The 72,089-nt window shown below is 35.0% G+C and overlaps 5 protein-coding genes across 12 annotated transcripts in view; 3 read left to right on the top strand and 2 right to left on the bottom strand.

The window, feature by feature from the left end:
• LOC110737153 overlaps positions 1 to 5,586 on the bottom strand; it is an 8,967-nt gene extending 3,381 nt beyond the window's left edge. Inside the window, exons 1-5 of one of the 8 annotated variants that reach the window (XR_002514347.1) lie at positions 5,234 to 5,586; positions 4,968 to 5,081; positions 4,072 to 4,163; positions 2,684 to 2,953; positions 1,603 to 1,686 (exon numbers count right to left, since the gene is read on the bottom strand). The gene's annotated coding sequence lies outside the window, so the exon portion shown is untranslated. Of the gene's footprint in view, positions 1 to 1,602; positions 1,687 to 2,635; positions 2,954 to 4,071; positions 4,164 to 4,967; positions 5,082 to 5,233 lie in introns of all 8 variants that reach the window. The other 7 variants (XR_002514348.1, XR_002514346.1, XM_021917529.1 and 4 more) reach the window with 7 other exon arrangements.
• Positions 5,587 to 35,914: 30,328 nt separating this feature from the next.
• LOC110737152 (40S ribosomal protein S30) lies at positions 35,915 to 38,707 on the top strand. The gene is made up of 3 exons (XM_021917525.1): positions 35,915 to 36,046; positions 36,177 to 36,314; positions 38,442 to 38,707. Exons 1-3 carry the CDS (start codon positions 36,043 to 36,045, stop codon positions 38,486 to 38,488), a joined length of 189 nt encoding a protein of 62 aa, XP_021773217.1. The 5' UTR covers positions 35,915 to 36,042; the 3' UTR covers positions 38,489 to 38,707.
• Positions 38,708 to 39,776: 1,069 nt separating this feature from the next.
• LOC110737151 (putative nuclease HARBI1) lies at positions 39,777 to 41,235 on the bottom strand. Its single transcript, XM_021917524.1, has one exon. It carries the CDS (start codon positions 41,222 to 41,224, stop codon positions 39,971 to 39,973), a length of 1,254 nt encoding a protein of 417 aa, XP_021773216.1. The 5' UTR covers positions 41,225 to 41,235; the 3' UTR covers positions 39,777 to 39,970.
• A 12,294-nt stretch (positions 41,236 to 53,529) lies between these two features.
• Positions 53,530 to 58,969, top strand: LOC110737150 (probable pectinesterase 68). The gene is made up of 5 exons (XM_021917523.1): positions 53,530 to 53,970; positions 54,550 to 54,739; positions 54,872 to 55,078; positions 56,015 to 56,253; positions 58,506 to 58,969. Exons 1-5 carry the CDS (start codon positions 53,609 to 53,611, stop codon positions 58,660 to 58,662), a joined length of 1,155 nt encoding a protein of 384 aa, XP_021773215.1. The 5' UTR covers positions 53,530 to 53,608; the 3' UTR covers positions 58,663 to 58,969.
• Positions 58,970 to 60,485: 1,516 nt separating this feature from the next.
• LOC110737149 (charged multivesicular body protein 7-like) lies at positions 60,486 to 71,690 on the top strand. Its single transcript, XM_021917521.1, has 9 exons — positions 60,486 to 60,883; positions 61,381 to 61,785; positions 61,895 to 61,954; positions 66,275 to 66,445; positions 66,604 to 66,789; positions 68,708 to 68,838; positions 70,175 to 70,343; positions 70,475 to 70,604; positions 70,745 to 71,690. Exons 2-9 carry the CDS (start codon positions 61,591 to 61,593, stop codon positions 71,005 to 71,007), a joined length of 1,305 nt encoding a protein of 434 aa, XP_021773213.1. The 5' UTR covers positions 60,486 to 60,883; positions 61,381 to 61,590; the 3' UTR covers positions 71,008 to 71,690.
• The last annotated feature ends 399 nt before the right edge of the window (positions 71,691 to 72,089 follow it).

Here is a 72,089-nt window from a genome sequence, read left to right as displayed (position 1 = left end):
ACATTTTCAAAAGAAATTGCACCAATGCACTACAATCTTGAACCATAAAAGACGAATATAAAATCTGAAACCTCATCAGCTCATCTCGAACCTAAAATTGATTCCCCCCTCCCCCCCTAAGAACAATAGGAAAGAGCCTGGGTCAAGAAAATGATATGACTAAACATATAATTATACTAAACAAGAAAATGATATGGCTAATCACAACTCCTCTATTTTAGAAAATTGCCAGCTCCCATGTTTGAGATGGTATGCAGCACCAGCATTATCTGCTGTACTGATAACTAATGAGCCACATTGTACAGCCCCTCGTTTTAATACCATTAAATAGCATGTCATCTACTTCTGTTGAAAGTATTAAACCCATTCCATCAAGAGAACAACACATTTACCCTATTACATACCATGGTAGATCATCAATCTATAAGGTGCATGTCAGCTAATCAAAATGCTATCTTAGGAGCAAGTGAAAGTGAAGTCCAAAGAAATTCAGATCATCAATCTGTTTTCAAATCTCCCTCATCAATTTTTTTTTAACTCAATTATACTTTATGGCCATTCTTCTGTATATAATTCTTCTTCAGCTCTATCTTATTATTCATAATTTATAACTCAATTTTGTGACTAGTCACTGATTTAGCTTGTACAAGTATTATGATGAAAATTGCATGCACTTTAAGATGTTTGATTGAACTTCAATTGTGATTTAATTTGCTGATTACTGTTAGTTAAAGTTACATGAAAAAAGTTGTTGCTGTCAATATGTGAATTTATCAGATAAAAAAGGTCAATATAGTTACAGAACAGTACAATAACATATCTCAATTCAAAATATGACAGCAGTTCCTCAAGGCCCAACTATTTCTTTCATAAACATCCTATTTTCAGAAATTTAATACTTGTATATATATATATATATATCATTGTTTCAACCACACTTTTTGTACCAATTATGAACACAACAACTCGAAAATTCAAGAAAACACGTCATTCATGTTAAAGATGACTTACTCCACAACTATTCTCTTGAGACAATACCAGCAAAAAACGCAAATTAATCAAACACAATATGTAAGATCATAAAGAGCAACGACCTTAAACATACATAACCAAAATTCAAAAGAATTTGAGCAAAACATTAGAGTTTACAACCAATATTAAAAGGACTCGATTGAGCAGCAAACATTAAACTAAGTAAGTTAAAGTTAATCAGATTACCAATTCTGTATAAATTAGAATTTTGGGAGAGATTAAGGACACGAGGACAGAGATGGGGAAAACTCATGTTCAACCCTGTTTATTATCATCTTAACCATGGGAGGACTTAACCCAACAAAACCCATCAATAAATTTCAACAAAAACATGAATTTTCATAAAAATCATATTTAAATCACTTATTAGGTCGAATGTGTCAAATTGATTGCTTAATTGATTTAGGTTTAGCTTGAACTTGTCAAATACAATACGATGTATAACTGATTTGCATTTAGCTCAAATTAGTCAAGTTAGCGACAAATAATATACAATTGTGTATAATTCCTCAAAATTGCGAATCAAATCCAATTTCAATTAAAAAAATTAAAAAAAAAAAAAGCACAAACCTGACGAATGGATAAAGGAAATGAATATGTTGATTTTGTTGAATGTGATCAGCTCGAATTTGATGAAGGATTAATCAAGAGAAACTGCAGAGGTAGAAATAGAAGGTGAGAGTGAGAATATTAGGACTACAAAACAAGGATTAAATCAATAACCCTTTTAAGGCCCGCCCTAACCCATTTTTACAAAAAAATAGTTAGCTGACCCTTAAAAGATCTGCCCATCATATAGGCATATAGAGTAAATAATATGAACATATATATACATATCAACAATCACATATTCACCAACAACCTCACAACTCCAAATGCAAATTTCTGCTCTCCTCCTTTGTATGTAACATCACCACAATCATGTATAACTTCTCCTCTCCAATAACAATAAAGAGGAAAGTTTGTGAACTCTGTGTTCTAAGCAACAAACAATTAATCACCATTCACCACATGAATCAATCGAATTCATACTAGCAACATGATTAATTCTGAACAAATAACTTGGCCATTTCAATAGGGCGTCTCTACTTTCAAAATAATACATAATAGATTAATAGTGGTGAAAAACAACTATCCCAGAATAAGCGTGTCTCCACTTTCAAAAGAACTACCATATCGAAAGATAACTTTGAAAAAGTGGGACTTTTTTTTTTTTTTTTAAAAACATACATATTATAACCTTGATTCTTAACATCACCAGGTTCAGTCTTTAAGGTTCAGTCCTTAGCTTCTCCCATTCAATCCACAACAATGAAAAGGATATAAGAATAAATATGAGAAATTAATACCTAGAAGCTGCAAAAAGTAAGCAAATTTGAAGAAACACCTCCAACTAAATAATTCAATCTCATAAAAAACAATCCAATTACGGAAACAACAAAATCCGAAAATTGAATGACAAATTACCCATTCATCAACAACTAATCGAAACCAGAGCAGCCAAATAGAAATACACAGAACATTAATCTATTCTTATTAAAAACAATCGAATTTGGGAAACAACAAATTCTGAATAATCGAATAATAAAAAAAAATCGTATACCAAATAATCAATCGTGAAATCAAAATCAACGAAAAACAATAAACTGACTTGCTCGAATTTTCAATGGCCGCCTAACTGCCCCGCCAGCAGATCGCCTAATACTCCAATGGGGTCGCCTACTGCTCCGACGGTCGTTCCATACTTTTCATGGGGTCGCTTACTACTCTAATTTATATTTTGTGAACCTCAATTTGCCTAACTGCATACGGGTGATTTGTGAACAACTGGTTAACTGAATACAGACGGCCGAGTAAATTGCCGTTTACAAAAATTTGAGAGGTCCGAGAGCTGAGCAAATTTATCCGAAAAATCGAAAACCTGAAAATCCGACCCAAATCGAAAATTAGGGTACCCGTTCCGATAATTATAACGGTTCGGATATCCGATCCGATAATTTATTATCGGGTACGGTTAATTAGGTATCATTTTAAAATTAACGATTACCTGATCCGATCCAAAAGGCAATTTTTTTCAATTTCTTTCCTAATTAAATCTATTTATCCAAAATCTAAACTCTTAGGTCATGTTCACTTCACCTTAAAATAACAATATTCAGTAAAAATAATTTCAGTTTAGTAAAAATAAGTTCAGTTCGGCAAAAATAAGTTCAGTTCGGTAAAAATAAGTTCAGTTCGGTAAAAAAAAGTTCAGTTCGGTAAAAATAAGTTCAGTTCGGTAAAATAAGTTCAGTTCGGTAAAAATAAGTTCAGTTCGGTAAAAATCAATAAGTTTAAAGAAGAAATATAAAAGAGAATCAGTAAAATTAATTTCATTTCACCAAAAATAATTTCACTTCAGCAAAAATAATTTCAATTCAGTAAAAGTAATTTCAGTTCAATAAAAGTAATTTCAGTTCAGCAAAAATAAGGTGAAGTGAACGGGGCCTTACTTTACATCATAATCACTTCATAATTTAAATGGATAGTAATATTATTAGTAATTTGGTCATGATCATGTGATAATTTTGCAAAGTAGTTTTGATTGATATCATAATTACTAGATTATAAAGTATAAATTTTCTTTATTCACCCGATAACCGATTCGAAAATTCGGGTACCCAAAATTATCGGTTCGGTTAATGAATATCATATTTAGTGTTATTGGTTATTGGGTACCCGAACAGTGGCGGATCCAGGATTTAACGGATTTAACGGATAGTGTGTCACCAACGTTTGCCGACCACATATAACTCAATAAAAATTGACAAACAATTTCAATGCCAATCATTTTTTTTCCGTATCAATTATAAATTAATAATTGAGAAATCTATCATCAATAAAATCAACTCTAATCATCAAACAAGAACAATATCTTATACTCTCTGAATGAAAAGAACAGTAAACGAACAACAAATAATAATTCAACAAAAAAAAAATCAACAAAAATAAGCAAGTAGATTGACTACATAATTTGAAAGGAGAAGAAAGAAGGAATACCCCTCTTAGGCTAACAAGGGTGAGAATTTCTCCATTGCAAGTCCTCTTCTTGGATCCTTTTGATAAGAACAGTTCCTCTAGGACCAAAACTTCTGCAACAGCCATTAATCAAGACCAGCACTTTATTATACTTCATTAACCCAATCACTTCCCATACTTAAAAATCTCAAAAACCTTTATGTTCTCAACATGTTCTTCAATCAAGCTCCAATCTCCAATTAAATCATATAAACTTATAATAGCTGATATCGAATCTCCCAAACTACATTGCTTAACATGGCATCAAAATCAAACCAACCAAAACATACAATCAATCAACAAAGCTCAACTCAAATCCAATCATACACTAACACTATCAAGAACAACAATCCAAAATCACCCTTAAACAACCCCTAAACTCAATAAACAAGTCTTAAGCACCACTAAACTTAACACTAATAATCAAAATCCACAAACCATCACAAATCTCAAAATTCCAGACAAATAAAATTGAGTTAATAAATGTAATCACACCTGACATTGAGTCCTAATAAGGTAAGACCCATGCATTTCGATTTATCTAAATACCCTACACTCCAAAAACTATCCCACCACTGTATGTGTCTTTTATGTTCTCCTTAATTGATGAAACCCACTCCATGACTGTCACACCTCCAAGCCTTCCAACCTCGCTGAACATGAAATTGATGCAAATTAATCAAACAATTCCCCACCTGAGTACGGAGTACCTGACCCAGCCCGTGAGCCCGACAGCCACTCCCCAACCCCAGCCCAGCCCCGACAACCACCCCCTCCCCCTGTACCACCACCGAAACCACCCTAAATTGAGTATATACTCAGTGGCAGACAATTAAGTACACGATTAACACAATAACACTAGATTGTCAAAATCTAACCTTATAGACTACTTCAAAGCCTTCAATGGAGGAGTCGAGGAGAGAAAGCTCAGAAAGTCATAACTCAAAAGCCGCTTCAATGGAGAATTTCGAGTACGCTCCACAAACCAAACCCTACAACACATTAGCATTTTAGCAACCAAAATTGACTCAATTATCAACCCACAATTATCCAACTTCGAAGAATCCTAAAATCCTAAATTGAGCATATAGTGACTATTAATTAATTTAATTAGGTCAATGATCAAAGAAAAAGAAGATCTAACCTTTGAGACTGCTTCAGTGGATCCGTGGAGGAGAGAAAGCTCAGAAGCCCCTTCAATGGAGAATTTCGAGTACGCTTCAATAGAGGAGAGAGAGAGGAAGCCGTGTACTGGGACTCTGGGAGGAGAGAGACTGAGAGAGAGGAAGGAGTGAAGGAGTAAAACCGTGAAAATGTGCTAAATTTTTTTTATTTTTTTTTTTTTTTTAAATAATAGGTTGTCACGTGACCCACAATAAATACATGTGGGTTCGCCACTGTATCCAAACCGATAGTGTTAATGATATGGTATCCGACCCATACTCACCCCTACCAAAAAAGGTTAAACAAAGTAAAATTTCTTTATTAAAAAACGGGTCATGAAGGCCCGATCCGTCCAACGTTATAGCACGACCCGATCACTTGCCCGGAAAAGTCCAAAACTTTGGCCTGGTCCAACACACTTGATATTTCACATGATCTTTTAAAGTTTAATTTGAAGATGAGTGTCTCACTTTTTCAATTTTTCCATGAAGGCTATGCATAGTTTGCTTATCTAATTCGATTTGAATTCTTTTATTTGATCTAATTTGAACTTACTAATATCTAAACTAATCTGATTATTTAATTTGACTAAACTTTTATCTTATATGTACCCTAATTTATAAAGAAAAATCTATCAAGTGAGGGTATTGTTTGATTCGTAATAATGTATATTTTATCTAATGTAATGTTCATAATTTTTTTCATTACGAAATTAATGAAATTTAGCAATAAAAAACATCATATAAAAAGATTACGTTTGATATGAACTTATTTTTATTAATCTAACCTTATTTGAAGTTATTTAAATCAATCTAATCTAATCAGATTTGAACTTAATTTTATTAATCTAGTATAAGTATAAATAAAGTGAACTAAAAATACCTCACACAAAGAGTACTTGCAGTAATTCTATTTTATGAAAGAGTAATTACAATATTTACAATCAATGAGTTATTAGCCTAATGGTCACAAATGAAGGTTTGTAGGTATATTTTATTTGAAGATGATATTCTCTCAGCAAAAGGAATAATAATTTAGTGTAAGTTTTTTTTTTTTCCAACAAGCACTATGAAATAAACATACACAAATAATAAGCCTAAAAGGATCAATAAAGAAAATGTCTTTGACGAGCCTTCACATCCAACCAATGAGTATAAGGAACTTCACAAATCTAGCAAGTAGAAAATCTTAAATGATAAAGAGTCGAGTTGGTGTCCTATGGCAGAAGGGAAGCTAAAATTGGGCAATTAGAGTAGATAAGGAGGTAAAGAAAACCATTCCGACTAGCAACTCGAAGTGCCCATAAACAGCCAGCAACTTCAATCTGTCTGAAGGGCATATGAGGACTGACACGCTCGAGAACTCCCACCTAAAACCTGTTAGACCGTACTTCTAAAAAGATCCAACCAGCACCTACACTGCATTTTATCCATGGCATTCCAAGCACCATAAAAAATTACATGAGACTAATATTAAGAGACTCAGTAGAAGCTCCTCGCAAACATCCAGACCGAAAAACTGGGAAGATGAGGCAGACTCTGTCCTGAAGAAGACCCTGTCGAGTAAAAACCATAGCTTGGAGACTACGTGTCACGGTCCAGGTTTTTAAGCACCGGAACGTGCGGCGCGCTCTAGACTTTTGGCGGTAAGAGCGCAAGCCTTAATGCGAAATGGGGCATGTGAGCACGAATCAACACAAGTGGGAAATTAAGAGCACTCACGTCTTTTGGCTACGGAGTGCGGGTGATCGGGGTTTGTGACGGCCGATACTTCAAGGCGGCACAAGCGGGTCCAAACCACGAGTTCTTAGTGCATCAAGTTGGAGGAGAGGGGAGCTATTATGCAAGTAAAACACAATGTTTATAAAGTTCTAACAACAAACAAACATAAAAGCAAAGCAACAGCTGGTAGAAGGATTAACATTTCATTCAATCATTCACCCTCTGAAGAGCTTTAAATGGTTTACATAAAGAATGCCTAGTTAACACTGAACTAATAGTAACACAATAATGGGATCTAAGGCCTAAAAAACATAAAGTAAACTCTAGGAAAGCATTAGAAGGGCATCTAGTACCTCAAAAGAGGATGGATTCTAACATCCTACCCCACTTAAGCTGTCGACGACCTCTTCGACTTACAAGAATTACAATCAAAATTAGAAAATCCTAATCTATCATGAGTCTTTGGTGCGCTGTTGATGGGGTTGGCTTGTTGAATCTTCGTAGACTCTGGATCTAGATCTAGATCTTCGTTATTTCCGAGGAGCTTGTCTCTGTGTTGGCTCTTCTCGAACAAATTGTTAAGAGCTTCATCTCTGAATTTCCTCCTAAGAGTTGTATCATTGGGTTTCTGGTGGAGAGCTGCTTCCTTAAGACTGTGGTGGTGAGCTTCCAGATGGGGCTGGTGCCTTTTGGGTATCCATTCTCTTTGTGATCCCCTACATGCCACCTGTGTTGTTTGCTTGACCATTGTACTCCCTTTCTATTGGGAGGTTCCTCCTTTGTGTCCCTTGGGTGTCCCTAGGCTCGTTGCTGCTTGCTTCGAGCATTATTTCTAATTCTTGTTTTAGCGGGGGTGTATCTTAGATGTTTACGGATTGTTGGGCTTCATATCCTACTTCTTATGATCTCTAGTGCGAGTTGGTTTCTTCGATGTTGCCTGCTTCTCTAGCTCCATCACTCGCATTGTCGAAAGATATCAAACTTCTAGTTATTCCTCAGGTGCTATCATTCTCATAGCACTCATTCGGTAGATGGAACCCATCCTACATGTGGGCTCCTCATCTCTACCGGTCTCTTTGTTCTTCCCTTTCTCCTTTAGGGCCTCTTGTACGGACATGGATGACAATCTCATCTAAAGCTTGTCAATCTCTTCCTTGTGCTTTCACTCCCACCATTTGTGTGAGCCTTGAGAAAGTATGTAATTTATCAACTTTGTGTTTGTCGGGGACGTGCCGGCCTTGGAGTTTTTGGAGTTGTGGGGGCCGATGTGGATTTTTGAACATCACTTCCTCCAATTCTTCTTTAATATCCATCAATGGTGTTGGACGATACTTGAGAGCCGACCTCCGTACCCTTTGGAGAGCTTAGAGGCTAGCTATCATAGCATGTGGACGTCCCACTTGAATCATTCTCGGATTGATGGCCCTTCCTGACCGAGTAGTCCATCAATCTCTCAGCAGCACACATGGCGGCAACGAGGGTGTCAATCTTTTGCCTTAAAATCTCTCGTTGTGCCCATACATTCCCTTAACCCATTGACAAAGTTGAACACACGATCTTTTTCATTCGTGTCTGTGATGTCCAACATTATCGCTGAGTATTCCTTTACATAGTCGCGAAGAGAGCCCTTCTGGAGGCACTCTTGCAACTTCGTCCGAGCAACAAAGTCTGTGTAGTTGGGGTAGAATTGTTCTTTGAGTTACTCCTTGAACTCCGCCCATGTTTCTATCTTTGTTCTTCCTGCTTCGATGTCGGCATGCTTGGTGTGTCACCATAATTTGGCATCATCCAACAAGTACATGATGGCATCATCCACCTTTTGATCGTCACTCAATTGACATATTCGCAAATACTACTCCATGTCGAAAAGGAAGTTATCAACTTCTTTTGCATCTTTAGCGCCACTGTAGTCGCGAGGTTTGGGCAGTTTTATAACATCCCCAAATTACTCTCAAATAATAACAATAATAATACAACTTTTGGGAGTAACTTGAAAGTATTACCGCACATGCTTACGTAAGGCTTAGCAAAGATTTGCGGCGGAAGAATACTTATCTTGTATTAATAACTATATAATAGTAGTTCAAAATATTTTCGGAATAACTAAATACTTATACTAAGCTTCAAACATTAATACTAAACTAGGTGATCACCGCCCGTCGTCCCCAATGCAGCATTTAGTTCACGTCGTCCGGTCATCATCGCCTTGTTGGGTTTTGTAGTGTCCAACACTACGCGGAATGAAACCCTCCCAAAACCCGCACACAAATTAATGTAGCTAATCATGCATATTAATTAATTAACAATCACATAACTAATTAACAATGAGAGAGAAATAAGAAAAGACAATCTTACCCTTGACGTGTGCTTCGCTCTTTCTAGGAGCTCTTAGTTGAAAGCGTATAGCTCCGCTAATGCGCAAGCCTCCAACGGCTCTCACCCTCGAGACCCAACCCGAACAGCCCCTACACCGAAGCTTAGTCGGGGTTAGACCAAGAAAACTTAGAGTATTAGAATTAAGGTATTCTCTTCTTGGAGATCCCTTAAAATTCATAAATCAAGTGTCCCTTCCCAATCCCAAATGATTAATATTCATAGGGAAGGGAACCTTCAATTCCAATCTCCCATCAATGTGAGAGCTGATAAGTCAATTTTATATATATATATTTATTCCCCGCCCTACTGGTCATGATTGTGTTTATTTGAGCTCTACGGAGCTACTTTTGTTACTAATATGCGTTTTCTAGTGTTTTCATAGATTTGGTATTGTTTTATAGGAAATTGCAGATTTGGAGCATTTTCCTTGATTTATTGGAGCCACTACGAGCATTGGAGTAAGGTCACATTTATATGACCACATTCCGAAGCCCAAGACCGGTTGGAGTCATCAAATCGGTGATTAAGGGCCCGACGAAGAAGAAGAGTTTGGGGCAATGGACCATGTATTCAGAACCCAAAGAGGATATACGAATTGGGCTAAGAAACGACCCAATTGAAGAAGTCCAAGCTTGCCTGGGAGCTCTCCCAGCAGGGCGAGCCCTTACCCGAAGGCGCGCCCGGCAGAGCGAGCCCTCGCCCGAAGGCGCACCCGACTGGGCGAGATGCCGCCCGACCGTGCGCGTGTTTCTGAAGGAGTTTAAAGATATAATTTGTTTTATCTTTTTAGCCAAAGTATAAATACGATTTATTTTAGGAAGTTAAGGACGTTTTTCACTCTCTTTACTCAAATTATGGATTATTATTAGTTGAAGCTTTTGTTAATACTCTAACTTTCTCTCTCTACCAAATCAGGGAGATTCTTTTTCCCTTTTCTTTATGTGGTAAAGCTAAATTGTGGTACAATGGACTAAATAGAACCACACTTGGTATTACTAACTGGGAAACTCTTGTTTTGAATTACTATAACAAATACTACCCTGTAGAGAGAACAACTTTATTAAGGAGTAAGATCCTAAATTTTTCCCAAGAAGTAGATGAATCTTTTTATGAAGCTTGGGAAAGATTTAAGGATTTACAGAGAGAATGCCCTCATCATGGGCTAGCACAGTGGCAGATAATCCAAGCCTTCTACAATGGGATTGGATATAATTCAAGAATGATTTTGGACTCTGCAGCTAATGGTAGATTTATGAACTTGGATGTGAATATAGCAAGTAATGTTGTTGAAGAGATGGCTATTCATAATTCCCAATATGGGAATCCCAGAGGATTTGCAAATAAGGGAAAGCACCAAGTTGATTCTGTATCCTTTTTGCAAGCACAATTGACTGCTATTAGCCAGAAATTAGACAATATTAATAATTCTAATTCATCTCCCGTTGCTAATGTTTCTGCTATTGGTACTAACTCTGCAATTAATTGTGAAAATTGTGGTCTTGTAGGTCATTGGGCTCAGGAATGTACCAGTTCGCTTGAAAAAAAATTAATGCTTTTCAGGCTTATAAGCAAACTAGTCCATACTCTAACACCTACAATGCAGGGTTGAGAAATAACCAAAATATGTCGTACAATAGTATGAATGCGCCTAACCCCCCCACCGCAGGTACAACAACCGCAGTAGAGGTACTATCAACCTCCACATCAGAGACCACAACAGACTGTTACTCCTCCTTCGGATTCTTGCTTATCAGAAACCAGAGCGATGTTAGTTGATATGCAGAAACAGATACAGAGTATTGATGCGCAAATTGATTCGATTCTAGCTCATAATAAAATCGTGGACAATCAAATTGCACAACTTTCCTCTACTCTACAAACTCGCCAGCAAGGAGCCCTACCATCGCAGCCGGTGCAACCTACAGATCACGTATATGCAATTACGCTGAGAAGTGGTTCAAATTACGATGGGCCTTCTATGCCCAAAGATGATGAACCTATCATTACAAAAATTGCTAATCATGATCCTGTTACACCAAATATTGTTGTTACTAACCCTGCAAGGCTCCAGAATAAAACTAACTCTTTTGATAATAAATTGTAGGGTAAAACTCAAGACAAGAGGGGATGTACATAAACCAGTTATCAAACTACCATTTCCTAATAGACATCTCAAGAGTAAGTTAGATAAGCAGTTTGGTAAGTTTCTGGAAGTCCTCAAGAATTTGCAAGTAACGGTTCCTTTCACAGAATTAATTACTCAAGTTCCTGCATATTCTAAATTCATGAAAGAAATTTTGACCAGAAAAAGATCTATTAGTGAGGTAGAGACAGTTGCTTTTACTGAGGAATGTAGTGCTATACTACAGAATAAATCTCCACCTAAGCTAAAAGATCCGGGTAGTTTTTCTATTCCTTGTCACATTGGATATTTGATGATTGATAAAGCTCTATGTGATTTGGGTGCTAGTGTAAGTGTTATGCCATTATCTGTGAGCTCTAAATTAAATATGGGTAAATTGAAAGCTACCAATATTACTCTGCAAATGGCTGATCGTTCTCTTAAATATCATTTAGGTGTTTTAGAGGATGTACTTGTTAGAGTAGGTAAATTTCATATACCTGTTGATTTTGTTGTTCTTGATATGGAGGAAGATTTGCAAATTCCAATTATATTGGGTAGACCATTCCTTCATACTGCAGAGGCAATAATAGATGTGAAAAGTGGTAAACTTACGTTATGTGTAGGGGATGAAAATATTATTTTTAATTTACATAATGCCCCCAAAAGCCCCATGTTGGAAGAAAAGTGCTATAGTATTGATGTGGTTGATGTATATAATTTTTCTAATAAGCCCCAAGCTCTCGTTAGAGATCCCTTAGAGGCGGTATGTTGTGTTACATCTTCCACAGGAAAAGCCACTACATTAAAGGATGAAGTGGATGCTATAGAAAGGGCTCTAAATTGTGTAGGGCTTGGGTTTGAAGATGAACAAGTGGAGAAAAAGGAACAAATTGAGAAAAATGGGAATCAAAGTGTTGTAGGGCGCCCAACCGGGCGAGCACCCACCCAATCGGGCGCGAGAGGAAGTCCGTATACGAGCAAATTCGCCCGACCGGGCGCGAGAGCGCGACAGCAAAACTAGCCAACTTCATAACGCTATAACTTTTGCGTTTTTTAAGGGAATTTTGCGTGTGACCTAACGTTGGAAATCTCTTCAAGTCTACTTTCCAATGTAATTGGAATAACTACATTATCATTTTTATAAAAAAAGTTATGAACAAAATAGTGAGCCTGACTCATTTTTGACTCTTTTCCTACTAACACTTTGTTTCCTTTTTGTCCAAAATTGTACCAAGGTGATGCATTGCAATGATAGGGATGGTGGTGGCTACGAGTTTGTTGAGGAGGGGTAGTCTCTTGGGTTACTATTTTCCCTTTTGATCCAATGAGGACATTGTCTGGTTTGGCTTAGGGGGAATTTCTTGTATATACAAGTACTCTTTCTTCCCTTTTCTTTTGAATTTATTTTCTTTGGTTTGTTTAGTTTAGTTTTTATTGCGTTATAGTTTAGATTTTATTGCTTTTCAAATAAAAATATATATAAAAATACGATCCAATGAATTATGAATCATGTTTCCCTGTGCCCCTATATGAAAATTTTTCGAAATTGTTTTGATTCTTGGTATATGATGATAAGTATTGTGGATAGGTTAGCCGTGATTTGATGTTTGATTGCTTGGATGCCCTTACATGAGTCAATTTTGTCCAACTATTTGTGGATTTGGTGCTTGACTAGTTGATTTGGTTAGGAATGTGTGTTAGTTCCTGGTATGTCAATAAAGTTGAGTATTGGTTTGCAACTTTGAGTAATGTTTGTATGACTTATTATTATGCACAATGAGGAGGACGAAGGCATTTGTTCTTTTAGGTAGCCTTCAAATGATATTAGATACATTTGTTCCCTTCAGATGATATTAGATATATTTATTCCCCGTCCTATTGGTCATAATTGTGTTTATTTGAGCTCTACGGAGCTACTTTTGTTACTAATATGCGTTTTCTAGTGTTTTCGTAGATTTGGTATTGTTTTATATGAAATTGCAGATTTAGAGCATTTTCCTGGATTTATTGGAGCCACTACGAGCATTGGAGTAAGGTCGCATTTATATGACCACATTCCGAAGTCCAGGACCAATTGGAGTCATCAAATCGGTGATTAAGGGCCCGATGAAAAAGAAGAGTCCGGGGCAATGGACCATGTATTCAGAACCCAAAGAGGAAATGCGAATTGGGATGAGAAACGGCCCAATTGAAGAAGTCCAAGCATGCCCGGGAGCTCTCCCGGCAGGGCGAGCCCTCGCCCGAAGGCGCGCCCAACCGGGCGAGATGCCGCCCGACCGGGCTCGTGTTTCTGAAGGATTTTAAAGATATAATTTGTATTATCTTTTTAGCCAAAGTATAAATACGATTTATTTTAGGAAGTTAAGGACGTTTTTCACTCTGTTTACTCAAATTACGGATTATTATTAGTTGAAGCTTTTGTTAATACTCTAACTTTATCTCTCTACACTTTTTCTCTCTACACTCTTGAGTTTTATGCAATTCATTATTTCCATTAATTTTGGTAACGATTTCTTCCCTCTTTACTTTCAGTAATTTAGTTGCTTTGATTTAATTATGTCTTGCTTTATTGCTTTGATTAGTGGAGATTTAATTATATGTGAGTAGTTTAATTCTAGGGTTTGTGGGGATCCATAAATAATATGAAGGGGTAATTTATTATTGTCAATTGTTAATGCTTTGGTTAATTTCCTATTGATTGATTTAATGCTATGCAATTAGATTTAGCCAGGTTTAATTGTATGAGATTTGCAATATTGATTCGAGATTTGAGAGATGAGAATTGATGTTTAGGCTTAGTTTCAATAGGCAGGTTAATTTATAATTGGTTAAGTCAAGATTCGAGAGATGCGATATAATACCGGTAGATTAATTCTGTGATTATAATACGTAGCTAAAGCCCTTTATAATTTGATTAATTTATGCATTGATGATTAATTGTTATGTTTTACCCTAGAGTATTATTTATTGGTGAACCTATACCCTAGACCTTTTATTATTGGTTATTCCCTTATTTAATTTGCTTAGTTTAATTGTTAGTTTAATTCCCACAATACAATTTGGTTATTTGATAATTTAGATTATAATATTTGATTAGAAATAAAAGAACATTGTTTCCCTGTGGATTCGACCCTACTTCCCTATCTATTTTAGTTAGTGGTTTTAGGAATTACTTTTGATTAGGTGATACGACTTTAGCCTGTCAAGAGCGTTGGTAAAATGCACTTTATTCAATTTATTTTTAATTTAAAAATCAAATTGTAATGTAATGCAAGTGAATCAACAAATGTAAAGTGTCAAGAGGTGAGCAATGGGGTTAGGTGAGGACCACAAGAAGGGACCAACCTCCCCTTGCTCCCCAAGCAAACCCACACACAAATGCCTTCACACGCACAACGAACAACACGTAAGAGCTGGTGTGGCTGGAATAGGCGCAATGCCTGACTGGCTGCTAGCATTGATGTGCGGCACAGCCAGCACACGCACAGGCCAGCTTGCCTGCTGGGCCTTGTGATGTGCGACACAACCAGAACACACACGGGCCAGCTTGTGTGATAGGCCTCGTAATGTGCGGCATTGCTACTCGCATGGCCTAGCATGCTAGCTAGGCCCTTGCTACCCACAAGGGAGCTGTTGCCACGCCCCTGCTAGCTCAGCCATGTGTGTTGGTTCTAGCTTACGTGCGGCTAAGCGCACTAGCCCCGCAAGCATGCTCGGCTAGCAAGCCTAGCACGCACATGCATGCTTGGCTTGCGGCATAGCGATGCGATGCGGTTGGTGCCCTATGATAGCCTAGCACTCACATGGCTCAGCTAATACGAGGCTACGACTTATCTTGAACTTGTCGTTTGCTGGATTTCTCGTCTCGTCAAATTCTAAATTCGACTTGACTTACGACGCTCAGTTTTGACACTTTAAGCTCGATATCCGATGTCTTTGTTCGTAATACTCTAATGACTCATCTAATCCTTCGAAATAATTTGTCGTTTCGGATTGGTTACTCTATTGGGGTGTGACCCAAAGGGTTTAGTCAAGATTAAGCTGTAATATTAATTATACATTAATATTACTGATCGAAAGCGGCCTCCACCTAGGCATTCCAATCACTTAACCTCACTGAATAATTAGCTTTCTAATAATTTCGAACCTTCTATCGAAATAATACACTTGTTCGAAGGACACCATTCCTTTCAATCTCCCACTTGTCCTTCCGGACAAGTGCGCTGTTAGTGTATAGCCCATTTACTATGTCACTTAATGTCTCTTCATGAAATATAAGGTAAGATTCTTCGTCATTCTTATTACGTCTAGAAGTGTTTCTCGATTTTCGAGTTCGACTGTCAATAAGCAGATGATTTCTAAAATTCATCTGAGAACGACCATGCATTTTCACAGTCTCGCTCGATCTTCAAAAGGCCTTGTAAACAACAAAGACATGTTCCCTAATAATAATAGGGAGACATTCCCAGTCTTGTATTGTTAGCTTTCCTTACTAAGAGGACCTAGCCGCTTGAGTTTTGCCGTTATAATCCCCATTTACGGCAGACGTTTGACAACATCAAAACGAACTAGTACTCAAACAAGATAACTTACAATACTCATTGTCGAGGAAAAAGGTTCTGATACCTATAATGAGTACTTATGACAATTTTAAATCTCTTAAAGTATTCTCATAGGTCAATCCGGTATAGTTCCAAACAAATACCTGTGCAAATGATTTATGACAATCCTGTCCTTGTAGCACAAGAAACGGTGCTATAAATTATACTACACACTAATCTCAAGTGGTCATTAATCGTCCATGATTTGAATGACCTTGATTAGGGATAATTTTTTATTAAAATATTCAATGTTCACTTAACAGGTGTTTCTTTATCCAAGACATTGTCTTGATACCCCATTTTGAGTATTTTCAGAAATCGAATGGACCCATTATTTAATTCTAAACCACAATTAAATAGAAATGGAGTGATAATAATTTTTCATAAAATAAAATTACTCCAAAAACGAATGGTTCAACATAGTGTTTTACATCAAAATCCTTATATTTAATTGAAACACATGAACAAGGAAATCAAAGCCAATATCCAACATGCCTGATTCCCATTGCCTCAACGTGCTTGTTGTGTTTCACTTGAGGCAAAGGTTTAGTGAGTGGATCGGCTACATTGTCGTATGTTCCAATCTAACAAATTTTGGTTTCACCCTCGGACTTCCATTCCCTTATCATGTGAAATCGCTTCTTGACATGTTTGACCTTCTAATGTTCCCTTGGCTCCTTAGCCTAAGCAATAGCTCCATTGTTATCACAATAGAGGTCTATCAGACCCTTGATTGAGGGTACAACATCAAGTTCACCAATGAACTTACGAATCCAAACTACCTCCTTAGCTGCTTCTGAAGCTACCAAGTATTAGGCTTTAGTTGTAGAATCTGCAGTAATGCTTTGCATAGCACTCTTCCAAATAAATGCTCCTCCATTTAGGCAGAATATGTACCCTGACTGCGACTTGGAGTCGTCTCTGTTAGTCTAGATGCTTGCGTCAGTATAACCTTCAACAACCAAATCATTACTTCCCCCAAAGACCAGAAATTTATCCTTGATTACTTTTCGGGTACTTTAGGATATTCTTGGCCACAGTCCAATGCGCCTCTCCTGAGTTGGATTGGTATCGACTCATAGCACTCAAGGCATACGATACATCCGGCCTAGCACATATCATGGAATACATGATCAATTCATCCTCTCTCGCTCATCAAGTGTCTATGGACACTGCTTCTTGCTGAGAGTTATACCTTGTGACATGGGTAGGTGCCTTTTCTTAGCCTATTCCATGTTGAATCGTGCCAGTACCTTATCAATGTAAGTACTTTGGCTCAATCCAATCAACCTTTTAGATCTATCTCGATAGATCTTGATGCCTAATATGTACTGTGCCTCTCCCAAGTCCTTCATTGAAAAACACTTTCCAAGCCAAGTCTTTACAGACTCCAACATTGGAATGTTGTTTCCAATGAGCAATATGTCATCGACATATAAGAAAAGGAATGCGATGTCACTCCCACTGACCTTCTTGTAAACACAAGACTCATCTGGATTCTTGATAAAGCCAAACTTACTAATGGCTTCATCGAATCGCAGATTACAACTTCTACTTGCGTGATTTAATTCATAAATGGACTTTGTAAGCTTGCATACCTTCCCTACATTGCTTAGATCAACAAAACCTTTTGGCTGTGTCACATACACAATTTCTTCCAAAATCCCGTTAAGGAAGGCGGTTTTGACATCCATTTTCCATATTTCATAATTATAATATGCGGCAATTGCTAGGATAATTCGGACGATCTAAAGCATGGCGACTGGCGAAAAGGTTTCATCATAATCAACGCTGTGAATTTTCCTGTAACCTTTTGCCACCAGTCTAGATTTTTATACAGGTACATTTCCATCTTTGTCGGTTTTCAACTTGAAAATCCATTTGCAACCGATAGGTGTGTAACCTTCGAGCAAATCAACCAAGTCCCAGACATGATTTTCAAACATGGAGTCCATCTCGAATTTCATGGCCTCTTGCCATTTTGCAGAGTCAGGGCTCTTAACAGCTTATTTGTACGTCGTTGGCTCATCTCCATCCATAATTAGGATGTCTTGATCTTCGGTTAAGACAACACTGAGGTATCTGTCTGGTTGAGATATTGGCCGTTGCGACCTACGCAGGGTAATAGGTTGAGCATTTGCATTGTCAGTTTGACTTTGCACATTGTCGGTTTGACTCTGATCAATGTCAACAGCTGCTTCTAAAGCACTTTGATTGTCAGTTTTGTCAGGTTGACTTTGTTGCTCGTCTTCTCGAACTTCATCGAATTCGATTTTCCTCCCACTTGTCATTTTCGAAAGGTGCTCCTTCTCCAAAAAGACACCATCACGAGCAACAAACACTTTGTTCTCGGATTAATTGTAGAAGTAATACCCTTAGTTTCTTTTGGGTATCCCACAAAGAAACACTTGTCTGATTTTGGGTGAAGTTTGTCAGAAATTAATCTCTTGACATATGCTTCACAACCCCACATCTTAAGAAAAGACAACCGTGGAGGTTTCTTCGTCCATAATTCATATGGAGGGTTAGTGTCGCGGTTAGAACTACGTGTCCCCAAAAAGAGATCATATAGGAAGATCGCTAAGACCCATCATTGATCGGACCATGTCTAACAAGGTTCAATTCCTCCTTTCGGACACTCCGTTCCATTGTGAAGTTCCGAGAGGTGTCAATTATGAGAGAATACCATTTTCTTTCATATGATTGTCGAATTCGTGGCTCAAATACTCATCACCTCGATCCGATCGAGGCGCTTTGATTTTCTTGCCAAGATGATTTTCCACTTCACTCTAAAACTCTTTGAATTTCTCAAAAGATTCATATTTGTTCAACATAAGGTAGACATATTATATCTACTATAGTCGTCCGTGAAGCTGATGAAATAGCGATAAACATTCCTTGCGGGTGTACTCATTGGTCCACATACATCCGTGTGTATAAGACTCAATAAGTCACTAGTCCTTTCTCCTAATTTGGAGAATGGTTTCTTTATCATCTCGCCTAATAAATATCCTTCACAATTTTCAAACGACTCTAAGTCGAATGAGTCAAGAATGCCTTCATGAAAAAGTTTCTTGATGCGTTTGATGTTAATGTGGCCAAGACGACAATGCCACAAGTAGGTTTGATTCGACTCAATGGTCTTAGCTCTTTTGGCTGTATTTTTAACATTATAAAGTTGTTTGTCTAGTCACATATAAAATGTAATCTCATAGAACACATAAGCAAGACATTCAAAACAACCATTGTTATAGTCTTGTGATCAAATAATTCGGCGTCCAACGCCATAGATCAAAATATGTTCAAAAGCATGATAAATAAGAATTAGTTCATTACGAGCCAAAGACAAATAATGTGCTTACAAGCACGATGGAAAGACCATCTTCATTGCCCGCTCGTAGTTGCACATTGACTTGTGAAGCCCTCTCACTTGGTCCCTAAAAATGGGAGCATAAAGTGAGTTCAACATGGTATCTAATACCTATGAATAGCTTTATACACAAGTGTTAATGAAGATACCTGAGGTAGATAAAACATTCCTCTCTTCCTCATCACTTTGGAAGATCTTGCATTCCCTCTTGTAGTGGCCTTGCCCACCACAATAGAAGCATCGCATCTTTGCTTTGTTCTTGAACTCCTTCTTCTTTGCTATCAAGGGCCTTTTGGTTGCTCCATAGGAGGTGGATAGGTGCAGTAGTTGCACCACATCTCTTAAAGAGTGTGTCTCCTTTCCTACAGCTATATGCATCCTAAGTGCATCATAGCCCAAGTGGAGTGAAGCAAGCAAGATATGACCCACCATCTCATCCTCGAATGGGATTCCAAGAAGCTCCATGTTCTTGAAGAGCCTAGTCATTCTAAGAACATGAGGTTGGAGGGACATAACAGGTCTCAATTTGGTATTGTAGACCCTTGACCAAAGCTGGTACCTCTCCTTAGCAAGACAACCCTCTTCCGGTGGCTTTATCTTCATGTTTGAGAGTGACCTAGTCACATCAAACACGAGTCCATCATAGTTTCCATTGAGACTCTTGGTGACTCTCACATTGACAATGTCCTCAAGTTCTTTGAGGAACATGTCCGGAAAATAGGAGGAGAAATTTTCCTTCCATTCTTCCGAGATGGAATTAGCCATTAGTCATGAGACTTTCTTGCAATCGGAAGACCATCCATCATGAGCTTCATCACTCATGATTCCCTTAGAGAAGAATCTTGGAATGGGAGTATCAATAATGTAATCCATGGAACAATTTCGAAGAGTTTTCCGGAGTTCCTCTTCCCATTCCTTGAAGTTAACCAAGTTTAGGCTAAAAGCCAACTTGTCGGGGAGTTCCGGGCACATTAAGTTGTTTGAGTTATTTGCAGACATGATTCTACAATTGAAAGAATTTGAAATGAAAAACCATTCATAAAACCAATAAGTTTGAAATTTAAATCATACATGTAAATTTTCAATCTTATTGAGCGTTTTATCCACGCATTAAAATTTGTCCCTTTTAGGCGAGAATGAAACGATTCCAAGATCCCAAAAATCAAAAAGTGACTAAGCATGCTTTGGCTTGTCTTAACACTTAATATTTTAAGGTAAGCAATCTAACTTATAATAGCTCTAAGCTACTCTTAGTTCGATAAAACATCGCATCTAGTGCTTTCTTGACGTTTTATCTCCATTGCCACGACATCTAAGGACTCCTTACCGATATCGTTGAGCTTAACCAAGATCAACTTGTATACCTAGTATACCTTACGTTCCTAGGGAGATAGTGATGTCTTGCTTTGGCATAACCCATCACTATGCGCATTAGTTCGGTAAGTGTATGTTGTTCTTGGAATGGAGAATTTGGCTCAATTTTATAAGGACCTAGGGTTTCTATGTTGGTTGATTTAAGTGAACTTAATTAATCATCGCAACATTCAAAATCCTAAACATGCATCTAAAATATCATTCATTCATATATATATATATATATATATATATATATATATATATATATATATATATATATATGTATGTATGTATGTATATATATATGTATATATATATATATGTATATATATATATATATATATGTATATATATATATGTATATATATATATATGTATATATACATATATGTACATATACATATATATATATATATATATATATATAATCTAACATTAACATGCCATAATTAATCAAGGTTTAAAGATTTAAAAACTTTCGTAAAAAACGAAAAACCCCTCGAAAAACATGTGTTTTGGTGGATTTTGACTTCTGGATAGCCCTCGAAAAAGTTCAAAACTGATTTAGAACATCGGTTCCACCCAAAATTCACTATTTTTGGGTAGAAATCTGGGTTCTTGTGCCAAATAGTATAAATACGAGATAAAAACTAATTAAAACGAGCTTCTAATCTAATTAGAAAGCAAAATCAGAAATTTAAATCCATTTAAATCACCTTAATTAATTATTAGTTACAATAATTAAATGAGCGCGGCTCAAATAACGCTGTTAGGTTTTGTAGTGTCCGACACTACGTGGAATGAAACCGTCCCAAAACCCGCACACAAATTAATGTAACTAAACATGCATATTAATTAATTAACAATCACATTATTAATTAACAAGGAGAAAGAAAGAAGAAAAGACGATCTTACCCTTGACGCGTGCCTCGCTCTTTCTAGGAGCTCTTACTTGAAAGCGTATAGCTCCGCAAATGCGCAAGCCTCCGACGGCTCTCACCCTCGAGACCCGACCCGAACGGCCCCTACCCCGAAGCTTAGTCGGGGCTAGACCAAGAAAACTTAGAGTATTAGAATTAAGGTATTCTCTTCTTAGAGATCCCTAAAAATTCACAACTCAAGTGTCCCTTCCCAATCCCAAATGATTGGTATTTATAGGAAAGGGAGCCTTGAATTCCAATCTCCCATAAATGTGGGAGAGTTGGTAAAATGCACTATATTCAATTTATTTTTAATTCAAAAATATTATTGTAATGCAAGTGAATCAACAAACGCCAAGTGTCAAGAGGTGAGCAATGTTGTTAGGTGAGGACCACAATGAGGGACCAACCTCCCCTTCCTCCCCAAGAAATCCCACACAGACATGCCTTCACACGCACAACCAACCACACGCAAGAGCTGCCACATGCCAATAATAATAATAATAATAATAATAATAATAATAATAATAATAATAATAATAATGCTCGACCTTTGCGTGGTGTTAAGTTGCTTGGTGGTCCTGCTAGTTCCGATTCCGATTTTGGTGGTGAGCTTGTGATGTAGAGGGTGACCAAGACCATTGCGCTTATGGATAAGGTTGCTATGCTTGATGATCCTCAATGTGAGTGATTGTTACTTAGGGCATGCACCAGAGCTTCTAAACTCTACTTTGCATTGCGTACTTGTCCTCCTAGTACTTTTGAGACAGCTCAGCACACATTCGACAGGGCTCTTTGATCTTCCTTGGAGCGTATTGTTACTGCTTCAGGGCCTGGGTTTGGCGATTGGCAATGGCGACTAGCCACCTTACCATTTGCGTATGGAGGGCTTGGGGTATATTCCGCAGGTGATATTCGTCATTATGCTTTTCTTGCTTCTCGGTTACAGTCTGCTGGGTTGCAGTTACAGCTTTTACGACATGCTGGCATTATTGGTCTTGGATGAGCCTTTGGAGATGCGTTGAGCTTGTTTAATGGAATAGTGGAGTCTGTCATTATGAATAATCCTAGTGAGGTCGCTGCCCCTAAACTCATGAAGAAATTGGCAGATACATATTTCACAAAGGTTACCGCTTCTGCAAAATCCACCTATTCTTTGACTCCTCGGCAATCATTATTGTGGAAATCGCAACAGGGAGATCACACCTCTGCTTGGCTTCGGGCAGTCCCTATTTCTGGGTTGGGTCAGACGATGAACCCAAAGACCTACCGATGTGTCTTGTGCTACAGGATGGGTGTTGCATTGTTCGTTATCTCGACGCCGTGCTCTGATTGTTCTCGAGTTTTTACTGGGGATATTTTCGGTGATCACGTGGTGTCGTGTGCTGGTATTGTGGGTATTAAACATCGGCATAATATTGTCCGGGATACCCTTGTTGATATCTGCTACAGATCTGGGATTTCAGCAAGAAAGGAGGTTGACATAGGGTTATCTAGAGGGAATGACGGGGCCCTCAGACTTGCTGATGTGTTACTTTATTCTTGGGATCGTGGTCGTGATGTTTGTGTGGACTTAACAAGGTCTTCTCCTTTGACACAGACAGGGCTATTTGACTTTGTTCCTGGACGGGTTGTGGCTGATGCGGCTCATCAGAAGCGGGTGAAGTATGAAGCTAGTTGTCGACTTATTGGATATGGTTTCATTCCCTTCTCCTTTTCTTCGCTTGGGGAATTAGAGAAGGAGGTTGTTGCGTTGCTGAAGTAGGTTCAGAGGTTCTCGACGACGCAAGACATTGGGGCTCGTGTTGCAGCTTATATCTTCACTAGGGTAGGCTTTGCTATAGCTAGAGGAATGGGGGCCCAGATTGAATCTCGGCTTCCCACTAATTTATTGTAGGTTGTATGACTTTATCTGTTTTTGAGATAATAATAATGATTAGGGCTAGGCAGCAGGGTGGTTTTCACGGTCCTTTTCCGGCGACTTTTTCGTCCCTAACCTGCGATCGGACCTCTGCGTTCTGGTCAGGTGTCGGCGACCGGTCTCCGGGTTCCTTTTTCGGCAGTAATTTGGTGTAGTATCATCGTTTATTGGGTGCAGTTTCGGGCTTAATTTGGTGTAGTTCAGGCTTAATTGGTGTGTCTTTCTCCGCCGGTTCGTCATATCTGGTGTTGGGGTAGCCGTTAGGCGAATTTTAGGCGGGCATTTGGGCGAATTTCAGGAAGTTTTCCGGCATCAATGGTGCATAATTGAGGCGGTTTTTGTAGTGCGATCAACAACCTTTTATTGGGCTGGTTTAGGGGCTAATTTCAGGCAGTTTGCAGCAGGTTCCGGGGGGAGTTTCTGGTTTCAGGTGGTTTGGGTCAGTTTACCGGCGTAATTGAGGTAGTTGCTGAGTGTTTTGGTGGTGGTTAAGGTTGGAAGTTGCTGGGCGTTTTGGTGGTGGTTAAGGCTGGCAGTTGTTGGGTGTTTTGGTGGTGGTTAAGGCTCATTTTTTGTTCGATTTTTGGCTAGTGGGTCTATTTTTTTTTGCTAGTAATTCTTGTTTTATGTGGTGGCAGCGTGTATGCGTCGTGTGTAGGTATGTCGGTTGCTCGAGTGAAGTTTCATTGTCCCTTTGCGGGTCTTTGTGGTTGTCAAGATGGAAGTGGCAATGGTCTTGCTAAGAGTTCTCTTATCAAGAATCTTTGTGATCGTCATTTTTGTATTGGTGCGCGGGATATCACACGGCATGCTCTTACTTCTAATTTGGCGGTTTTTACTAAGGCTGAAGTTACTTTTTCGCGTATGGGGATTTGGTTGTGTGGGGTTTGCTACAAAACGCATACGCATCGTACTAAGTGTCGTCATGGTCCGAGTGAGTTTGTGATGCCCCCGGATGAAGGAGATGGTATTGTTCGTTTTGTGCTTCATGGATTCTCCAGGCCGCAAGCTCCCTCTTCTCCATCTCAGCTTGGGCGCATAGGTGGTTTGGTGCAAGATCAACATTGTGGTTTTGACTTGGCTCTTCTTGATTGTTTGTTCTCCAAGGGGTTTCGTACTGTGAAGTCTATACCTCCCAAGTGCCGCTTGGGGTTTTCTCGGGTTCTGAAAGGTGCCCTTGATAAGGTGATCTCTAGGCCTGATGACATTTCTAGTTGGTTCAATCTGTTGGTGTTACCTTTTTGCACCCTTAAAACCTTTCGCCCGCGGAGCAGCTCTGAGTCTAGGTCTTCAGTTAAACGTCAGCATCAAGAAGAGAGTATTTCCCGTGCTATTTGTTCTTGGAGTGCACCAGGTGGTGTTTTACAGCTCGTGAAGGATAGTTTAGCAGAGGATTCTCCTTCTTTTTCAGTGGTTGGTGATGAGGACTTGATTTGGAGGAGCGTAATATCAAGCAATGTCATAGGAAGATTTGTGATGGTCATTACACTGCTGCAGTCCGGCTTCTTTCTTCTTCAGGCGTTGCTCCTTATAATGAGCCACTCTCGCGGATTTACAGTCTAAACGCCCTACTTTTTCAGCTCCATCCGTGCCTGATATACCTATTGATGGCCTTCATCTCGTTACTTCTTCTGCTGTTGTTTTGGATCGGGTTAAGAGTTTTCCGCGTGGCACATCATGTGGTAGGGACGGTTTACGTGCTCAGCACCTTATGGATTATTTCAGTGGTACTGTTGTGACTGTATCAGATGAGTTAGTTGACTCTATTACCGGGGTCGTTAATTTCTTTCTTGCTGGAAAGTGTCCTATGGAACTTGGAGAGTATATTGCTAGTGCGAACTTGGATAGGGTTGCTAAGCTTGATGATCCTCAGTGCGAGTTGCTGTTACTCAGGGCTTGTACCGGAGTTTCTAAACTCTACTTTGCATTGTGTACTTGTCCTCCAAGCACTTTTGAGACGGCTCAGCGCGCATTTGACAGGGCTCTTCGATCTTCCTTGGAGCGTATTGTTACTGCTTTGGGGCCTGGGTTTGACGATTGGCAGTGGCGGCTTTCCACCTTGCCTTTTGCATATGGCGGGCTTGGTGTTTATTTCGCAGGTGATGTTCGTCATTATGCTTTTCTTGCTTCACGGTTACAGTCTGTTGGGTTGCAGACAAGGCTTCTACGGCATGCTGGCGTTGTTGGCCTTGGTCGAGCCTTTGAGGATGCGTTGAGCTTGTTCAATAAAACGGTTGAGTCTGACATTTTGAGTAATCCTAATGAGGTCGCTGCCCCTAAACTCATGAAGAAATTGGCAGATAAATATTTCACAAAGGTTACCGATTCTGCAAAATCCACCTTCTCTTTATCTCCTCGTCAATCAGCATTGTGGAAATCGCAGCAGGGAGATCACACCTCTGCTTGGCTTCGGGCGGTTCCTATTTCGGGGTTGGATCAGACGATGAACGCAAAGACTTACCGATGTGTGTTTTGCTACCGCTTGGGTGTCCCATTGTTCTCTATCTCGACGTCGTGCTCTGCTTGTTCTCGTGTTTTTACTGGGGATATATTTGGTGATCACGCGGTGTCGTGTGGTGGTATTGTGGGTATTAAATATCGGCATAATGTTGTCCGGGATACCCTTGTTTATATCTGTTACATATCTGGGATTTCATCAAGAAAGGAGGTTGACATAGGGTTGTCTAGAGGGAATGAAGGGGCCTTTAGACCTGCTGATGTGTTACTTTATTCTTGGGATCGTGGTCGCGATGTATGTGTGGACTTAACAAGGTCTTCTCCTTTGACACAGACAGGGCTATTTGACTTTGTTCCTGGACGGGTTGTGGTTGATGCGGCTCATCAAAAATGGGTGAAATATGAGGCTAGTTGTCGGCTGATTGGATATGGTTTCATTCCCTTCTCCTTTTCTTCATTAGGGGAATTAGAGAAGGAGGTTGTTGCGTTGCTGAAGCGGGTTCAGAGGTTCTCGACGACACAAGACATTGGGGTTCGTGTTGTAGCTCATATTTTCTCTAGGGTAGGCTTTGCTATAGCTAGAGGAGTGGGGGGCCAGATTGTATCTCGGCTTCCCACTAATTTATTGTAGGTTGTATAACTTTGTCTGTTATATAATAATAATAATAATAATAATAATAATAATAATAATAATGTATGCAATAATAATAATAATAATAATAATAATAATAATAATGTATGCAATAATAACAACAATAACAATAATAATAATAAACCTTATCTACTCCAAACTATGACTTAATCCATGAAAACCTGTCAAACAAAGATTTGTTATTTGTAAGAGGGAGATTTTTTTACTAGATGGAATTAGGAATTGTAAGTTAGTTAAACTCCACTCACTACTTCCCAGTTGGCAAAAGTGACATAAAAGTAGTACAAGTATTAAGTCTAATGTACAGTATTATCATCATAATCCAATTTTATCTTCATAAACCTGTTAGACAAGGACAACAGGATTTGGATGATGTTGAGCTGATTACATGATTAATTAGATTATTCCAATTCTATTTAGACCGGAGTGTACGATACAGGATATATCAAGTACGTTTCATACAAGTATATTGATAGATTGTTGCAGCTTATTTGTCTTCCACTTTTTGCGTCCTTTAACTATCGTTAATATGTACATCCGGGCAAAAACGACACTGTCTAAAAAATAAAATGTAGGCAACAAACAAATTAAAAAAATACGGAAAGACTATACTGCTTTGTAACGAAGAATATTCACCTGAAATAAAACATGTAGATATGAAAGAAAGAACGCAAGTTTTTTTTAGGTATATTCATTAAATTTCGAAAAGGAATCAACCAAATCTTACATTAATTGATACAATCTTTTCAAAAAAAAATTAAGATTCCAGAATAATTTTATCTTTCCAAAATTATTTTCTTCAAAATATTAAGATTTTATTTTTAAAATTCAAATTCAAAAATTCATTTTCATATTTTAAATTTCAGTTTCCAATATTTTATTTAATTTTCTTAAATTTAAAAAATATCTACTAAAATCAATCATATTCTTTCAACAATTTTTTTTATGTAATTATTATAATATTTGTTATAACATTAATGGTCATGTGTAATTCTAGTGATGTTCATTATATATATTTTTATAATGTATATTTTTATAATGCTCTTTATCAGAAAATATGATGTACTCTATTTTTTTATGTAAAGTACAATTAATTGTCAAAACGGTTTGACAGTTCGATTTCCATTCGGTTTGAAATTGAGCCAGTTTGAAATCGCTTCAAGTGTTTTACGGGTCGGTTTCAGTTTCGGTTTAAATAACTATCGGTTCGATTCAATTTCAGATTAATCTTGAGCGGTTTAAATTCAGTTCGGGTAGTAAAAGGTCCCGGTAGTAAACGGTTCAGTGCAGACGGGTTGCAGTTTGTTAACGGTTCGGTGTAAACGGTTTTTATCCCGGTTCAAACGGTTTCGGGTTAGAAACGGTTCGATTCTTTTTTTGTTCAGTTTTATTTTAGTTTGATTTATAACTGGTTCGGTTCGTTAATGGGTTTGGTTCTTCTACGATTTAACATTATTCGGGTCGGTTTTATTTCACGTTCACTAAATTACAGTTCGGGTCTGTTTTTGATTTCAAATAATCGGTTTTTTTTATCGAATCATTTCGATTCAGGCAATTAAACGGTTTTGGTTTGAAATTTGATAGTACTTTCTAGCTTTTTGCTGGTTAACAGGTTTTATATCAAATCGAGACTTTATCACTTCATATTTAGGCACCATATTATATACAAATTCTCATAAATTTTATATATACATATCATGTTGTGTTTCAAATTTAGCCATACTGATCTTACTAGTTTATTACGAAATAGATTATAAAAGTTTAGTGCATTAATGTATTATTGTTTTACTATCAGATTATTATCTGCTTCTTATTTGATTATTTAATTAATAGTGTCACAATCATGATTTGATGAGTTGTTGTGACATCGAAAAAAAAAACACATGTGTGCATAATTAGATTTCATTTAAAATACCCTTTAACTTGGTTTTAATATTTTCTTTATAGTAAGCGGTTTGTAAACGGTTCGATTTATAAGCGATTTGGTTCGTAAACGGTTCAGTTTATAAGCGGTTCAGTTTATAATCAGTTCAGTTTATAAAAGGTTTGGTGCAAACGGGTTGCAATTTGTTAACAGTTTAGTGTAAACGGTTTTTATGCTAGTTTAAACGGTTTCGGGTTAGAAATGGTTCGATTCATTTTTGGTTCGGTTTTCTCTTAGTTCGGTTTAGATTTGGTTCAGTGTAAACGGTTTTTTATGCCAGTTTAAACGGTTTAACGTTACTCGGATCGGTTAGGTTTCGAGTTTACTAAAATGCGGTTCAGGTTAGTTTTTGGTTTCAAACAATCAGTTTTTAATCGGTTCGGTTCTCATTTGGGTCGGTTGGATTCGGGCAGTTAAACATTTTCGGTTTGAAATTTGACAGTGCTAGTTATTAGCACTATTTTTCTTCCATATGTCCACTATTATTATTATGATCTTTATTCGATCTTTCGATAAAATATTTTAAATGTCCATGTTCTCTAAATAGATAAAATTGTAATGTTGATTTATTGTCACATAATATTCATTGCTTATTGTGAAAATATTCTTTAAATTTTGTATGGATCATCCTTGTTAAATTTAAATATTTTAATTAAATAGTGCTTATTACATAATATAATCATGTTATTTATAAATGTTATAGATGTTCTTTGGATCTGAAAACCAATCATCAATATATGATGTCTAAAAAGAATATCTTTATCAACCATCGTGATCCTGAAAAAAAAAATGTACACACATATTTAATGTTATTAACATAAAAAAAATATAAATTTAATAAATAATATTGAAGATGAATAGTTTAATAATTAAAAATAAAGTAAAAACTAATTTTAAAATAATATGCTATATCACTCAATACCCAAAGGAACGTAAGAGTTAAAACAAACGAACATGAACATATTATTCAAGTAAAAAGAACATAATTCATATTATTGAAACACAAAGAACATTATACCTTAAAGAACAAAAATTGTAATGTAAAGAACATATAGTTTAGACTCAAAAAACATATTAATCGGACTTAAAGAACATATTTCATTACAATTAACAAATTGAATGCGTGATAAAGAAACATTCATCATAATCAGAAGAACATCATCTTCAACCTTTGAAAATAATACCAAAAAAAAAAAGACATTAATTTCCTTTGATTATGAAATAATCCACTAATTATGAAAGTTAATAATTTAAGAGAACATTATCATTAGCATCAACATCATAATTATAATTATAAAATTTTAATACAAAAAAACCTAAAAAAAAAATTACCTTCACATTTGATTATGAAATCCTCATCCTCATCACCAACAAATCTAGCATCAGAATCATGGCGAATTTGGATTGATAAATCATTATTAACTTCTTCTACAGAGAATTCTATCGATTAGTCGACAAATTTTTCTCTATAATTTTCTCTCTCTAAAATTTTAGGATCTCTGTAATTTTCTCTCTAAAATGTTTAAAAAATGAAAAATGTCAATTAAGGATAATTATCAAAAACTGAAAGATATTAAAACAGAAAAAACTCTCTATAATTAAGCTAGAATTTTATTTTATTTTTCCAATAATTTGATTGCCATATCACCATGAGCATGGTGCACTCTGGTGTATTATACAAATTTCATCCTTTAAAGAGGGAGGATAGCTATATTCGGGACCAATTTTTTTAGTTAGTACCCATCAATTTTTCATCCAATCATATTAGTCCCATATATCTTTTTTCAAATTAAGTCACATAATCTTTGGTAATATACTAATATCGTTTTATAAAGTATGGGTACAAGATAAGATCAATTTTATCCACATAATTTTTTTCAAGACGAGATTGAAATCCTCCAATGTATGATATGTACCGGCTATGTATTACTAATACAAAGTACCATTAATACTATTACTGTAATTATGTAACACTAAAATTAATATCAATATATTCCCTCCGTACTCATTTGATTTTCCCATTTGTAATTTTTACACTATTTATAAATGAAAGAATCCTCTAAATTTCTCATAATTTTGTAACACTAAATTAATATCAATATACTTTTGACACTATTTATAGTCAAAGTGTTGTATTGGCAAACGTGCACAGTCCAAATGAGAAGAACATTTGGGGACGGTGGGAGTATGTATAACTAGTACTAAAATAACAACTGCTGACATCATCCTTTTTTCCAAATTGTACGCGTGTTAGCTTCTCCTTTAATTTTTTCCCGCCTAAACTTTTTTTTTTATCTTCCAATTTTTTTTTTTTTTGAAAAACTAAATATTGACTGCAAAGTAATTTTATATAGTACATTATCTTAAGTTACATATAGTTAATCTTATGGAAAGCAAATATTAACCCTGTATATATTTGATTACTCCGTCTAATTACAAAGTCCACTAAATTTTGTTGGAGACATGAATTTTCTTTTGTTTATATTATTTTAAGTTTTTTGTAGTTTAATTTATGTTGATACATAGAGTTTACCTGTTTTGAGTGATAATATGACTTAAAAATGTACACAGTTATAAATTCTTTTTATTATATCCGTACATTGCACGGGAGCTAATCTAATATATTATTAAAACTCAATAACAAGACATGTAATTCTGCCATGTGTTATCAAAGGCATGCAATTGTGTCACGTGCGTGTCACCATTGCTTGGCATATGATGTGGTGTCATATAATTCCGATCCATTAATGATCACTATTATCTTGATAAGTATAATTTCCTCAAACAAAATTTTTTGTTAGCATTGAAGTTTGATCCCATAACCATATTCTTTACTTCATATGATTCCACTTTTACAACCACTTCAATACTTAATCATGTTCATAAATTTCAAACTTTAATAATATATATAGATTTTATATAGATATATTTTACAACAATGTATAATGTAATAACAAAATTAATCTCATCTCTTACATTTGCTCAAACATACAACCCTACCATTATTTAGAATATGTAACCCAAAAATGCATTGTACTTCTTTTGATAATGTTTTTTTTTTTCCAAAAATATGTCCATTTAGGGGAATTCTTAGAACAATAGAAGAATTTAGGATACTCACTATTTTTTTTAAAGGAAACTCACTATTAGATAATGAATTTTGAAGTTCAATAATTTTTTTTTTAAAAAAAAATAATAGTATAACATTTATTTTAAAAAAAGTAATCATTAAAAAAATATAACTAATCTAATCTATAATGAGAGTGAGGGATAGTTTAAGTGGTTAGAGCTCCCCTCCCTGTTGCAAGAGATCTCGGCCTGAGATCGATTCTCATCACCTTTTTTTTTTTTTTTTTTTGAGGTAAACCGAGCAATATTGATTAAGAAATGTCAAGTTCGGCTAAGGTTAAGAGACCTTGAGGAAACGAACCCATACAAACTCTTTCGCTACAATCATTAGTATCCCACCTTGCTATGTTGTGAGCTACTACATTCCCTGCTCTTTTTACATGAGAGAAACTACAAACATCGAAAAACTTAGCTTATAAGTGTACATCATCATAAATAAGCAAAATAGGGGACTAACCATGAGAGGAACCAATAAGGGTATTAATCACTGCCAATGCATCACCCTCAAGCCACACCCGAGAGTAACCAAGCCTTCTTGCCATCTCATCATCTGCCCTTGTGGCTCTCTAACACACACACACACACACAAAAAAAAAAAAAAAAAAAAAAAAAAAAAAAAAAAAAAAACTACAATAGTATAATTATATTTCACCTAATTTTATCATATTAAAATTTAGCTTCAATATATATACAATTATCCGGGGTCAAGATAAAAGCTAGTTATTAACTAAAAATTTAATTTAATGTTTTGCACTCTTAAATCACAGTCATTGAACATAATCTCTCTTTATCACATGAAACCCCTTTTTTAATTCTACTAAAAAAAAGTTGAGGAACTGTGTTATAAGCCTATAGGTCTTTAGATTAAATATAGGAGAAACCCTTTTTTTCACTTTTTTTTTTTTTTCATGTAGTATTAAAATGAACTGAATGTTACTGTCTGTGTGATTAAATAATTGAAGTAAATTAAAAAATTTCATGGGAACACATTCATTTGAAGTCTTCATCAACGAAAAGTAAAACTTCTTTTTATATCGAAAATTCTCATGTAATTGTAGAAAAGTTCTATTCCCATAATTTTAGGTCCAACCAAATAAACCTAGATTGCTATTGAAAAGGTGTTTATGTATTCTTTTTGGTTGTTTAACTGTTACTCCATACATTTTTTTTGAAGTAAAAGATAACATATTATTAATTGAAAGCTATACGACATCTACAATAAGCATGGTAGAAAAGTAAAATACTAAATTAATCAAGTAAAAATCCTCTTTAAAGAAACTATGATGATGAGAAACTAGATCTGACGATGAAGCACAGTCCCCGATTGTTTGCTGAATTATGCAACCTTTTGTGAGGGAGTCCATCTTCTTGACATAGTTTTGGGAAGAAAATTCATTGCTTAACCATGTTGATCGCAACCTCAATTCCAACGCCAATTGCAAAATTGTACGAATAACAACCCGTGAATCCAATCTTTCAGATAAAACCCTAAAAATAAATTTCAATCTTCCTAAGGGAAGAGAATTGAAGAAAGACAAACACCAAACTCTCATATAAGGAGAGAACAAACCCAAAAATTGGGAAGAAAACTAATAAGGAGGATTACTAATGACTAAAAAACAAAAAAAACATAGAAAATAAAGAAAAAAATGGGGCTTACCATTATTAAAGAGATGATGATAGCCCCTTGCGGCTGTTAAAAATTTTAGGGTTTTTTTTAGAGAGGGAGAAAGGAAGAGGCGACTGTTACTCCGTACATAAATTAATTTACATTGAGCATAAACTTGAAAAAGCTACCCTTTATTTTACTGCAAAATTTTATTTAACTCCTAGACTTTTTTTGTGCACCCAAGACTCTAGGTGTAAAATGCATGGTTTACACCTTGTCAAATTAAAATACTTTCTCTGTTTGTTTTTAGTTAACACGTTTGTCAATGCATAAAGTCAACCATTATTATCTTTAATTACCGATAAACAAAAGTTATGAAAAAATTGATATTTTAAAAATATACATCGTAACGAATCTAACAAGGTTCCACATAACTATAGATTCCACATAACTATAGTTTTCATACGCATAAAGCCAAAATGTATAAATAGTGCTAAACTCAAAACGTATTAAAAAAGGGAAAAAAAAAACAAGGGTAGTATATAGCAAAGTCTGAAGTTTGTATAAAACACTAGGGTGCAACATGCTCATGGTGCACCTAGTGATGTGGCAATTAAATTATTGGAAAAAATTCTAGCTTAATTACATGGAGTTTTTTCCGTTTTTATAGCTTTCAGTTTTTGATAATTATCCTTAATTGACATTTTCCATTTTTCAAACATTTTAGAGAGAGAAAATTACAGAGATCCTAAAATTTTAGAGAGAGAAAATACAGAGAGAAATTTGTTGACCGATCGATAGAATTTTCTGTAGAGGAAGTTAATAATGGTTTATCAATCCAAATTTCGCCATGATTCTGATACTAGATTTGTTGGTGATGATGATGAGGATTTCATAATCAAATGTAAAGGTAATTTTTTTATATATGTTTTTTCGTATTAAAATTTTATAATTATAATTACGATGTTGATGCTAATGATAATGTTCTCTTAAATTATTAAATTTCATAATTTGTGATTATTTCGTAATCAAAGGAAATTGGTGTTTTTTTTTTTTCATTTTTTTGTATTATTTTCAATGGTTGAAGATGATGTTCTTCTGATTATGATAAATGTTCCTATATCACGCATTCAATTTGTTAATTGTAATGGAATATGTTCTTTAATTCCGATTAATATGTTCTTTGAGTTTAAACTATATGTTCTTTACATTACAAATTATGTTATTTAAGGTATAATGTTCTTTGTGGTTCAATAATATGAACTATGTTCTTTTTTCTTGAATAATATGTTCTTCTATGTTCATGTTCGTTTGTTTTAACTCTCATGTTCGTTTGGGTATTGAGTGATATAACACATATTATTTTAAAATTAGTTTTTACGTCATTTTTAATTATTAAACTATTCATCTTCAATATTATTTATTAAATTTATATATATTTTTTTTATGTTAATAACATTAAATAAGTGTGTACATTTTTTTTTTCAGGATCACGATAGTTGATGGAGATATTCTTTTTGGACATCATATATTGATGATTGGTTTTCAGATCCAAAAAATATTTTATCAAAAGATATAATAAAGATCATAATATTAATAGTAGACATATGGAAGAAAAATAGTGCCAATAATTAATTGTACTTTACATACAAAAATAAAGTATTTCTTATTTTCTGATTAAAAAACATTATAAAAATTTATATAAAAAACATCACAAGAATTACACATGACCATTATTATTATAACGAATATTATAATAATTACATACAAAGAAATAAAATTGTTGAGAGAAAATGATTGATTTTGGTAGAGATTTTTTAAATTTAAGAAAATCAAATAAGATATTGGTAAGTGAAATTTTAAACATGAAAATGAATTTTTGAATTTGAATTTTGAATTTGAATTTTAAAAATAAAATCTTGAAATATTTTGAAGAAAATAATCTTGGAAAGAGAAAATTATTCTGCAATCTTAATTTTTTTTTGAAAAGATTGTATCAATTAATGTGGGATTTGGTTGAACCCTTTCCGAAATTTAATGAATACACCTAAAAAAACTCGCGTTCTTTGTTTCACATCTACATGTTCTTTTTCAACTGAATGTTCTTTTGAAAAAGCAGTATATTCTTTCGCCTTTTTTTTAATTTATAATTGCCTGCGTTTTATTTTCCGAGCAATGTCATTTTTGCCTGAGTGTACCATGCTCATGGTACACTTGGTTGTACAGATCAACGATTGATTTAGAAAGTAATAACTATGGAATGAATAACAGATTCCTATAATTAAGCAAGCAAAATCTTTCTTTCTTTCTTTTTTTTCAAATAAAATGTACAACTAAAACTGTATATGTACAACATGGTGTACCGGTACACTTGGGTGTACTTTAAAATTTTCAAGACAGGATGCATAAAGATACATCTAAGAATATGTGATACGGGCCTAGCCAAGCACAAATAATCAATGGGCCTGAATAACCCACTAGCTACTGAAAAACCCTAAAGCCCAACTTACAATTTCATATCATTGATTTTAATATCTCTTCTCAAATCTGAAACCCTAAAAATCCTAGCCGGCGCATTTAAGGAGAAAGAAAAGCCGAAAGTAGCAGCAACAGAACAACAACAAAACCATGGGTAAATTTCCAGTCTTTCTTCTTCCATTATCCAAAAGCTTCAAACTTTCCATTTTATACAAAATCCAAAGCTTAATTCGAGCTTTAATGGCGGATAATTTGATTTTATTGTTATGCTTATTGTTTTACAGGAAAGGTTCACGGTTCATTGGCGCGTGCCGGTAAGGTGAGAGGTCAAACCCCAAAGGTTGCTTCTCAAGATAAGAAGAAGAAGCCACGTGGACGCGCTCACAAGCGTTTGCAGTACAATCGCCGTTTCGTTACTGCCGGTAACCTTTTTCTCTCTCCTCTAACTTAATTTTGTGATTAGGGTTCATTTGATTTGTAGTTTTATTTGTATTTTGATATGATTCATTTTATAATATATGATTCGGAAATACCAATCTAAAGAGAAAGGTGTTAAAATGAATGAATGTGTTGATTTTATGGGTTAATGGGTGTTTTTATTGAATGATTTATAAATGTTTGCTTAAGTTTGTTGTTGAGATAAATTTGTTGGTTAGTTTGTTAATTGGCGAAGGATGTGATTGATTAGTTGTGAATGTTAGTTGCCAATTTGCAGAGCAAATTCATGAATTTTATAATGATGTTATCTTGCATTGAAGGTTGGCAATATAAACCATAGGGTGATTCTCCGTGCCTTTCGAACTCTGCTCGTGTCGATTATGGCCTCGAACAAATTACTACATTTTGCCTTTTCTAATCTAATAACATTTCCTTGTTCACATATATAAAACAATCATAAATCCTTAAGTTAGCTCGGCAACTGTTGCTGAAGTGTGTACTTTGTTGCTAGATTTGTATTCCGGATGTCGTGTTTATTTTATGTGATACATGTGTTTAGTATATGTTTTAAGTAGCCAATTTGCAGAGCAAGTTCATTAATTGTAAAATGATGCAATCTTGCATTGAAGGTTGGCAACAAAAATATAGGGTGATTCTCCGTGCCCTTCGAACTCTCCTTGTGTTGATTGTGGCCTCGAACAAATTACTACATTTTGCCTTTCTATCATATATAGGAAAAAATTATTTTTAAAATGGGGTTCTTTATTTTTAGATGTTTAATAGAATGGGGAAGCATATTAATTAACAGGGAAAATTGCTTTGGTTGCTGGTGTGCATTTATAATGTTCATTAAATTATAAAGCTTTCTTGTCAAATGTTTCAGAAGTTTATATGTGTTGCTAATTTGCATGTTGTATTTATGTATGGGATGGATGTGTTTATTACCTACTTAAAATAGCCAGTTTGCAGAGCAAGGTCATTTACGTTACAATGATGCAATCTTGCATTGAAGGTTGGCAATAAAAATTTTAGGGTGATTCTCCGTGCCCTTCGAACTTTGCTTGTGTCGATTGTGGCCTCGAACAAGTCACTACATTTTGTCTGTTTATATATGCTAAATTTGTAGTTTTTTTGTTATGTATGTGTTCATTACTTGTGGTTGGAAACTGCCTATTTGCAGAGCAAGGTCATTAATTTTAAAATGATGCAATCTTGCATTGAAGGTAGGCAATATAAAACATAGGGTGATTCTCCGTGCCTTTCGAACTCTACTTGTGCCGATTGTGGCCTCGAACAAATCACTACACGTCTTTATGCTCAATTTGGAGGTCTATATTTATTGGGGTATGGGGGGATGCATTTGTGTAATTACTTACAGATGCCAATTTGCAGAGCAAGGTCATTAATTTTAGAATGGTGCTATCTTGCATTGAAGGTTGGCAATATAAACATAGGGTGATTCTCCGTGCCTTTCGAACTCTCCGTGTGTCGACTGTGGCCTCGAACAAATCACTACATTTTGTCTGTTTCTTTGCTGAATGTTCAGTAGATTTTGTATTTGCTTTGGATTTGTAACGCTAATTTTACACCCAATTAAAGGAAAATTTGAGAGTTGAGTGTTGAGTATACATTTGTACCTGGTTAGAATATTATAGGTGTCGTTAGAATATCTCTGTGCCTTTCGAACTTAAAGATGCTGTGTTTTTATCTTTAGTGGAAGATGAAGATTAAACTATTATACCCTATTATAGGTGTCGTGAAATTCTATAGGCGTGAGAGCAACCATTAGTGGAGTTAATGTTGACTATGTATTTTCAATTTCTGTTTCTGTGCTGCATAGAAGGATTTTGTTTGCTTTGTGTTCTCTGTGGCAATCTTGTTCCCTTGCCATGACATATAATTGTGTACTTGTAAATTACATCTCTTTGTTACCTCTTGTTCGGTATTAACTACATGGAAAGAAAAGTTTGTTACTTGTGGAGTTCTGCTAATCCATTTCACTTTTCATATTTCAGTTTATGCTTTGATGTAGCCAAAACAGATTTTTCTAAAAGTTCAATGTATGCTTGATTTTCTTGTTCTGATTTTCATTATGCTACTTTTGATTTCAGTTGTCGGATTTGGCAAGAAGAGAGGACCCAACTCATCAGAGAAGTAAGATGTTGAATAGAAATTGAAGTTATGCAGCCAGTCTTCTTCTTAGGATCTCTCAGTTTCACTTAAATTTCTTTTTCCTTTTATATTAGTGCCCTCAAGTAATGTACTTTGTGTATTCTTAAATGACTTGTTTTTTGGTGCTATTTAACCTTTAACTATGTAGCTGGATTCATCTTTCCCTATACTTCGTAATAGAAACAATTTTGCCCACCCGATATCATCTATATTCTCACTCCATATTAAGTTTTGTACAAATTTCACGTCCTGAGTACATTGTACACCATTCTTTTTAAGTGTATCTGACCTCCAATACAATATTTGGCTGGTAAACACGGAGTAGAAGAAGAAAGACGGGAGAGTAGAGAGGAAAATATAGCGTTATTGCTCAAAGAGATGATGTCTCAAACAAGCATTATATTCCTGTCATATAAAAACAAAAAACAAAAATTGGGCATTATATAATTATATTCAAGGACAATGGCGGCCATTTTCTCTCAAACGAGCATTATATTCAAGGTCCGAATTAAACATTAATATTATTAGTTATGAAATGTTGTCAGAATTTTCAAACTAATACTCTGTATCATGTTAGAAATGTATTTAATAGTAAGATGCATAAACGCATAACTATAAATTTCCGTAAACTATGTGCCTAGCCTACGCCAAATAACCTGAAACGGAGGGACCGAGGGAGTAAATGAAAAACATAAGTTATCCCGAACTGAGATGAAAATTTCCAGAGGGAGAATCAATTATCATACCAATACCACTATAAAATTGAGAAACAAAAAAATAAACAAAAACAAATTTGAAAATAATTAGAACATGGGCAATGGGTTAACCTGAGCTCACAGTTTGCTACTTTGCTAGTGCCTTTAGGAGTGCTTCTGTGCATATGACCTGTGGTCTAATTCTAAGCATGGATCATTACTATTTAATACTGCTACTTACTGTGTAATTATTGCTTTGATTTACTATTTACAACTTTACAAGACTTTAAGAGCACCATTATTGGTGAACAAAAAAAAATGGTTCATGGGTCACTATCACCATTTCTCTCTCATCCACATCAACCCAACAAACCATTTATAATATTCACTCTTAACAATAAACACTAAACAATGGTTCATCATCAATACTCCCTACCCCACCTTATTTTATTTTTGTAAAGATAATCTTTTTGTTTCATAATTATAATTTATTAACCGATGTCAATGTAATTAATTGACGTATTTAATATTTTAATCGTGATTACTAATTAAGAAATTATCGCGTTTTTTTATCAGCTTTTTAAAAAATTAATTCTTGTGATTAATATTTTTTAAACAACAACGCAGCTAATTTTAATTAACATAAAAAAAAGGAGGTACAAATCGTGATTACAGTTCTACAACTATAATCTAGTACATTTTATTTAAAAAAAAAAAACACAACTACACATCGTTTTGTAAGATGTCCTTAGGGATAACCATTTGTTGTAAACCTAGTTGCCTAAGTTTTCGTTGTTACCAAATTTATTCCATATATGTTCGACCAAGTCGTTTTTTAGCTGCAAATGAGTCTGTTGATCCTCAATCTCTGTTCTACGAGACAAGTATAAGCCGATATCCACAATACGATCAGTACGGTACTCGGTAGTGTCCTCATTAGCGTTCCCTCCAGCATTCATAAAATCATTGGTATTAACGTTATTTTGATACGTCTCTCGTTCATCTTCAACGGTCATATTATGTATTATGATGCAGGCGAGCATGATATTGTGGAGTATGTCGGTATCCCACGCCAAAGACGGCTTTTTAATAATGGAAAAACGAGCTTGAAGGACCCCAAATGCACGTTCAACGTCTTTTCTTGCAGCTTCCTGGTGTTTTGCGAATAAACGATCCTTATGAGTTTGTGGACTCGTAATGGATTTCACAAAAGAAGCCCATCTAGGGTAGATTCCATCAGTAAGATAATACCCATTCGTATAATGATGACCATTGACTACGAAGTTGACAGGAGGTGTCCGACCCTCTAAGACGTCTTCGAACACAGGGGATCGATGAAGCACATTAATATCGTTGCAGCTACCTGGCATCCCAAAAAGCGAATGCCATATCCATAGATCTCTGTCCGCAACTGCCTCCAGTATGAGAGTTGCAACTCCTTCTCTTCCTTGATACTGCCCCTTCCATGCGTGTGGACAGTTCTTCCACTCCCAGTGCATACAATCAATGCTACCTATCATGCCAGGAAATCCACGTTCTTCCCCAATACGTAGCAATCTTTCCATATCTGCGATGTTTGGACGGCGTAGGTACTGATCACCGAACAAGTTGATGACACCTTCTGTAAACTTTTGGAGTGCCAATCGTGAAGTAGCCTCACTTATACGAACATACTCATCACAAGCGTCTGAAGCACACCCGTAAGCTAGTTGTCTAACGGCCGCAGTGCACTTTTGAAGTGGAGACAAACTAAGACGACCTGTCGCATCTCGCCTTTGTTGAAACCAAGGGTCATGTTGGGTCACTGCGTTGATAAGGCGCTCAAACACATGTTTACGCATTCGAAACCGGCGCCGGAACAAGGAACTTGGATAAACTGGGACTTCCGCGAAATAGTCATTGTATAACCGTGCATGACCTTCTTCGCGTCCCCTATCCTTTCGGGGCTCAATAGATTTTCGTCGGCGTTGCTGAGTGGCAGCCTGAATAATTGGTGGAATGTACTCATGCATTACGTGTTGTATCATAAGACACACTTCATTACGTCGTTGAACTCTAAGCTCCCTTCCCTCATCATCCGAGTTAGATGAAGATGAAGGGGAATCGGTTGAGCTTTCGTTTAAACTATTTGAATTCATTTTGTACGTAAGAAATGTAAGATAGAGTGAGGTTTGCTAATAGTAACTGCAAACGATTTATGTGTTTGTGTGTATACAAAATGAAAGAATGGTGTTTATTTATAGTGAACTAATTTGTAATTCTTCTTCAGAAATATCTGAATATAAAGAGACAAAGATCACATGGGCTATGACAAACAATGAATTACAACCACACAGAAATTGAATAGAGAAGAAGGGTTTCACATGGGCTATGACAAACACTGGATTAGAACCACACAGAAATTGAATGGAGAAGAAGGGTTTCACATGGGCTAACAAAGGGGAAATTAAGATACTGACACAATTATATATAAAGAGACAAATTGATATAATTGAATAAACAGAATAAGATCACATGGGCTATGAAAATGGGAAAGTGGAAAAGATACATTTTATTGATTAATTGATAAAGTACAAACATAAGGAAATGAGTACAAGAGGTTGAACTGGAATTGAAAACTTATCACTACTGAAAATGAAGAACAACAAAGGAATTGAACACACTTAACTACAATAAAAATAAAGGACACTAAGCATCATTATTGAAACGTTGAAAATTGTTCCGAAGTATTACTATCATTTCGTCTTCCCATTGCTCTCGGTTTACTTTCTGTTCTAGACGAGATAGTTGCTCCCAGTTGATCCTATATTGCTCTAGCTCAATTTTCCGTTGTTTCCTTGCCTCCTTGCGCTCTTGTATTTCAAGTCTCTTCATTTCTGCTTTGTTTGACACATTCATCGACTCCCCAAAAAGCTGCAATCGAGTGTTGAATGTTTCTAATTCCTTAAATGCTTGACTTGATGGAGCTTTACCCTTAAACCTCGACTTAGCCTTTTTAATACCTTCAGCACGAGCTACTCTCTCATCACCGACACCCACGCTGGTTGGTGTGGTAGGTGAGGAATTGTCACCCTCATCTTATTCAGATAAGACATTGCTCGATTCCCAAATATTGGGATTCGGTTGTTGTGACGGAAAATAACCAGATGCAGCACCATATTCACCGTAACCCATTGGTATCATGGATGGATGTGGGAAATTTGAACTGCTTTGAGAAAAATTAAAATTTTGAGGGAAATTTGGTGGATTATATGGGAAACTTGACTGGGGTATTTAAGGATAAACTCCAGAAAAGTTATGGGGAATATTTGTGGATGTTTGTGAAAATTTTGGGTGAATTGGAGGAAAATTAGCTTGATTCGGGATCATATTTTGACCCAAATTTTTTTTTTGCTTTCTATTTGTTTTGGGGTTGGTATTAGCATCCATAATTATAATTTATATTTGGAAAAATAAAAATTTAATAATAATAATAACAATAATAATAATAATAATAACGATAATAATAATAATAATAATAATAATAATAATAATAATAATAATAATAATAACAACGATATAATAATAATAATAATAACAACGATAATAATAATAATAATAACGATAATAATAATAATAAATAATAATAATAATAATAATAATAATAATAATAAAAACAATAATAATAATAATATATAATGATAATAATTAAAAATAATAATAACAATAATAATATTAATATTGGTATAAATAATAATAATAATATTGGTAATTATAGAGGGGATTTTTGAAGAGAAAAATATAGTAGAAAAAAATAAATTTTGAAAGTTGAAAAAAATATATCAATATGGGTGTCTATTTATAGAGGGGAAAAAAATAGAGTCGTTGGTAATTTTTTTTTTTTTTTATTTGTATTTTGTAAAATATATCCGTTGCAAAATTACAACGGATATATTTAAAACAGTGCACACGTGTCAAGCAGCGGCTGGGCCAAGTGGCGCGCTCCCAGCCGCTGATTTCTATTTTTTTTTCTGAGCTTCAACAGCAAAACGACGTCGTTTTCCTATAATACCAGTCCAAAATATTGGTGGGGCCCACAGCGAATTAATTCATGGAAATGCTTGCTCCTGCAATCGAACCCATGACCACTCAACATGAACCATTAAAGGTTTGCCATTAAGCCACCACTTTATTTGTTTATTCATTGTGAACAATTAAATAGTTCACCCTTAAAGATGCCCTAACCTCCATATTATATAATGGGCCCCATATAATTTGAAATTCAGGTATTTTTTGAACGTTAGGTTTGGACATATATAGCCATGTAGGATTGCTAGGTTGTGGGTTTTCACTTTGATGTTTTGTAAATCACAAGAAAGAAGACATGAGGTAAACTACAAGAGCGCCGAACATTTTCTTGACTCCCCGACACTTTTTTTGGCCATTAAAGTGAAAAGTTTTTATAACATACTTCTGATTATGGAGTACCTGCATTCGATTAATTACATCGCCTATTAATTGAAATAGACCTGGTTATATTGAATTTATTAACTTCACTTTACATCACGAAAGAAAACTATCTCTTTATAACTAACTCTATTTTATATACTTCTTCATATATATAGAGAGATCAAAATTAGGGTTAATGGTGATGTTTTTTACACGTTTATTTTTGAATGTGATTATGAGCACGATATGACAAGACACATTTAATAAAGCAGGGTGAGCTACTTTTAAGTTGATGTTTTAAACCTGTCTATCTCCGATACGAACACGAACACGAACGCAACACAATATGATATGATATATTTGTCAGCTCTAGAAAGATTGATACGTCAGTGAACAAAAGTAGTAAGAACAAATTAAATATAATTGGTGTGAAAGTAAAGTTGTAAGGCCTTGTTTAGCTGAAATTAGTTTTAAAATAAATTCATATCATATCATTGTTTTATGTGCGGTTTCTTATCGCTAAATGTCTTTAATTACGTAATGAAGAAATTATAAAAATTACATAAATTACATATTAATAAAATACACATTAATGCGATTCTAACAAGATCTCACTTGATATATTTCTTCTTTATAAAATATCTTACACATAAGGTTAAGGTTTAGTCAAATCAGACAATTAGATCAAATCAAATCAGATCAGACCAGATTAGATAAACAAAAATAAGGTGATGACAATGGGTGAAAAAGATAATGGAATGACTTATTATTTTTGAATAGGTAGAGTATTTATACAAAATCTATGCTCATAAGATGAAAACAATCTCACTGTACTAAATAATATTTTTAACAAAAATAAACCTAAATATATTATTCTCACGATAATATCAATATGAAAAATATATCACATATATTTTTCGATATGATTTGGTCTTATATCTCTAACAGGTGAAATAAACAAGCCCTAAGCTTCTACAACCAAAAGTAGTATTTCCTATAAAACTAACTTGAAGATAGACCGAAAAGAAATTGAGACAAATATTGAGAGATAAAGGGAGTATACTTCGAATAAATTACGGAGCAATTTTTATTTGCCTGAATTAGATAATGAATACATATATTCACGTGCAGTATAAACTCAAGTGGTAGAATGGTACTCCTTGTCAAATATTTTTTTTCCTCTGATCAAATTCCTCATAATAGCAAAGTTGAATTTATATGGTTTTTCTAGGCATGCACTCATTGTCTCAAAAGGTGGCATTGAGCTGATTCCGCATTAAACCTTATTGGCTCAAAGTCAAATACAATCATAACGCATTGAAATTTGAAAAATGATTGGATGATTAAAGTTTAATATTATCGAGAAAGAATTGAAAAGGTCATAAAAACTGTCTGTTCTTTTGTATATTTGTCGTGAAAACTATTAGCCCTAAGAATTGTGAGTATGAAACAATTTTTCTTAGGGACATTCTATAATCCATCTAATCATCTTTTTATTTGTTGTTCCCTTGCTAGTTTGTCAAGGTGTTCATCCTATATGTTTACCTAGTTGTGACTCACAATATCTCATAATAATCACATCCTTATGTGATCATCTGCAATACGTATGTAGTATGTAACTATGTAAGAGGGTATAAAATAACTAGAGTGTTTAAAGTGTGTATTTGCATAAGTTAGGCCACATTTAATATGAATTTCTCTTCAATAAAAAAATTTGAACAATGCTCTCTTTGTTGGCATTATAGGTTAGGCCCTATTCTTTTGAGTTGTTATTTTGTGTTGTTCTGCTCTGCTCTGCTCTGTTATAATTTAGTAGAGTGCTATCCTTGAAAAATTCTATTTCATCTTTCGGTTTCCTTTTAAAAACATTAATGTTAATTTTTTTATTTTAATTGAATTGACACAATTGTTATAAATTTGGACTTTTAGTTAATTTATCAAACACTACTATCTTAAAGTCCCTCTCTAGGGTGAGTAAGTCCCGTGCTAGGGTTTGGTAGTGCGAAAAAAATATTTTTTCCCAATTCTCTAGCAAATTAATAGCAATCTTTTCAATTAAATTCTCGAGCAAACGCATATTGTTAATGATGGAGGACAATTTACTCGATGACTGGAAAAGCTGCGATTGACAGAAGATGAAGGTGTGGTGTTAGGGGGCGATTATGTTGAATTGGTGTCGGATGATACTAAAACCAAATTGCACCTTACACTAGTTGGAAAATTATGGACTGTAAAACCGTATAACTTAGAGGCGATGAAACGTACGTTGAAGGGTGTGTGGAGGTTAAAGGAAAATTTTGATATGATGTTAGGGTTGTGGAGACGAATTTATTCGTCTTTCGATTTTTTTGTGTGGAAGACAAGGAACGTGTATTGGAGGGGAGACCTTGGTTTTTTGATGAGAAATTACTTCTCTTAAAGGAAGTGCAGGGAGATGAAAAACCCTCTGAAATAATCTTCAAGCATACTCCTATGTGAGTGCGGCTGCTAGATGTCCTCAATTGTCGGTAATGTATGATGTTGGTGAGTTTCTTAGAGGGTTTGTGGAGGCGGATGAGTCTGATCCTTTTGGATGGGGAGAATGTATGCGAACCAAGGTCCTTGTGGACATTAACAAACCCTTGCACAGGGGTTTATTTCTTGCGTCGGGGAAAATTCAGTCCACATGGATTGATTTGAAGTATGAGCGCTTGGCAGATTTCTGCTTTTTTGTGGAATGCTTGATCATACTGAGAAAGAGTACCAATATAAAGATCAAGACAGAGATGATGATTCAAAAGTGGTGTTCAAGTATGGACCATGGCTTCGTGCTTCACCCATGAAGAGAAACAGGTTTGATGTAGGAGAAAGAGAAGCTGAGAAAGAATGGTTGGAACGTATAAGGTCCTCGACAATTGCTAAAAAGAACCCCAGCTATAATGATCCTGATGTGATAAAGCTAGGTCCTGTAGGTGCTGCGAGAAAGCTTATTTTCTCTTCCCCAAATGAAAAGGAGAATGATAAAGATGATGATAGAGTGCAAGGTAAGGAGGCTGAACTTAAGATTATAAGTAAGGGAGAGCAGATGGTTTTGCGTACAATTGCAGTAGGAAAATATGAGGGTGATAAAAAAAATTGAGAGTAAAAAAGGGAAAGCAGGGGAAGACAAGGAAGGAGAGGGAAGCAAGAGACTGGAATATGATAACGGGGAATCGAAGAAGGGAGAGGGGAAAGTAGACCTAGGGGAAACAATCTTGAAGATTGAAGGGGGGAGTAATGGGGGTATGGTGGCAGTAGAAGATAAGAGGAGGGAGGAGGGAGATACTTCGGTTGGTGAGAGGGGAAGAAAGGTGACAATTCTAAGGGGAGAAAAGAAGGCTGGTGAGGGAGTAAAAAAGGTAGCAGGAAGCAAAAGAGAGTGTGGTGAGTGGGGGGGGGGGCAGAGGAAAATGATATGTTGGTGGATGAGGATGTGATGAATGATGAAGCAAATAAGTGGCGTAAGGTTTTAATGCTATCTCAAAATGTGGTGGGCCCCACTCCATGGGCTCTTGGTGAACAATGAATTACGCCCTTTCATGGAATTGTAGAGGTTTGGGGAATACCTCGGCGATTAGTGCACTAAAAATTGTTGTTTATCTCGAAAAACCCCAGCTGATTTTTTTGTGGAGACAAGATTAAAAAAAGCATGAGATGGAGAAAATTAAAATAAAACTAACATTCAGCAATATGGTAGCAGTATGTTGTGAAGGTGCGGGGAGAAAACGAAGTGGTGGGCATGCTCTGTTATGGAAGGACTCGTTTGATGTGGAAATTAAGTCCTTTTCTTTACACTACATTGATGCTTGGGGTGAGGTGGACGGGTATTGGAAGATGGAGGTTTATAGGGATATATGGCCACCCCGAGGAAGAAAATAAGCACAAGACAGGGTTTTTGTTGGATACTCTTCATAATAACCATTTTGGGTCGTGGATATGTGGGGGAGATTTCAATCTCATGCTCACTTCGAATGAAAGAAAAGGTGGGAGGGAGTTTAATCTTATTGAAGCTGAAATTCTGAGGAGTGCTATTGATGTTTGTGAATTGGAGGACATAGGACATGATTCCACTTGGACAAATAATAGAGGTGGAGAGAAGAATGTTCAAGAAAGGCTCAATCGGTTTCTTGCAAATAAGGAATGGCGAAATTTTTTTGCTAGTTCCTTTGTGTCTCACTTGTCAAAACGGAAATCTGACCATCTTCCTATCTTTTGATGTATTAGTGAAGGAGTTGGGAAGCCAAAAAAGAAAAAAATTCAGAAAGAGGTATAAATTTGAGGAGATGTGGTTGAGGGATGAGACTTGCGAAGATATTATTCAGAATGCGTGGAACCATGGTGGTGATATATGCTCAAAAATCGCTTATACCTCAATTAATCCGAGTGCTTGGAGCCGTAATAAATTTGGTGATTTTGTGAAAGAGTTGAAGGAATGTAGAGCTAGAATGGAAGAGTTTGGGAAGATCAATCTGATGAAATTATTGCGCAGATGAGGGCCTTGGATGATAGAATGGATAAGCTGGAACGCAGGGAGGACTTATTTTGGAGACAGAAGTAGATATGATTGGCTCCGAGAAGGTGATAAAAACACTTCATTTTTTCATCAACAAGCAAGTCAGAGAAAGGCGAGAAATCATATTCGTGACATAAAAGATTATGCGTGCTGGTAATCTTTTTCGGGAAGAAGAACAAATCTCTGAAGTGCTTGCTAGCCACTTTGAAGAATTATTTTCATCTGGTGGTCCTGGGGAAGCGGAAAACATCATCGACAAAGTTGATTCAAAAATCTCAGAGGAGAAATTTTCTTATTTAGTAGCCCCTTTTAATGGTGAGGAAGTTTGTGAAGCTCTTTTCCAAATGCACCCTACCAAAGCTCGAGGCCTTAATGGTATGTCTGCAACTTTCTACCAAAATTTTTGGAATATTGTTGGCAATGTTGTTATTAGAAATTCTTTGAGTATTCTTAGTAATGTAGTAGATATAGGTCTTATTAATCAGACTTATATTGTGCTAATTCCGAAAATAAAGAGTGTGAGTCTCCTGTTGATTATAGGCCAATTAGTTTGCGCAATGTTGTGTAACAAATTGTGTCAAAAGTCTTAGCTAATAGACTTAAAAAGTACTCCCTACTATTATTAGGAAATCTCAAAGTGGTTTTGTGCCGGATAGATTAATTACAGACTATTTTGGTGGCTTATGAATGCTTTCATTACTTGAGGAAGAAGAAGACATGGAAGAATGGTTTTTTTGGTTGAAGCTTGATATGAGCAAAGCATAAGATAGAGTAGAATGGGTTTTTTGGAAAGAATGATGAAAATTTTTGGCTTTCCGGAGACTTTTGTGCAGAATATAATGATCTGTGTGACTTCAGTTTCTATTGATGTGTTGGTCAATGGACAGTCGTCTCGGGGTTTTAAGCAAGTAAAGGGCTCCGGCAAGGAGATCCTTTATCCCATTTCTCTTTTTTATGTGTGTAGAGGGTATATCGGCTCTTTTAAGGGATGCGGAAAAAAAGGAAAATGATTCATGGAGTAAAAGTTGGAAAGCATGTTGAGCCTATTTCACATCTGTTTATTGCAAATGACAGTCTCCTGTTTTTTCAAGCAAATGAAGAAGAAACCGATAGAGTTCTTGAGCTTCTTTCAACCTATGAGGTGGCATCGGACCCAAAACTGAATATGGAAAAATCGGAGGTGTCTTTTAGCCGAAACATTGATCGTGAAAAGAAAAATATGCTTCAGATGAAGTTATCATTTAAGGCTGTCGAAGGAAATGAAAAATATTTAGGCCTTCCAACCTACATTGGATGGTCTAAAAAAATCGTTTTCCAGAGTATTCAGGATTGGGTCTGGAAGAAGCTTAAAGGCTCGAAGGAAAGATTTTTATCTCAAGCAGGTCAGGAGATTCTTATAAAGGCTGTGGCTCAAGCTATTCCTACTTATGCAATGCAATGCTTCTCAATTCCGGTTAGCATTTTGAAGGAGGTGGAATGAATGTGTCGGAATTTCTTTTGGGGGGAAAAAAGGGCAGAGAGGAAAACCTGTTGGGTTGTGTGGCACAAGTTGTATCGAGCAAAAAATAATGGTGGTTTGAGTTTCCGTAATATGCAACTCGTCAACAAAGAAATGCCAGCGAAACAGGCATGGAGAATTTTGACAAATGAGACGTCTCTAATGTGTCGAGTGCTAAAAGGTAAATTGCCTCTAATGCAAGCTTTACATGGATATCAATTTTAAGTGTTAAGGAGGTGATTGTAAAAGGAGCTAGAAAGAGTGTCGGCAAGGGGTGTAGTATTAATATATATATTTGGGATGATCCATGGGTCCCAAGACTTCCTGATTTTAGTGTTTTTGCACAAAGGGAATAGGGTGAGTTTGCTCTAGTTTTTGTGAATGAGTTGTGGGAGGAAAAGAAGTGGAATATAAGCCTGTTAAATGAGCTTTTCTCGCTGAGGGAAGTGAATGATATATGTAGTATTCCCATTCCTTTTTTAAAGAGAATGATGGCTAGTCGTGGCACCACTCGAAGGATGAGCATTTCAATGTTAAAAGTGTGTATAATATGCTGATTGAAAGTGAGGATAGAGGAAAGACATCTGCTTTGAATGGGCAGAATGTGTTCACCTGGAGATCTATTTGGCATGCTCACATTGCACCCAAAATTAAGTTCTTTGCGTGGCAATGTGTTAAAGATAGTCTTCCTACTAGAAGCAACCTTGCAGCTAAAGGAATGATTGATGATCCAATTTGCCCAATGTGTGGGGAGGAAAATGAGATTATCTTACATATGCTATTAGTGTATCCGTCTGTTAGCATAATTCGGAAATATTCTATGCTTAGATTGGATACGAATTTAGGTGAGAAAAGTGGGTTTCGAGATTGGTGTAATGCTATGAAGGAAAAAAATCAAAGAGCCAAAGTGGTGGGATATGTTTTGGTGTTTGGCTTGAGGAGTTTGGTTGAGGCGAAATGGTTGGATTTTTGAAGGGAAACGAAAGATGGAGGCTGACATTATTAATAAGGTTGCTGGCCTTGCTGGCCGGGGAGTATGAAGATGCGTTGGAGAAGTGTGGAGTTGTCCAACCAGTGCAGCAGCTTGGCTCGGTGTGGAAGGCCCCTGCAGCAGATGTGTATAAGCTAAACACAGACGCTACACTGCTTTCTTTAATCAGCAGCAGCTTGGAATGGGAGGGGTTTTGCGTGACAGTGTTGGGGATATGGTGCTGGCTTTCTGCTCGTGCTTACAGGGAAACTTTGAGGTTGATGTTGGTGGAGCAATGGCAATGCGGCAGAGCTTTATGACAGCTATTGAAGCGGGTTTCAGGGACTTCGTTCTTGAAACTGACAATATTAAATTGTTCCATCATATGAAGAAGGGTATCACGCCTCCGAATGCTTTTGGGAACGTAGTGAAAGACATATGCATCCTCATGATAAGCCGTGTTTTGTGCATGTTTGTTGTCTTCTTTTTAGTTGTTTTTATTAGTCTTGCTTAGTATTTTAGTCCATTTTGGTTTGATTTGGTTTAGTTTCGATGATTCGATACTTTTATGGGTAGTTTCGTTGTTTTTGATGTATTTCAGGATTAACGAAGCAAATATGGAGATTTTTATGAAGTCATGAGACTAAACCGAGGCCATGGACGTTCACGAAGCTCATTGGTCGAAGAACGAGTCATTTAGGCCTTTTTGGAGTCAAGCACGACCATGTTTAAGAGAGGCACGCCCATGTATTATTGAAGAAAGAAAGAAGAAGTAATCTAGAAGCTAGGCACATCCGTGCCCAGTTTAGGCACGTCCGTGCCTAGGCCTCAGAAACTGAAGAAAACTCTCTGGAAGTGAGGCACGTCCGTGCCCCTGCTGACTTTGAATTTGCATATGAGGCACGTCCGTGCCTGGAGTCCAGAAGACAAGAAAAACCTTACTCGAAGTGAGGCACGTCCGTGCCTCTTGTAGGCACGTCCTTTCCTCTTAAGGAGAGGATATGCGCTGATTTTTCTTTGCTTTCTTATCTTTTTGTTGGGAGTATAAATACCCCAAACTTTATTACATTTCACTATCCAGTATTTTCCTTTTAGACCTAGTTCTCTCTAAAACTCTTACGTTGCTTTTGTAATTCAAGATTCAAGTTCTACTTTTGCAATTTCCATTTATTTCAAGATTTGGTATTTTCCTTTCATTCTTTATTTCTTAATTATGTTTTCCTTGATTGATTTTGCTATTGTTTATTTTAATATGAGTGAGTAGTTCTTATATTCCAAGATCTAGGGTAGCCCAATTATGATTGATGCATAAATTAATTTCTTTAAGTTCTCTAATAACTATTGCAATTGTTTATGCTAAATTGATTGTGATTATGCCAATACTAGATTAGAGATAATTAGTATTGTTATTATTCCATTGTTTTAATCACAACGAGAGTTGGGTGTTAACGGAATTGGGTAGATTAATTTAGGGTTTGAAATTCATCACGAGAGTAGTTGAATTGATAATTGGGAAGTGAAGTAAAGTGTTTAATGTCTCTAAATTGCATGATTCCATGAGAATAGGCTTGATTGTATGTTAGGGAAGTCATTGATACTCGAGAGAGGTCCTTGGTATTGATTAGGGTTTACTTTTCCCCATGTTAGTTGGAATTGTATGTTAGGGGTAGATATATAATTGCATCGATCGTAATTGTGGTGATACTTGATCTTGGATGTTTTAGCTTATTGATTCATTATATTCTTTTGATTTATTCTAGTTTTCCATACATTAGCTCTTAGTTTATTCCATCATTGATTTGATTCTTGCTTAGTAATTATTTGAGTCTAGATAATTTAGGTGAACCTTAGTCTCTTGGGATTCGACCCTTACTTGCCCGACTACATAGTTAGGAGGAATAGTTAGGTTATTTTTGTTAGGTACGCGACACGCCTATCACCTCATGCTCCTGAAAGACTGTAGAAGAGTGGAGTTTTTGTTTATTAGAAGGGTTGGCAATGGTGTAGCGCATAGCTTGGCTAATTTAAGTTGCAATTTCAATGAGTGTCGTATTAGGTTAGAAGAGTACCCTCTTGATATTCAAAGGGTTATTTGTAATGATCTTGCAAACTTGATGCTTTAATAAAATGATGAGCTTTCGGTTTGTGTCAAAAAAAAAAATATATTGGACTTTTAGTTATAAATTTGGACTTTTATTCATAATATTTTGTTAAAATATTGATTTGTAAATTTGTGATGTACGGAAAAAACACAAGACTAGAATTTTCGTACTTAAATTTTAATTCGTAACTTAGAAGGCTTCATTATGAAATGAAAAAACAAAGTACTTTAGATGCTTATTAAATAAAAGTAACATATTTTTACGTTCTTAAATTTATGTACACGTATATTTAGGGATTCGATTTTTATACGTTAGGGCCCTTAAATCCTTTGAGACGGCCCTGAAAATAACAAGCAATGCTATTGTGTAGGTATATAGAGAGTTTTGATTTCATGTATGAAGGCAACGCAGCGCAAGCATCTACATAAATGTTCGTATACAATATATATATAATGGCGAACATTCCAATCCAAGTAAATCAAAAGAGAATGTTGTCAACTTTGTCTTTAAGCTTATTAATTTTACTGTAATTCATAAATAGTACAGTATTTAATTTCTAAATTTAATTTTCAAAGAAAGGGTAGTAAAAATTTCTTATGGTCCAATAAAAAAGGGCCAAATAAACGGCTACATATTTTTATTTCTCGACCCACTATATTTGTCTGTTACTCCGTATAATGGAGGGAAACATATTATATGTATGAGTTAAGTAAAATGACCGTTACATTGAATAATAACAATAGAGACAAATCTTGATATAAATAGTAACGCCCTTCATCTTATTTGATCCATTGTCAGAATTGAGTGAGCTGACAAAAAATCAAACCCAAGAAATAAGAAGAAATCCTACAATTTTTTTTTCTATTATTTTTGTCTAAAATTATGGCTTCTTTATTATCTTATTGTACTTTTATTGTTACATTATGGTACTTATTATTATCACTTGCTACCTTGCAGGTTGTTGTAGGATCTCGCCACCTCCACCACCACCATCATCATGGAAATGGTGGTGTTACCACGCCGCCATTTCCATCACAATCTCCGTCTCCATCTCCATCTTCATCACCGGTGTTCAACTACACGAGGGGCCATCACCGTTTGTGGGAATGGCCTCCTAGCTATCGACATATCACTGTCGATATTGGTGGTGGTGGAGATTATGTTTCCGTCCAAGCAGCCGTGGATGCTGTCCCGGATGATAACATGGTTAATGTCATCATTCATATTCGTCCTGGATTATACATGTAATGTGCTAATATTCTTTGCCCTCGTCTCTCACACTTTCTTACACTTGCAAGAAATAATGCTAGGTAGATGGTTCATGATTATTACATTTACCTTTAGCTATAATTGTATAAAAATTTCGTAATCAATGTATGTTTACGCATGTATAGTACATTAGTAACATACATAACCACCTCATCACATTTGTTGCATGTAGGAAATGTTATACTCGATCTCATTGTCTCTGCTTGTTCTTCATATATATATATATATATATCTTGTCTCTAAAACATACTTTAGTTTATTAAAGGAAAATTCCCTATTTTTCATAATGAGAAATGAAATTTGTTTCTCATGAGGGCATTTTCGTGAATAAATCAACAACTTTATCATTATTGTGGGCTTCACAATTGAATAAAGTTGTTGGTTTATTTACAAAAATGTCATATGAGAAACTAAGGCTCCCTCTTAATCAAATAAGAAGAATAAAAAAGAACGTGTAGTGGTAATTGTAATTGCAAATTATTTAGTACTTATACATTAGCATCAAGCCAATAGTAATATTAATGTTGAGGGTGAATTTGGATGATTGATTGCAGTGAAAAAGTAGAGGTACCAGCAACAAAGCCTTACATAACATTTCAAGGGGCGGGAAGAGACGTGACGGTGATCGAGTGGCATGATAGGGCATGTGATCCCGGCCCCGACGGAGCACAACTACGTACCTACCGCACGGCCTCGGTCACTGTCTTGGCTAATCATTTCTCCGCTAGAAACATTAGCTTCAAGGTTCGTACGTACATTCATCAAATGTTTTACTTCCTATGCGAGTAATACAACTAGCTATACGTCTACAAATAATGTAACATTATTTTTATTAGCTAATTAAATTGAAATGATGTATGTACAAATTAAATGTAGAACACCGCGCCAGCTCCACTACCGGGAATGGAGGGGTGGCAGGCGGCGGCTTTTAGGATATCCGGCGACAAGGCCTTCTTCACGGGTTGTGGATTTTATGGTCATCAGGACACTTTGTGTGACGATGCAGGTCGACATTACTTCAAGGATTGTTATATTGAGGGCTCTATTGATTTCATATTTGGCAATGGTCGTTCCATGTATAAGGTAAGCTCTTATTTAGCAACATTCTCAGTTTAATAATGTATGATGAATTGAAGAATAATGTTATCCACTTCTATAAATTCTTTATTTTACTCCTACTAGTACATTTAAAATCTATTTTCTGTATTATAAGGGGTTAAGCAGTCTGCATTCTTCAGTGCATGGGTTAATTATTAGTTTATAATCACATATTACAAAATGTTTATACTATTTTAGGTAATGATCTTCACATGCATGAATGTTTCATTACATTGTTAATTAATTAATCTGCACTCCCTCTAATTTTTATTAAATGTCGCAATCCACTAAGCGCGTATGCTGCTAATATATAACTTTGACGAATAATATATTTAATTATTAATAAGTCTGAATTATAAAAATTTAATATTTGAAAATTACATATTGAGCTGATTTCTACAAGTATTAACATGATTATATGTTTCCTTATGTATAATTCACTAACATTAGTCAAAGTGGTACGTGACAAGTGCAAAAAATCAAAATGGGATACTTTTAAAAATACTAAGTGTAATATATATTAGTGGGTGCAATCATGCTAGCACTAACATATAGTATCCTATTAAAAGGTGGGAGTCCGATTTTTATAGTCACCTACATATATAGAATACTCCCACCATCCCTTTTGATTGTCGCCTCATAGAGCAAAGTTCCGTTTCTTAAGGATTAGGCAACATAATTGGGCATGAGTCAGTATTTTAGTGCGGACTATTGAGTTTGTGAGAGCAAAAACTTACTAGGTATGGGGCAATCTCAAAGATTATCCCAAAATGAAGTATAGGACGACAATAGAAAGGAGTGTAGCTAATATTATTTAGGATGTTCGGAAAAAAGTTAATCTATATGTAAATTAATATGGATCGATGTAATAATGGTTAATCATGATTGGATTTCCTAATACGTAGTTTATTTGTTATTCAGGATTGTGAAATACACTCAACGGCAACAAGGTTTGGGTCGATAGCAGCACAATTCAGGACATCACGAGAAGAGAAGACAGGGTTTGCATTCGTAAATTGTAGGGTGACAGGAAGTGGACCAATCTATGTGGGCCGAGCAATGAGCCAATACTCTCGAATTGTCTATTCTTATACTTATTTCGATGACATCGTTGCTCATGGTGGATGGGACGATTGGGACCATAAAAACGAGAAGAACAAGTAAGTACCTCCTTAACACGGTAACACAAAATCACCATCATATATATTTGAATGGTGTTTTTCAAGTTTCAAGTGGTTTTTATGTATTGCATATGCCTTCTTAAATCTACCAAGTGTTGCCCTATTTTTTTCCCCCCTAATATAATCTTATTAACATCGACTTTCACCTCTTTAATTAATCAAAATGCATCAATCGGGAATTGCAACCATTGTCACGAGTTTTACCATTTCTTAGGTGAAACAATTTATATTAATACTGGATGAAATCCGTGTGATGTACGGTTTATTTGTATTTTTTCAAATAAAATATTTTACTAAATATATATTTATCTAATAAACTTTGTGATATTCGCTTGCGTAGTACTTGAATTTTTTTTTATTATAAATTGACTTATTAACTTTTTTTTTCTTTCTCATATTTAGATAAAATTCGTAATATAAATAGACAATATTTTATTTTACAAAGTTTCGTATGTGGCTAGTCACACCGTATGGTCGGAATTACTTGGTCAAGAGTTACTTGGTTGATCAGGAGTTACTCAATCGATCAGGGTTATTTGGTCAGTGTTTGGGTGTGTCTCATTCGGCCACACGATATGACCAGCTACACAAAAAGCGCGCTGATTTTATTTTTATAATTAATATAAATTTTTTGATCTAAAATAAATTGCATTTTTTTTTCCATTGGCTAAAGTATAACAGTTTCCTATGTAACGCTCTAAAATTAATCTTACGTGGCATAATCTTATTGTAGCGTTTTAAAATTTTAAATCTTACGTGGCGCTTTTATTATAAACCTATGTAGCGCTTTGAAAAAAAACTAATCTTACGTGGCATAATCTGATTGTAACGTTTTAAAAATATTAGTCCTAATTGGCACTCTAATAATTTTTTAAAAAATAAAATCCTAGATGGCGCTCTAAAGACTTGGAAAAAAACTCCCCTATATATATATATTAGATTAGATTAGGCTGTGATATTAGCCTTTAAAAGCATCTCTAATGACAAGCTAATTGTCATATTAGCTTGCTTTTTACCTTCTTCTTAATTTGTACCCCAATAGTTAACTACTAAATAATCAGCTAGTAATTTTAATAGTCTTTTCAAGCATTAGCTATTAGCTTGAGATTTGTAAGTATTGCAAGCAAGGTCCTACCTTGAGTATTCACAACTATTGAAGATGCTTTAATAAGTATTGAAATCACAAAGTTAGTCATCACTATAATGCCTTAGAGAACTTTTGCACAGATTTTATCTACCGTGGACAATAAAATTGTGTTTAACACATCGATTGAAATGGAGTTGTAACTAATTGATTAGGGAGTTGAAATCTCTAAAATAACATTTTCGATTATTAAAAATAAAGAAAATAAATTAAATGGAAATTTTAAGTAACCCATTCAAAAAAAAAAAAAAAAAATAAAGAAGAAGAAAAAAAAGAAGGTAACATTTTAATTTAACCCCTTAAATTTCTTCACAAGGTGCTTGTCAAACAACTATAAAATTTAAAGTGATTAAAAATTGGGCCTGTTATAAACTACGAAGTACTTGAAATAGGTTGAAGTACTTGAAATAGGTTGCCAAATCAATAACTATATAATCTTTAAGGAAGTTATAATATTTAAGGAAGTTATTTAAGGAAGTTATAATATTTAAGGAAGTTATATAATATTTAAGGAAGTTATTTTAAAAAAAATGTTTGTTTTTGTCAACTATATAAATTGCATAATATTTAAGGAAGTTATATAATATTTAAGGAAGTTATTTAAGGAAGTTATATAATATTTAAGGAAGTTATTTAAGGAAGTTATATAATATTTAAGGAAGTTATTTAAGGAAGTTATAAATTGCATAATATTTAAGGAAGTTATTTAAGGAAGTTATAATATTTAAGGAAGTTATTTAAGGAAGTTATAATATTTAAGGAAGTTATTTAAAAAAAAAATGTTTGTTTTTGTCAACTATATAAATGAGCAATCATATTTACCATTTTTATGTTGATACTCAATTAATTGCGGAATAATAAGGAAACATATAATCTTTTTCAAGAAGATGTATTTGGTGGAATATTTTTTAAGAATATGATCCTGATCAAATATTTCATGTTACTTCAATTTTGTTCAAGATATTAAACAATTTTTAAAATTTTATGCTATAAATAAATTAATCTGTCAAAATTAATTAAAATAACGTAACGTGCATGACACGGAACCTAACCTAGTAGTCTAATATGATAGAGTTTTATGTTGCAGGACTGCATTTTTTGGAGTATACAAGTGTTGGGGTCCAGGAGCAGCAGCAGTTAGTGGTACCTCATGGGCAAGAGAACTGGACTATGATACAGCCCATCCCTTCCTTGCTAAGAGCTTTGTCAATGGCAGACATTGGATTGCAAATTCTGATGCCTAATAGCCTAATACTAGAAATAAGCATCACTATTTCTCATCAACCACTTAAAAGTATACATATACATATACCAAAAATAGCTAGCATTATACTAGTATAAGATATTATTTGATTCAATTTCTCTTATATATAAAAAAAATTACATGAATTCTTTACATAGACAATAAGTATATGATATTGTACTCCACGAGCTCATTCAAAAATTATATATTGTACATTTTTACACTAGATGTGACATTGTAAGATATACTTCCTCCGTTCTTTTTTTATCGCATCACTTACTACTTTAGGAAGTTTACTTATTATTGCATCATTTCCTTTTTAGGATAAAAAATATCTATGTCCACACTGCAAATACCCAACATACCCTTACTTTGTCACACTTATTTTTTATTTTATCTTACATTACATGGACTATTTTGTATTTTTACGTTTCTCTCTCTTACTTTTTCCCACTACCAAATTTTGCCTCCAAAACCCCTATGATGCAATAAAAAAAAAACGGAGGAAGTATATAATACAAGTACCTTTTTTTTCTTATTCAAAATTTAAATAATACATAGTATTGATAGTAATATGTATATATATACTTTGTAATTAATTTGTCATAGTGTTTTACATATAATGTACTTTATAAAGCTTAGCTGGTGGAATAGTGATATTGTTACCCACCTTAAATTCTTGTATTTTAGTAATCAATCAAATTTCATGGAATTCATTTAGTTCCCTCTCCTTTATCTTGCGAGTCTCCCTAATACCTTTTTTTTTTTTTTTTTTTTTTTTTTACAAAAGTACATTTCATAATTTTGAAAATGATAGATATATAGATCATTTATTTTGAAAATGATAAATATGTATATCTTTTTTTCAAATTACAATGACCTTGGTCTGAATTTTTTTTTTTAAAGAGCGGCAATGATTGTTCAAGTGAGCACACTCACCGATTCCTTATGCCGGTGAGTTAATACTAGAGCTAGCTTACACGCATGCTAGATTATCAAGTTGGATTAATAGCTTGCCAATGTGTAAATTGCGTGTAAGTTCTAGGCCATGAACCAAAGCCAGGACCTCGGCCCTGCTGAAGCTTGTAGAAAAGGCTGAGACAATGCAAAGAAGCCCAGGTGAGCATGAATAATAGCCTCCCCACCCTCACCTGTTGGACCAGGGACTCCTTTTACAGCACCGTCAATGAGGGCATACCAACTCTCCGGGGCTAGTTCCTTTTGCAGTATTGTTAGTCTTGAATGACTTAGCCAATCAACACGCTGCACGATTGCCTTCCGATTAATTTGTGATATCAATTCATTAAAATCAATAACATAATACTAAAAGCGAATCTGACATGACACTTGTCATGTTCTGATTAAATAATTTCCTGCCACTTTCACTTTCTTTTTTTTTTTTTTTTTTTTTTTCAAATCTTCATGCATATTAATTGATATATCATATAATATCTAACTTTCAATTTGGCAACTATATTCTAAGTATATTTTATATGCATTCAATGAAAATATTTTAACATAAAACATGCCAACAAAATAGGAACATATGGAGTATATAAGTACATTGCACAGGTTGGGTTATAAATGAATAACATAAAATTTCATTCTTATATAAATTCCTATAATCATGAAATTTGTGGTTTTTTTAAATGTTTAACGATCAATACGAGTAACTTTTGATATCAATATAACATAAAATTCAAGTTAGTTTTCTTTTAAGAGAAATTCAAGTATTTGTTTCAATTAAAAATATTGATTTTTTATTTAAAAAAAATTATTGCTAAATTAACATAGTAATTCATAATTAGGTTAAGTAACACGGGATTTAAACTAGTTTTACCTTAAACTTAAATATAAAAAACCAATTTAACAAATTTGAACAAATTATTTTTTATTTTTTTTTTGTTGAAGAATTGAACAAATTAATTTTATTTCAGTAAGTATTAATCAAAATAATAATAATAATAATAATAATAAACAAAAAGTCCATCCTTGTTCATCTCTATACTCTTTAAAAAAAATAAAAATAAAAAATAAAAAAATACTCGCACCTCGGTAGCCGGCCACCACCACAACTCGCTGTTCGGCCACACCTTCCACCACTTCATGGGCTTTGGACTTCTCAATCATACAATTCACTTAACCTTTGCTTCTAATTCTAGGGTTTCCTCCAAAAAAATTCCTCTCCATTACAAATTCTCAATCATTTTGGTTCAATCAAAGTATGATTCTCTCTTTCTTTGCATTTATCTATTAATTTAATTGCTTTCTACTCCATGATCATCAATTTTAATTGCTTTCGTTTTTCGAATTTTGATGTCACTATCTCTTGTATTGTAATTATGTTTTGTTGATTATGTGCAAAATTCTAGGGTTCTTGTATATTCTCTACTTCATGTTTATCTTTTTCTTACATATATTCTTAATTGTTAACTATAATTCTATGTAAATGTCGTTGTTTTTGATGTTATGAATAGTTTAATTTAAATTTATGAGCAATTCTCATCCCCTGTTTCCCTCGGCAACAATGATTATGGTGCATTGGTTGATTTTCGAAATTGCAGTTTTTCAACATAATTATAGTGAATTTGTACGTATTATTAGATAATTTGATGGAAAATAATGTTATTATGATTTGTATTGATAATAATTTAGGGAGGAATTTCACTTTGTGTTTATATCTTAGCGTTTCCTAAAATTTGCATTGCTTTTGCGTCAGCATACCGAGTTACCGACTGTTCGTACGACAAAAAGTCTGTTCTTTGCTGGGCCTTTTTAATTGGAGTAGTGTTTTTGGAAATGGCTAAGGAAGCAAGTGATAGACTGATTTTGCCAGTATTGTGTGTTAAGGTCCTGTCACTGATATGCTGAAACACAGTCATGCAACTTAAGTGTGAGTGCTGTCGTCCTTGTTGTAGTTGAATTGTAAATGACGAAGGAACTAGATGTAGTTGAATTCATTAGGGTGCAAATCCCAGATTGGGATGATGATGTCAAGGCTACTGCTCGGTACAAGGCTTTTAGCGGCCAAAGGTCTGACTGGGAGCCTCAATTTCATTTTTGGAGAGACTTGATTATAAAGATTGCTTGTCAATTCAACCTTCTGTTTCTCTCCCCTTCTCAGGTATCCCTTTTCCTCATTTGGGGATTTATTTTAGTAACTTCTTCATTGCCAACATAATTACTTCCTTAGTACTAATATCTTCTCCTTCCTCTGAATTCATGGTATCAAGATGAAGAATAGCTGGTTCAATAGGGGAGGGTTGTCACCTTTATGCCTAGATGATGTTCTGGTAAGTTTCATTTACTTGCCCCTGATTACATTATTCATAAGCGGTTTTTTTTCCTGGGAGGATAGGTCATGGGTGTGTGTGTGGGGGGGGGGGGGGAGGGGGGGAGTCGATTCATTTTCAGATTGTGGAAGTAATTTAGAGATTGATTAATTTCAGCCAGGGCTGTATGTGCAAGTCTCTCCATTATCAACTTCTAATCATGACGGTTTGGCGTCGCTCGCATTTTTTTCTTGAAATTCCGTATTTACCCCTCGTATATAAATACTCACAACACTTACAATACATTTCACGCTCGATAAACTTAAAAATCTGAATTTTTTTAAAAAAAAAAACAGAAAATTCACAAAAATAACTAATATTAACTAATAATACTAATACTAATTACTCAAATTATCACAAAAATAATAATAATCACAATAAAAATTATAATTATCATACAAAATTACATTAATAAATTTGATTAATTAATTTTAAAAAAAATCGTTTTGATTAATTAATCAATAAAAAAAAAACAAAAACAAAATTATTGGACATCCGCCTAAAAAAACTGGATCCTCCATGGTGGATCCGCCTAAAATTTCCGAATCCACCATCCCGCCTAGAATTTCCGGATCTTCCATCAGAAATTTTAGGCGAATCCACCATGGAGGATCCAAATTTTTTAGGCGGATGTACACTTTTCAAAAAAAAAATAAAATTCCGAGGACTTACAAAATCCTCCGATGATGCCTCCGGTGTACGATTGTTGTCGTCATCCATCGTCTTAAACCCGTCGCTAAAGCTTAATAAGTTTTTTTTTAAAAAAAAAATCGGATTTTTAGTGGTGGGCTCGGGAATTTTGGGTTGGATGTCGTGGGGTTGGATGTGGTGGGCTCGGGAATTTTTTTAACCAAGTGGTGCATCGAATGTGCTCGGAAATAATATTAAAATGCTCGGGAATCTTTTAACCAAGTGGTGGAGCCTTATATGGTCCAAGTTATTTGAAGGGCAGTATGGTCCTTTCATGTCAAAATAGGAGCGACGCCTGGTAAATTGGGAGTGACGTTTAGCAGTTCACTTTTTATATTAAAACATTTGAGGGCAGTGATAGGAATGTATAAATTAGAAATACTTTTCAATCTATAACAATATGGTTTGTGATGGAATCTTGCATGATCTGCCGCTTTTTCTAGTAATTACAATTAATATGATAAAGTATATAGATTAATCGCAGGCTTCAAGCTTTTGATTGAGATGGTCTTTTAACATAGTATTAGAGCCTATGTGGCACGAAGGTCACGAGATCAAATCTCATCCACCCCTCTTTTAAAGTTAATTTTTTTTTTTTTTTTTTTTTTTTTTTTTTTTTGCGTTGGGTATAAGGTGGCTCATTTTACATCCAAATTTCAAGAGGGGGCATGATAGAGTGTATAAACTAATCTTAGGCTTCAACAATCAATTTAAACTTTTGGTTGAGATGGTTCTTTAACCTAATATCTGTGTATACTAATTTTATTATATATGCTTCAATAAAGTCCATCAATACATACTTCCTTCATTTTTTTAGTTGACACCATTTGATTTTTACACTATTCACAAACTACACTTTTACTAGGTTTTGTGATTTATCGCTACGATAAAACCTAGTCAAGTGGATCTTGTTTGAATCATCTCAATGTATACATTATTAACATCCACTTTTTATAAGTTTTTAATATCGAGAATTGGAGATATTAATTGGTAAAATAGTGCGTTGGTAAGCTTGATAAAAGAAAGGTGTCAACTAAATAAAAACAGGCTAGTATATATCAAAGAACGAAAGCAAAGCTAAGGTGTAAGAATTTTTTTTTTATAAGAACAACGTTTTATTTATGAAGGAATAAAACAAACTTAGGCGCAATCTCACATATATAACATTATTTCTAAGGCATTTTTCCTATGCCTCAAGACAACAACACTTGAAAACTCAAAAGTACATTGTAAAAACGGAAAAAGGACACACACCACATACATGCTTACAAGAGAATTTAAAGGACATCGTCCGCAAAAAAGAAAGATTTCATTGGAATTGGATGAGCAAGAACAGATGCAACTTTGTCCTTAAGAGTTTGGTTAACATGTGTGTAACCATCATCATAACCCATGTACATTACATTAGCAGAACGAGCTAAGTTGAGAATCCGAGTAAGTATTGGCTTTGGAATCACATAAGGTTGGAGCATTGCTTGATTAATAACTTTCCAAGCATCCTCAACTTCTTCTTTTAACTTCTCATTTGCTTCCTCCTCTAACAACCCATGCTTCTCCATCAAGCATTGCACAGCTGACGCGAGATGCTTCCTCTGTTGCTCAAACTGCTCCAAAGCCCCAATTCAAAAACGAACACAATTGTTACGGTAGCAAATCACTAGGGTTTACCTCATAGTATGTATAAAATTGTACTAATACTGAGTATGTTGTTTAAATTAAGCTCTACCTCAGTTTCTTTTTATTTGCAACACTGGTGTATTTTATGCGAGGCATAAAAATTCAGTTATTGCAAATAAAAAGAAGCTGAGGTAGTAATTGTTATAGATGGTATGTACCTTGTGGCCACCTATGTCATTCATGAGTCTTATGATTGTAGATGCAGCTTTTATGATATCAGGCATAGGATTTTGACATGCCCATTCAAATACTTCCTTCGATGCAATCTCTCCCATGCCAAGTAATGAGGCAACTATTCCATGAGGGTATGGAGAGGTCACCAGGGCAATCTTCTTCATATACTCATAATATGTAGGAACATATTTTTCATGGCACCATCTTACCTCTTGAATATAGGCTTTGGATAAAGTTTTCATCTGAATTAGATAAAAGAAAAAATCCATAATGAGATCTTGGCTTACTCGCAGATCATCATAGGCTAAAATCACTCTTCCGTCATTTGTAATATGTATCGTCCTTTTGACTTATTCAAATAAATAATAAAAATAAAGTAGATGGAAATTAATATCTGAATTGACTAAACTTTGACCTACTATATGTACATTATTTTATAAGGAAAAAACCCCTATCAAATAATGTCTTATTAATTTTGTATTATTTAATGTGTAATTTTCAAATATGTAATTTTCATAATGTTTTTCACCACAAAATTAAAAATATATAGTGATAAAGATCCGCAAATAAGAGATTAGGTCTGCTATGATTTTATTTTGGTACCGAAATAAGGTGAGAAAAAATAAAATTAGAAGATAATTTGATCTTTGAAGAATGCATGGTGGACCTGATCTCTTGTATAATTGACAAAAGATGATCTTCCTTCTTTGGCAAGATCTTCCTCAGCTTCTTCACAAGCTTCAACCATAGCATAATATGACCACTTTACGTGCTCCGGGAGTTCTTCCATGCAACTTTTGCTCCATGGCCTGAATTTTAATTATACATTATACTCTTAATAATTATTGCAAATGTGGTTTAAATGCCTAATCTTAAATAGTAAAATTAAGTTCACCTTCTTCGAGAAGAAGATCAAAGTTGGTAAGTTGTTAATCATTGAAACTTAATTACAATGACTTAATATCATGGTGAGACAAATTGAGCAACACTTTATGCGGGGTTTAAAAATTTCAAACCTTTGAAATGCTTCAGTGAGAAGTTCAAGCTCTTCGATAGTTCCATATGCATCATACGTATCGTCTAATAACGATGTTGACTTAAAAAAATTTCGGTACACTTTCCGAGCAAATGAAAATTGGGGTTCATAGTAGGCTCCTAAAATCCAAAAATATGCCTCTGTCGACCTGTCTCTACTGAATGATACATTCAAATGTAGTCCTTTCCACCATCTGTGTTATTCAAATATCAAGAATTTACATATACGTTAATAGATAGATACTCACTCCATCCCATATATATTTGTATAGTTTGGCTGTGGTGTAATGTTTTGAACGGATTTCCCCTTGTTGCAACATTTATTAGTTATTATAACATAATTTGGGATTTTTATTTATTCTTTTATTTTTTTTATGTTTTTATTTTTTATAAATTTTGTATACAACTTTATGCATTGCTCAATGTTAAGCTTGTTATTAATTATATGCTGGCTCAACTCTTACTGACTCCATCATAAGAGTAGACCCCTAGACTAGTTCTCCCTCCTTTTTTAGGTTGGCTCCTCACTGTTCTAGGTGTTGCCCAACCTTTTTATAATTCCCTTTGGTTTGAAAATTATAATTTCGCGTACTATTTTGTGATGTTCAAACAATTTGTCAAATTTCTTAAATCAGTTTAATTTTGGTAATATCTTTGTATTTTATAACATATCTAGCCTTACATCATTTTTGTTTGAATTTTCAGCTTGAAATGTACAAAGCTGGTGATGTTTTGCGAACTACTGACCTTGGAGATCCAACCAGTGGACGACTATCTCAGCTGCTGAAAAAATATATTCATTTCCCCATTGCCTTTAGAACATTAAATTCAAGTGATATTCTCAATGATCGTCTCATTCTTCGAGTGATGCTGGAGGTTTGTGTGCAGTCTACTATATCATAGATTAATTGTTTTTCAGTTACCATGAACCTTATGTTATGACTTATGACCAATTCATACGAATAATATTTCTAATACTAGTGTTTATATGGAGTGTGGAACCAATCCTTTTCCGGAACCTTTTTGGGTGTTAGGATAAAGCTACTGAGGTCATAAAAGCATTATCAGAAACTCACTGGACATCTTCATGCATCATAACAATGAGGAAGTTTGGAAGTCTATTTAGGGAGCACAGTGAAGCATATGCAGTGTTAAGCTACATGTCTGGACTTGGAAAAGCAAGATATCTTTCAGTCAAAAGAAATGGAGAGTTGATAGAGGTATGTTCTCAAATTATCTCACTTGCAGCTCAAACTTTCAATGTATACTTGAAATTTTTTGTTTTCCCATTATAATCACACATTGAAACTGGATAGAACTAGTGCCCTTGCAGTAGATGTCATTGGTAGTGATAATCTCATAAGAAATGATAGCTATGAAACTTTTAAGGGATAAAACATTTTCATTAATTCAGGTATGGTACCACAACACGGTTCAGATTGTGTGTTGTCTTACACAATAGGCATTGCTCATGCTAAAATTGTTCTTTGCAATTGATCATAGATAAGGAATTCAGGGGTCAGGATAGGAAAACATTTTTATTGTTACTGGTGAGAATTTAGAGGAAGGAATTCAGGGGTCAGGACAGGAAAACATTTTTTTATTGTTTCTGGTGAGGATTCAGAGGAGAGTTTATTAAGGAAGATTCCTTAAGAAACTATGAATAAGATCAAAGATCACATGGGTGCAAATCCCTCTAATTTTAATTTAAATTCTGATTTCCAAAATAATTAAGGAAATATTTGCATGATTTTTTCCTACTATTGCTAGTCTTGTCATAATAATCCCAACTTTGATCAATCTAGAAATATCTAGAATAATTGTGTTTTTTTTTTTTTTAAAAAAAAAAAAAAACTTATATGGAGGGGGGTGCCTTCTCCAAATAATGCCAAGTGGTAACTTGATAAACCGATTATAAAATTTTGTACCAAGTTAGTGCCCAACTGAGCTCCATCCTTACCCATCCTAGCCACCTTTGCCCCCCACCCCACCCTTACGGCCTTATCACCTTCCTCTCTAATATGCCTCTTGTCCAACATCAGTTTGAACACATATTATTGCATAGAGTTTTAGGAGATAAGTTGTGGTTGGGTTATTTGTTGCTATTTAAACAGCATAGTAATGTGATAAGAGTGAGTGGAGGTATTTGTATGATTTTTTTAATTGAAAAGTAGGAGATATTGGAATCTTAGCATGTATTGAAGTTTATTATTGGAGTTGATCAGTGACTTAGTTTATTATTGGAGTTGATCAGTGACTTTGTTTAATGGCTTGACCTATAAATATGGAACTCAGGGGTTGGTTTGATTGGGGGAGGAGAATGAGAGACAGGTCTTTGGGTAGCTCGTTTAAAGGAATTAAGTTTAGATAAATTCTGGTTGCTAATCATTAAGTGCCACGTGGTCTCTATGGCATACTACATGGTTTATGTAGAGTTTCGATTATTATGGGAATAGTGAAAGTATTGGGATTGTTCTAGTAAAATTTCCAATTCATTATCTAATCCATTGTAAATCTAATCACTTCTCCATATCCAATACAAAGCGAATGTTGGTTATGAGCTTGTGACAAAGAGATATTACAAGAGGTGAGAAACAAGAGAGGGTTAATTGAAATAAGATTGGAAGTAGGAGGTATTTTCATTTGGCCATGGTTGCAAAGCTTTGATGATAAGCATTTAATTAGAGAGATTAGCTAGTAAACAATTTTTGGCTGTTGGGTGGGTCACAAGCTAGTCTTTGCTTTGTTCGTTTACTAGCAAGTATTGGGTCATTGCTTTGGGGAAGTTGTGAGAAGGGAGATATGTATTGGTAGCTTTAATTTTTTATTTTTAATTTTTCTTTCTTATTACTTCCTTGGGGTTTTGTATTGGGGAAAACTAGGCAAACTAGCTAGTTTTGTAAAAATATTGGCATCTTTTAAAACTAGGCAAACTACTTTGTCATTAATAAAATTTTCAGGGTAGATCACCTAAGGGCTAAGGTTCCTTGTTAGAAGTGTTTTTGTAATAGTGCTTTGGTTCCAACTGTTTTTCCAGATCATTTATTTGGCAATGGTAAATATCTTTTTTCTTGTTTGCTTTGGTGCAAGTTGCTTTATAATGAAGAAAGTGAATTGATGTGCTTATTCCTGTTACAGGGTGTAAAAGTGTCTCTCTCTTCTGCCACTGCATCTAGTATTCCAAGTACAGATTCAGCTATTTTGCAATTGGTTTGGACCCTGGAAGAGCTTCAGAAACAACTTGTTGTCATTGATGAACAGTATGAAAGGTATTACTCTGATACTCTATCTGCGTGAGCTTGATGAATTTCAGCTTCTTGTGCTAGCCTTTTGTGGGTGTGGTTTAATTGGCTATCATTTTGTCAACCTATCTTGAACGGATTATTGCATAGTTGTCACCTTACTTTGTTTGGGATATATACCAATATCTACTTCCTATTATGTTGAAGGGATTATTCCGTAACTAGTGATTGATGTTTAATGCCTATGATTGCTTTGGATATTCCTGGCTATTCCGTATAACTTGTGCATGTCATAAATCTTCAAAGTTTTTTTTTAGTTTTTTAGGTCCTCGTTAAAGTTTTTGGACGTTATCCTCTATCTTTGTTTTGCTTCTTAATCTGCTTTTCTTAGATGTGATAAAAGATTGTTTTATTAATTTCCCTGCAGTTTTTCTCTAATTTTTTTCTTTTGTTATTCTATATTGTGATTGTGGTTGACTGGTTCTCATAAGATAAAAGCATCTGCAACTTTAAAATATCCAGTTTTTTGCCATTCACGCTTAGTCCCCCAGTTTCAAGAAATTCATCCAAAAAGCTGGAAATAATGGGTTTGGAGATTTAGGGCTCTTGGAATAATAATCAATGGTTTCCCCTGGTTGTGGATATAGACAAGGAATGAAAAGAGCTTTTTGGTTACTTTAAGTGAAGGAATAGAATTTTAGGCTAAAGAGTGGAAACAATTATGGGATATATTTTAATTATCCTATGAATAGTTCAAAGGGAGATTGAAATCATAGTCCTCTTTAATTTCTTAGTCTTAAATTTAAAACAGAGGAATCCCCTTTATATTAAGAGTGATTTTGGTGGTATTGATGGGGCTGTAGACATGTGCTTGAATACTGGTGGTTACTGGTTATGTTGCTTTTGTGGAGAGATTTGCATGCGAGTTGGCGGAGTAACGGTTGCTCCAGATGTAGTTATAATATGGTTATTGGGTAGGCAGTGGAAGTGGAGCAGTGATCAGGATTATTTTCCCCAAATATATTAGGCAGAGGGGAGAAAAGGAATGAAAAAAAAAAATTGTAAAGGAAAACTCACAGAAAGGAGACGGCTTTAGATCTTCAACTATCCTTGTCCAAACAACCCTTAATATTTTGAATGAACTTTTTCAAATGTGCATTAATACAATGTTTGCCCTAGAAACTTTTGTTTAAGCTAGAGTACTCAATAACATTGAAGCCAAAATGGATGTGGCTTGATCTTTATGTCTGAAGAGTGGCCATTTTATCTTTGCCTTGGATCTAAAATTTTGTTCATAAATTTTTCAAATGCATTCTTGTTCAGACCACAATTTTTTTAATCCTTCAGTGATTTTCACTTACAGATCCAGAAAATCTACTTTAGCTGCATTGGGAACTGGAGACAAGAAATTAGCTCTGAGGATTGCAAGGCAATTGAAGCTAGCTTCTGAGAGTAGAGAAAAACTCACACCATTCATCAACAGAGTGGAGGAAGTACTCCGAGCTATTACAGATGCAGAATCTGCAAATAAGGTCCTTTTTATTTACTTTGTCAATTTTTAGGTGACTGAAGTTTGGAACTCACTTCAATCATACGAAGTATATGAGTGATTATGATATTGTCCTTTTCAGTTGAATGAGATATGTCTTATCTTTTATGTCAGGTGTCTGAAGCTATCCAGCTTGGTGCTTGGGCTCTCAAGGAGAACAGAGTGGAAGTTGAAAAAGTTCAATTGTGTCTGCAAGAACTTGATGACTTCAAGGATTCTCAAGAAAACATCCACAATATCCTAGGTGACTGGATAACTGAACTCCTAAAAATTGAATATTATTCTAATAATGGTCTTTATGAGTGACTGATAGTAAGATTGTGAGTAGTTACTAGGACATATTGTCAATTATGCTTATTCTAGATCTGATGTCTCTTGTTTCAGAATCAACATCATATACAGCTGTGGAGGATGAAGATATCGAGGAGGAGCTAAAGAAGCTTGAGTCACAAATTAGAGATGAAAACCTTGAGGTTTCTACATCTAAATCTGAGGATGATGCAATAAGAAATCCAGGGGTTTCAGTTACCCCAGATTCATTGTGTGCTGCCATTGTAGATCTTAAGCTTGAAAGTCAGACTGAAGACCCTATTGACAGTTCAGGAACCTCAAGGAACCATACAAGTCATCAGCTTGAAGCTGCATAGCTGAAGTTGATTAATGCTGAATCCTTGACGTAACCTGAGTTCCTTTTTACTGCTGTATATAGTGTGTGTATCCCTCTTAAGATTTTTCAAACTCAATATGACTATACCTGTAAAAAAAAAAAAGGGTGCAACCCCAAATAACCACTGAGGTTTAAGACCATCATCTACAGCAGGTCCTTGCAGAATATATCTCCATAGCCTGCACATTTATTATATTTATATGATGATAATCTTCCGTGTAGCCTTAAACCTTGACCTGAAGTGGTTGAGTGTTTCGCCATTTGTGTTACTGTTGGGATGAGATTCAAGCATAAGCATTAAGGAGTTAAGATTGTAATACGATCACAGTTTATTGAAGTTGTTTCCTCTTGTTATGTAATTTTAGTTCTCTGGTAATCTACTATTGGACTGGTCTTCTGTGGTTGCAAGTTTACTGAACAGGTTTGGTAATTCTTAGATTGCTTACCACATTTTCTCACCCTTTTCTGATGTTGTTGCTGAAAGATGTACATTGAAGACTGTGAAAAGATTAAGCGGGATAATCTTTAAGAACGGGGAATATAAAGTTAATTTTTCGTTGTCTCTGTCCAATGTCCTTGTTTTATTAACTTGTAGTCTTGTTGAGTACAATAGAACAAGTAATGTACTCATTCTATTCTTCAATAACTGTGTAGTACTCGTTATTTTTGGTGTTATGTGTAATACTTGGAACTTTGGATTTACCAATTTACACTCCAGCTGAAGTTTTGAATAAACTATAGTTTCTCGAGGAAGTATAAATGCAGTATTGATCTGTATTTGCAAATGTATAATAAATAATAAAATAATGTGAAAGCACATGGAAGAAAGAGGTAGGTCGGTGGATCCACTTATTTTTTTTAATTAGATTACCATCATGTGATGGAGATTACATTTTTTTTTTCTTCTGAATAAACATTCTAATTGTACCATTGGAAACTTATACTACATCTGTTTCTTATTATTTGCAATGATTTGACATATGTCTAATCGAGTAATCGTTGCAAATACTATATATGCATACTCTCTCTTTGTTTTAATAAATGTTACATTTATAGTTTTAG

This window comes from Chenopodium quinoa, unplaced genomic scaffold (genome assembly GCF_001683475.1).
Source record: "Chenopodium quinoa cultivar QQ74 unplaced genomic scaffold, ASM168347v1, whole genome shotgun sequence".
NCBI lineage: Eukaryota > Viridiplantae > Streptophyta > Magnoliopsida > Caryophyllales > Amaranthaceae > Chenopodium > Chenopodium quinoa.
This window is presented reverse-complemented; position numbering and strand designations above follow the sequence as displayed.

Excerpts from the sequence above, each read along its gene's own strand:
- LOC110737152 (XM_021917525.1), top strand. Across the intron at positions 36,315-38,441 it reads TCGCCGTTTCGTTACTGCCG|TTGTCGGATTTGGCAAGAAG; the intron begins GTAACCTTTTTC and ends TTTTGATTTCAG.
- LOC110737151 (XM_021917524.1), bottom strand. The coding sequence starts at position 41,224 with ATGATACAACACGTAATGCATGAGTACATTCCACCAATTATTCAGGCT.
- LOC110737150 (XM_021917523.1), top strand. The coding sequence starts at position 53,609 with ATGGCTTCTTTATTATCTTATTGTACTTTTATTGTTACATTATGGTAC. Across the intron at positions 55,079-56,014 it reads ATGGTCGTTCCATGTATAAG|GATTGTGAAATACACTCAAC; the intron begins GTAAGCTCTTAT and ends TTTGTTATTCAG. Across the intron at positions 56,254-58,505 it reads CATAAAAACGAGAAGAACAA|GACTGCATTTTTTGGAGTAT; the intron begins GTAAGTACCTCC and ends TTTATGTTGCAG.
- LOC110737149 (XM_021917521.1), top strand. The coding sequence starts at position 61,591 with ATGACGAAGGAACTAGATGTAGTTGAATTCATTAGGGTGCAAATCCCA. Across the intron at positions 61,786-61,894 it reads TGTTTCTCTCCCCTTCTCAG|ATGAAGAATAGCTGGTTCAA; the intron begins GTATCCCTTTTC and ends CATGGTATCAAG. Across the intron at positions 61,955-66,274 it reads TATGCCTAGATGATGTTCTG|CTTGAAATGTACAAAGCTGG; the intron begins GTAAGTTTCATT and ends TTGAATTTTCAG.